We start from the raw sequence: 62,970 nt of genomic DNA, 5'->3' as shown, positions 1-62,970 counted from the left end.
AGGGACAGATGGGCCACTGGTTCCCCTCACTGACTCACCCCTCTCTATCAATTCAATTGTCAGAATTCCATTAACACCCTTGTAGGTTCCTATCTTTCTTACTTCAAGTACTCGGGCACTGAGCAGATTTAGTTCCTTGGTTGTGGAGGTCTGGAAAGTGTAGGTAAGACAGACAGATGTGTGCCTAGAGTATCTGTGCCACTGTGGGGGTGGTGTCTAGTCTTTTCTCTATCACCAATAACAGGAGAGCTATACATCAACAGCACTATCAGCACAAATCATATTTCATTTCATCCATGATGATGTCCATTAGAATTTTGTATAGTTTCATAATGAAAAAGTCTTGAATGTTGATTATTTCCCTTAGCAGCTACCTGTGGGAAGTATGGTCACTCTGTTTTTTACAAAGGGGGAAGCTACTAGGAAGCAGGCGTGAGAGACTCAGCCTTGTATGCAGATTTCCCCTTTCAAATTCCCCTCTCCCTTTTTATTTCACTACTTAGAATAAATAGATCTTTATAATGGATTTCTTGATTTCCTCTTGGCTTGCTGAAAATGGGGCCTTGGACACATACTTTGCCACTGAGTCCCATCACCAGCCCTCCCAGTTATAGAAATATTTAGAGGTTTCACTATCACTAGTTAAAACATACAGGAGTTAGCGCTAGGAGAAATGTCAGTCTGTCAATCCATCACTTTTCCTTCTTGATTTTATGAGGCATGTACATTATCAAAGCCCCAGATGGCTCGTACATTACTGCAAAGTTTAGGGAGTTGAACCTCTCTTAAAACAACACAGGTTCTGCTCTCTGACTTTCGCTCTAGAGAATCAAATACACTCCTTTTTCAAGCAGGAATTATTCAGTGTTAATATGTTATATACTGAGTATTTCAAACTTTCACAGGTGTTGATTGTGGAAGTCACAAAATAGATTTGATTTTTCAAAAATTCTAATAATCTGCGTAACAATATTCTTTTGTCTGTATCAATATGAAACCCCCAAATAGTGCCTTAAAAGAATTTTATTAGTATGAACTTTTAATTATTATTATTTTTTTTTTGATTTTTGAGACAGGGTTTCTCCATAGCTTTTTGGTTCCTGTCCTGGAACTAGCTCTTGTAGACCAGGCTGGCCTCGAACTCACAGAGATCCGCCTGCCTCTGCCTCCCGAGTGCTGGGATTAAAGGTGTGCGCCACCACCGCCCAGCTGAACTTTTAATTAGAATAAACATATTCTAATTAAAATCTTTCTTTCATATTCTTAGTCTGAAAAATAGAGAGGAGAAATGTGTAAGGACAAATATTTCAGCTCACTGAGCTGAGGTGTCTAGCATATACCCTGTTTCCCACGTTTGGCTTCTCACCCTGATTTCTTCAAATGGCAGGGCCAGGCCTGCTTTAGGTGATGCTTTATGCTTCTGCATTTAACTTGAGAGCAAGAAGAATACATATAGAAGGACTTAAATAAAAACATAAGATCAGGTTGAGAATTTATTTTATGTTTTGGCTTTTCGAGGCAGGGTTTGGTGTCTGTCCTGGAACTAGCTCTTGTAGACCAGGCTAGCCTCAAACTCACAGAGATCCACTTGCCTCTGCCTCTCAAGTGCAGGGATTAAAGGCGGGCACCACCACCACCCAACTCCAGATTGAGTGTTTTTAAAATAACTGCACTATGGCATAATTAGCACAAATTCAATTGGACACATTAAATATGTGTACTTAATAAAGCTTGACATATTGATGAAAAAATTAATCTAACCCAGAAAATGAAGAAAAATAAGAAATTTTTGCAAACACACACATCCCATAAAATAACTTTTTGAAAATATACAAAGAGTGGCTATAACACCACAGGAAAACAAACCAACTTTGAAGCAGAGTAAATATTTAAATCGTTACTGTATCAAAAATAAACAAAATACAGAAAAGTACAGCTCAATCACGCCACAAGGACATGTGCTCACCTATGTTCTTAGCAGCCTTGTTTGTCATAGCCAGAACCTGGATACAACCTAAATGACCCTTGATGGATAAATAAAATGTGATACATTACACAATGGCGTACTACACAGAAAAAAAAAATGACATCTTAAATTTTGCAGGAAAATGGATGGAGCTAGAAAACATTATTTTGAGTGCGGTAATCCAGACACAGAAAGACAATTGTCACATGTACTCACTCATAGGTGGTTTCTAAACATAAAACAAAGAAAGCCAGCCTACAAACCACAATCCCAGAGAACTTAGACAACAATGAGTACACTAAGAGAGACTTACATAGATCTAATCTACATGGGAAGTAGAAAAAGAAAAAAATCTCCTGAGCAAATTGGAAGCATGGGGACCTTAGGGGAAGGTTGAAGGGAGGTGGGTAGAGGCAGGGAGGGGAGCACAGAAAAATGTAGTGCTCAATAAAAATCAATAAAAAAATGCTAAAAAAAGTGTTCAATGATCTCAGTAATGAAGGAAATGCAGACTTGTCTTTGAAAAGGTCACTTGGTTCCCAGAGAAGCTGCCAAAACAGTAAAATAGTTGTTGCTATAGAATTAAGTGAAGCCCAAAAGTGGCTGCATTAAGAAGCCATATGAGCCAGGCCTTTGCACTGTCATTTTTTTAGAATAAACTATGAGAAACAGCTGGTAAATTTTTGGCTTGTTCATTTGAACAAGTTGGTGGAACTATCCACATACATTGTGCAAACAGACACAAAGCCAGTTCAGGTATTTATGATAAACAGTGTAATGTGCTATCACCTAACCTGCTTAGCCATAGGCTGTGTTCTCAGCTCATCTTCTATACGTGCTGTAGAATTGAGCTCAGGCTCAAGCTGTCGGGTAGGAAAATGGGGATCGCCTTGACAAAGTCCTGGCTCTCTAAGCTGCAGAAAACGTCATTTCATTGGGGCCTACATCCACAAAGCACGGAGAATCTCAAGGTGAAGGGGAAATTCACAGATCTCCCTCTAACTCCTCTATTAGAACCTTCCAGGTATTCTGTCCTTCTTGTGCATTCTTGTGGTACACTGAGCTGGAACTAACTATAGACAAAGCTCTCCACATTCCCACCACCCCATCCAGTTCCTGTCTCCCTACTTATGCTAGCACTGTATTGAGGTTGATGTGGCCCCAGGAAGCCAAAATATCCTTTAAGATCTTATTAAATGATCCTCTGTCCAGCTTTTCCACATTGATTCTATAGCCTGCTGAAGGAGGTGAATGAGAACACTCGCCTCTTTGTTTCTCTAACTCATTAGTGAATCCTAACCACACTTAGGTTCCTTTTCCATTCCGGTCTGGTTCTTACATTCTTAGAAAGAACTACGGGATCTTTAAATTCATTGTGTTTGTGTTGAGAGCGAGCCAGACTGTCATGTTTCATTGATACTCTGAGTAGGTCTCAAACAGTGTGCATCTAGGGATTGCATTTCGCCTATCCTGTATCTTTTCACAGTTTAGCATATTCTGGTCTGCATTTTGCTCTCTGTGTACATATAAAGGAAAATAAAATACAACATTCAGATGCCTTTGTCTCAAAACTCTGTTATTTCAGTGGGTTTTTCTTTAAGAGGGGGTGTCTTCATTTGCAACCAGCCTGGTGCTTGTTAAGGAAACCAATCTGAATGTCTTATTGTCCTTCTCTTTTCTTTCCTCCCAATTGAGAGTGCAGTTGCCAAGGGTTTTTTGTTTTTTGTTTTTTTCTGAACCTGAAAGACCCCCCCCCCCCCTCTCTCTAGTCCCCTGGTCTCAGGCCACACTGACTTCCTAGGGAGCATTCTCAGGCATCCGGACTGTGGTGTGTTCACTGGGAGGAACTTGACCTACTCCAATAACCCAGTGGCCTGAGCAAATCACAAGAAGGAATGGTGCCATCTGCCCAGCCCCTCCCCCGTGACGGCCTACTGGAAAGAGGGACAAGTTAGCAATTCAAATAATTGGCTTTTTGCCTGCTTCTTTTCCAAATAAGAAGGCAGGGATTGCTGCTGAGGTGCAAAGGGTTTTTGTGGATTACAGTGGTGGTAAAGACCTGAGTTCCTCCAGCTCCTACCTATTTTCAGCTGACCAGAAAGGCGAGGATGGTGGATGCTTTCTGTGCCACCTGGAAGCTGACAGACAGTCAGAATTTTGATGAATACATGAAGGCTTTGGGTAGGTAAAAATAAGACGTGCTGTTCTCTTTTTAATTCTGTATTTTGGTTCTTAGAAATTAATTTGCTGTGGTTCTGAGAGACAGGCTGAGCACAATGTCATAATATGCTAGACTATGCAGAGCCCACTTAAATGAATTTTTAATGTGGCATTTTCTTAACTTCTTGCCCAGGATCAGATAAAGGAATGATTGGATGTTCAAATGTGAAGCTTCTGTAATGTGTGTATATGTGTGTGCATGCGCGCGCGCTTGTGTGTGTTTGTGTTGGGGAGGGGTGTTCAGTTTTCCTTTGTTTGTGCTCAGCTGTTTTATGGCTACTGGACTAATCTTCAATCAGGTTTGAACAGAACCTACACTTTAGAATTCTGGATTCTCAGAGTGGCAAGTAGATCTTTGCTTTATGAACTGTTTTGGAAGTCGCTGTTCCTGCACTGGCTACTCTTGCTGTTTCAGGTGTGGGCTTTGCCACCAGGCAAGTGGGAAATGTGACCAAACCAACAGTGATAATCAGTCAGGAAGGAGGCAAAGTGGTGATCAGGACCCAGTGCACCTTCAAGAACACAGAGATCAGTTTCCAGCTGGGAGAAGAGTTTGAGGAAACCAGCATAGATGACAGGAACTGTAAGGTAAGCAGCCACTGTTCCAGGGTGGGGATGTGGAAGCAGAATGAAGATGCTCAATCCCTCTGTTGCATAGATGTGGAGAGGGGGAAGATTTCAGAATTTTCATTCAGGGTGAGGGAACCAGAGTTAACACTCCAGTGTACACAAGTTGTAGTCTAGACACCGAGTAATTTTCATAGCCAAACTCCCAGTCTCTTTTTCCCTTGTCCAACACTTTTTACATTTTATAGCAACCTTTACCTAGTAAGTGTTGAACAGAAAGACCGTGCCATGCGTCTTCCCTCCAATCACCTCAGATTGATCAGTCTCACACAAAAGCTTTGCTTCAACAAGAAGTGTGAGTCGTTTTTTTTTTCTTTTTTCTTTTTTGTAACTGATTGTATACATTTCAGCCAAATTATAAATGGCCACACTTGTGGATAACAGTGACTCTCAAAGCGATAGAGGATGAAGTGCCGCTAGAACAATCATGGTGACTCACTTGATTGCAGCACTCCCCAAAGTCCTGTCGCTCCCCGTCTGTGGGAAATCAGCTTCTATCTCTTAATCACCCACATTTTTGTTGTTGGTCTCAGTCTGTTGTTCGGCTGGATGGAGACAAACTTATCCATGTTCAGAAATGGGATGGCAAAGAAACAGACTGCGTAAGAGAAATTAAGGATGGCAAAATGGTTGTGGTAAGTACTAGCAGTTCTTCATTTCTGCCCATGCCCCCTTCTACCCTTCTTTCTTTCTTCCTTTCCTCTTGCCCCCCCCCTTTCCAAGCTTCTTTCCTTTTGCTCCCTCCCTTCTTTCTTTAACATTGTGTGCCTGTCAAAGTCCCTTACTAGCGTGTAAAACAGGAGGAATGAGAAGAACAGGACAGTTGCTGTCTTGGCTGATGTGTACTTTTGAAATTATCCTCCAATTTATCCAGAAGTGTGTGTCAAGAATTGTCATTATAGGATTGCTATGCATCTTCAACCTTCCCCTCAAACCTAAATGTAAAATATCGTGCAGGAGAATATATGAAGATAGCTGATATTAAACCGTAAAGTAACGGAACCTCAGAGAAGTTGCTCATTAGATACGGTCATAAGAACATATTAAACATTTTATATTCCAGTTTATAGAAGTTCAGTGCAAATAATTTAGAGTTTAAGAAAAGATAAAGCTTTAATTTCTTCTAAAACTGTTTGAGGCTACTTCCTTGCAGTTTTTTTTTTTTAATGAATCAGTGGAATCTTAAACATGTGTTCAATGATAGCTAGGCATCCAAATGTTATAAAATAGAAAAAACAATTTTATAAATAATTTCTCTAGTTGTAGAAGCCTTTAGCTAGGCTTATAAGGACCATTTTTACATTTTTGTTTTATTTAATTAACACTTTTTTATTTATTTTACATACCGATCATAATTTCCCTTCCCTTCTCTCTTCCCATTCCCCCCTCTGGCCCCCCATTTCTCCCATCTACCTCTCCCCCTCCCCTGCTCCATCCATCTCCCTTCAGAAAGAGGCAGGCCTTTCAAGGGCTTGAACAAAGCATGGCACATCAAGTTGAGGCGCAACTGAGCTCCTCCTCCTGCATAAAGTCTAAGCTAGGTGATCCAGCATGGGGAAGAGGTTGCTAAAAGCCAGCTAAGCACCAGGGACAGGTCCTGATCTCACTGCTAGGAGTCTTACAAACCAGGCTTCACAACTGTCACATACATGCAGAGGGCCTAGTTCGGTCCCATACAGGTTCCCTAATTGTTGGTTCAGAGACCATGAGCATCCACGAGCTCAGGTCAGCTGTCTATACAGACCATTTTAAAATTAGATGATAGTGATATTGTTAAGCTGACTCATTGCTCTTGGGGATGTCTGGAGTTCCGTTACAAATTCCTGCTAAGATAAGATCTGAAAATGCCTTTGCTACTGCTTTTCCAAAACAGATTACCCACTTCTTTAATAATACATTCAGAGTTATTCTGAATTGAAACACACTTACTTCTTCTCACATGTGTAAGGCTGGGGGAGCAGAAGGCAGGGCTTTTTCTTGAATCATCAACTAAGAGTTTATTTCTAACAATAACCCTGAAGCTATTTTTTTTTTTTATGATGCCACCTCCGTTTCTTTTCTGTCTATAGACAGATGGAGCAAGCTCAACTTTGGGAACTATGATTGTGATCAGGCGTGACTGAATTCTGAAATGGAGATTAAAGCAAAGACATGCTGTGTTCTGAGGATCACATCAGTGCTTGAAAGTCATGGGCACACACCTTAATATTTTAGAGTGATTTTACAGTAATTCTTCAAGTTCAGAGTTAGAGGGTCAACATTTGGTGCTATTGCCACGTAACCACCTGGGTTTGGTTTACAGGGGTGAAAGATGGCAAAGTACAGAAAACACTGTACGGATGTGTTGCTAATTTTTAAAATAAACCATTACAGATACCATGAGCTCAAATAATTGTATTTTCTGAAGAAGTCAACCGAGATTATAGATTGAAAACTGTTATGAAAATTTACCATAAATCTAATTCCCTTTCAAAGCCAACAGTTGAGGCCACAGTGAGACACCAGCATGTGCCTTCCTTGCACCCAATTTGTTCTGGTTCCCTTAATAATTTCACACAAAAGGAAATTTGAAACCTGCAATTTCAATTGCAAACTCAGTTTCTGCTCTCTTTCCGTTTTCAAAAACCAGAACAATGTGAAAATGTGTTTTACTTATTAAACACTTGTGATTTTGTTTGTTTGTTTGTTTGTTTTGCCAGGAAAGAAAGAGTATATATGCATTGTTTAATGGTTGTAAATGTCTTCGTTCTTCAGGCTTAATATTGAGATCATATACATGATAATGTTAAAAACTTCAGCCATGAATGTTCCTGGGTGAAAGGACTAAATTATCTTTTAACTATTTCAGACTCTTACCTTTGGCGATGTTGTTGCGGTACGCTGTTATGAAAAGGCATAGAGAAGATGACGGTTCTCTGGAAGTTCAGTTTGCTGGAGTCTCAGAGTTCGCCATCTACTGTAGCTCTGGTCACTCATTAGACATTAGATGGTCATGCTTGTTGTGGAAGCAGAAAATTATAACTTAAAGATGTGCTACTCCAAGCAGCTCATAGAATTTTAATATGCAATCTACCCTGTTTTGTAATTTGCTACAATTTTATAATAACTTTTTATAAAGATGGGAACACACATTGTTATTTTCTTTGGAATGCAAACCCAATTGGAATAAAAAGTATACACATATAAAAAGTTGGTTGTTGTATTTAATGTCATAAGTCCATATAGGAACTATTAGAGGGTTTTCAATGACATATTTACGCTCTTATAGCATAAACTAAGGATGGAAATGTAATACCTTGTATAAAATATTCATTCGTAGAATAACTGGGTAACCCAGAAAACGTGGAGATGCCACATTTTTGTGACCTTGACCAAGAAATTTGAATCAATAAATCTGGTCAGGACCTAAGAATATTGGTCACAATGAGTCGGACTACAGAAATGACCATTTGCTATTAAGAAGGGAGAAAAATAATAGGCATTAAAATGTAATAAAAATAAGTATAATTCAGTTCCATGCAATCACAACATAATTTATCAAAGTTTTAAAGTAAAGACAATTAGGAAAAGGAAGCTGATTTCATCTTCCATTCCTAGCATGAATCCCCAGACACCTCACCGCGCTGGACTTTACTAAGTTAAGAATGTTGAGATGAAGTTAAGACAGAGAATCCATGCAAGTGATCAGATTCCTCTTTTTCCTGGGGGTAGATAGAAGAGACAATGGCAACAGACCAAACCAAAACAAATACCTCTTATAGCTGTGCTGCATTTGTGATACGAAGAAATGAGACTATGTTTTGTTTCTTGTTAAATGCTCTTTAGTCGTTTTTCTCAACCCATGATATGAGACAAGGCAGGGAATATTGTATGTATTCTACCAATGGGGTAAACTAAGGGTTAAAGCTGCCTGGCTAAGTTCTCATGAGTAGCAGATAATACTGAGAATGGCAAAGCCCAGTGTTTTCCTTCTAAAACAATACTGCAAGATTTTATTGTGATTATTCCCGAGGCAGCCTTTCCTCTGTTGACTTTAGTACATAAGTGTCTACGTGGGGCATATTTTTTTCGGGGAAATAAATAATGCTCAGTTAATGCAATCTTGTGGTTTCCTTACATTTTTATAAGTGATCTCAAAGTCAAAATATAAAATGCGAGAAATTATCCTATAATTTAGGTAGTTCACTACAATGATGCTGCTACCTGATTGCTATATGACAGGCTCAGTGTTCCTTACCCAAAATACTTGGGACCAAAAGGGTTTTGCATTATGGGATATACATGTACATAACAAGGTATCTTAGAAATATGATCTAAACACAAAATTCATTTATGTTTCATTTGCACCCTTTTCACATACTTGGAAACAATTTTGTAAAATATTACAATGCACTTGAATTTTGGCTAGAATCAGCAAGTAAAGTTTGGAATTGAATCGCCCCTTTGTGTCATGTCAGTTGAGGACTTCGGAGAAATTTCCAGTTTCTATATTAAAGGTAGTTAATGTGCACTTTAGAATACTATAAATTTGAGTGTGTGTATTGCACATATTTGTGTGTATTTGTGTGAGTGCCTGCATGTAAGAGCACATGGGTGCCCACAGAGGCCAGAAGAGTGTGTCAGATATTTTGTAGCTAGAGTGATTGTGAGCCACCAGTCTTGAGCATTGGGAATGAAACTCTAGTTCTCTGAAAGAGTATAAGTGCCCTTAAACATTGAGCTGTCTCTCTAACCACTCAACATGTACTTTAATATAGCACATAAAAATACAAAATTGAACATTTAAATATACAAATATTACTGTTAAAGTAAGATTATCTATTAAAGTCATTGGTCCTACAAAGCCCACTCTTTTTAAAAATTAAGAATAGGACCTTGTCTCCGCTGCAGACACTTGCTTTGGAAGCATGGACTCTGGCCTGATGAACTAAGGGTGGGATTTCTCTTCAGATCATTGCAATACAACAAAAACAGAGCCTACTGGTATTCATTTCCAAAACATTAAAGAATAGAACGGTGTTTGGGGGGTCCGAGTGGGAAATGACATCACAATGGGATAAAAATAATTGAGAGCTGCAGTGGTAGAGTATGTATATATTTATAGAAATAGTATTAATAGATAGTTCTATTTCTTAAATTTTAAGAAGTAGTTGGAACCTAATTTTTTCAAATCAAATTATATTTTCCTTAATAATCTGTAGATACTACTAACTTTTCATCACCCCCTTTCTCATACACATATTGCTAAAGAAAAGGGGATATTTACCATGACCAAGGGCAATTTGACCAAGAGAATAAGGAACCACCACTTTGGAAATTTCCAGTTCTCAAAAATACAAACCAACCTGAAAACTGTTCTATAAAATCTAGTCACAGACCGCTCTACTAGTTAGCATTAGCTATCGACTTGCCATAGCTTAAGTTCACCTGAAAAGAATCTTAATGTGGAGACTGCCCAGATCAGATTGGCCTGTAGACATATATGTTGAGTCTTAATTGTTAACAGACAGAGGAGAGCCTAGTCCACTGTCTGTGACCCCATTCCCTAGGCAAGTGGTTCTGGGCTTAAGACTCTAGCTAAGCATGAGTCTATAGGAGAGCCAATCTCATTCCTTCAGTTTTTGCTTCAAGCTCCATCTTGAGTGTGTGCTCTAGCATCCCTTCATGATGGATTGTAGTCTATACAATAAACCTTTTTCTTCTGTAGTGGTTTGAATAGGAATGACCCCCCCCCATAGGTTCAGAATGCTTAGGGAGTGACACTCTTTGAAAGGATTGGGAGGTATGATATTGTTAGAGGAAGTCTCTGGGGAGTAGGTTTTGAGGTTTCAAAAGCCCAAGCTGGGCCCAGTGGTGCTCTCTTCCTATTGTCTTCATATGGAGTTGTGAATTCTCAGCTACTCCTTTAGCACCATGCCTGCCTGCATGCTGCCATGTGCCCCACCTTGATGAGAATGAAATAAACCTCTGAAACTGGAAGCTAGCTCCAACTGAATGCTTTCTAAGAGTTTTTGTGGTCACGGTGTCTATCCACAGCAATAGAACACTGTCATAGACTAAGACACCTTCCATGAACTCTTTCGGTTGAGTATTTCATCAGCAGCAGAGATGAAACTGTAACAACCACCGAGAGTCAGTCATCAGAATTTTCTTTTTTTGTCTTTATGTCCATTTTCCCTGTTCCAGAAAAACAAGGTGAAAATGAACGTTGGAGCCAGGAGACCTAAAGATACAGGCTTCCATTGCCTGTACAGTCACATGTAAGACACTGACACCTGGAGCTTCCCACTGAGTAGGAAGGAAAACAAAAGAAGGTGAAGTAGATGGGAGGCTGGAGCTTCCATCACTCATTTCACACTTTAGCATGTTTGGATTTCAAGCATTTCAAGGTTTCACAATGTGTGTGCTGTCTTCTTCTTCTTCTTCTTCTTCTTCTTCTTCTTCTTCTTCTTCTTCTTCTTTTCTTCTATTTCTCCTCCTCCTTCTCGTTCTCCTCCTCCTTCCCCTCCTCCTCTTTCTTCTCCTCCTCTTTCTCTTCTCTCCCTCCTCCTCTTCCTCCTTCTTTTAAATTTTAGGAGACTGGGTTTCTCTATGTAAAAGCCCTGGCTCTAACTGTCCTGGAACTCATTATGTAGACCAGGGTGGCCTCCAGCTCACAGAGATCAGCCTGCCACTGCTTCCTGAGGGTTTGGATTAATGGTATGCACCACCATCACGTAGCTTGCATTTTGCTTAACTAAAAAATTATTTCACAACCAATTTACTTCCAGTAATATGCCTTAGAAATTGAAAACAAAACCAAAGAAAAAGCGCGTGACAGAGTAAGATAGCACACAGAGAGAGGTCAGTTCAGGTTGAACTAGAATTTGATCTCCTTAATGGAGAATCCCATGGAAAATTACTCAACTCTACTTTAGGACCTGGGGCCAAGATGCCCCAGCTATCTTATCTTTTTTTCTTTTTTCTTTTTTTTTGGTTTTTTCGAGTCAGGGTTTCTCTGTGGTTTTGGAGCCTGTCCTGGAACTAGCTCCTTATCTTATATTAGCTGGGGCATCATTGCCCCTGCAGCTGCAAAGTGAGATACCAGTTTGTGGTTTTTGCCTTTAAAAGAGTCTTGCTCTAAATGCTCTGGGATATACATAAGTCCTGTATACCTGAGTATAGTCCTATAGCCAGCTGGAAAAAAGAAACAAACAAACAAACAAAAAACTTCTAATTGGCTATAAACTGTCCGGTAGGGTTCTGACAAGAATTAGCAAAAATTGACATTGTTATAACCTGCTCATTTTCTGTTAAAACAGTCATAATTATGTTATCTTACTAATAATAATTTGCTCTTCATCTCAGGCTCACTATCCTTTTCCTGGTTCTCTTTTATTTTATTTTATTTATTTATTTAAGATTTCTGCCTCCTCCCTGCCACCGCCTCCCATTTCCTCCCCCTCCGCCAGTCAAGTCCCCCTCCCTCATCAGCCCGAAGAGCAATCAGGGTTCCCTGTCCTGTGGGAAGTCCAAGGACCACCCACCTCCATCCAGGTCTAGTAAGGTGAGCATCCAAACTGCCTAGGCTCCCACAAAGCCAGTATGTGCAGTAGGATCAAAAACCCATTGCCATTGTTCTTGAATTCTCAGTAGTCCTCATTGTCCTACGCTTTTTAGATTGCAGACTGAGAAACTGCCACTGGAAATTACTGTGTTTTCTCTGTAGCTTTGGAGTCAGTCCTGGAACCAGTTCTTGTAGACCACTTGTCTCTGCCTCCTGAGTGCTGGGATTAAAGGCGAATGCCACCACCCCCCAGCTTCTGTGGTTTTTGTAACACTCGGAATGCAGGGAAGCTAAAGCAAGCCTGGGAGGAGTCTGGCAGGATCTGAAAAGGGAGTCCGTGTTCACTTAAAAATCCTTTTCAAGAGATACAATCGTTAGGTCATCCAGGATATAAGTTTTCTCTGGTGGAAAACTTATCTGTAAAATACCTTGGCAAAATTACCTCAAGAAAATATAAAAATAATGTATTCTGGACCTATGCACGATCCTCGGACAGGAATACAGATTCAAGTTTTTCTAAATTATTGGTCCAGCATGAAATAGGTTATAGAAAATTGTATAGCTACAGAACAGAGAAAGTAATAAATCAATACTTTTACCAGTTATGTTCATAGTAGAAAAATATCAACCCAAGTAGACAATCTATAGAGTTTTGATGTAGTATTCTTAATTTTAGGGTTGGATGAATCTAAAGAGCAGTTAAGCTTAGTAATGTATTCTAAGTTACTCTGTTAGTCATGAGAAGGATATGCTAGATACACAAGTTAAGGCAACTGATTATTAATGGGGCCAAGAGATCCCTGGAAAAGTTCGGCTTTCCACCTAAAATATCCATTTTCCCACAGCAAGTTCCCTCCAACTCAGCTAAAGCGTAGTATTTTGGAGGCTCTCTTAACACAGCACAGCTTCAAGGTGCTCCAGCTGCTCCAGCTCACATCTTTAATGAGGCGAATGTTTCTCAAAGGTACGCTCAATGACCATAGAAATCCCACGCCTTATAAACTAAAATCATTGGCTTTATTTGAAAGAGATCGCATTCTCATAAACGCCAAGAGAAGGGACACAGAATACACGTTAACCACAGTGTGGGCATTCTGGCTTGTTTGCCAAAATAGTTTCCAAAACTTCCTTTGGAGTGTAAAATCAACATTCTCTGTGTATTTACCAGGTATATTGCATAAGGGCATGCTGTAACTCAGTTGTGGGGGAAAACATTCGGCCTGGTGAAATTGGGATGTGGTTTGCAAACTCCACCTGCCCCATCACCTTGGAGGCCAGTGAAGCCAACACACTGCTGGATTCCATTCCCGGAGTGTTGTTGATTCAGCAGAGCCGGCCAAAGGCCTGGGGATTTTCATTTCAGTCCCCTTGCTGGGGAAGATACTGAGGAAATCCAGATCCACTCTGCAACTCAAGTGTCTTAAGCACACTTCAGGGTTTTCCCCGCCTCCTTCTTGCACCTGCCCTAAGTGGCTCTGTCAGGTAGGTGTTCCTGACGTTCAGGGAAGATAATTTGCATAGGGCTGGCACAGGAACATTCCTTCCCAGGGACCTAGGAAATAAGAAGGCATGTTAAAATAAAATTAGAGTCCGGAAGGTCAGGAGAACTCCTGCTCAGGGGAAATCTGTCCTTGCACGTGATCTGGGCGTCTACACCCGGAGAGACTCTGGCTTCCTCCCCACCCCCGGGGCCTGTGGGTCCCAGCGGCGCCTTAGCCCTAGCCTAGCTTCCCGGGGCAGTGCCCGCTGCTCGCCATGGCATTGCTGGCCACCTTCTGCTGCCTGCTGGCTGCCTGGCTCTGCGACCCGGGTCTCGGGGTGCCCCTGGCGCCCTCCGGTCGCGCTCCAGCTGTGGGTGAGTGGATCGCGATTGTACACGGGACTGTGGAAGGGACCGGCCAAGTCGCCGACGGTGCGTGGGCGGCTGGGCATAGGACGCGGCCACGCTGGCTACTATGTGGTTCAAGGCCAAACAGCAAGGTCGCTGGGACCGGGTCATCTTGGGGGAGCCCCGTGGGCGAGCATATCGAACAGTCTGCTGGGCGTTTGTTTACATCCTGGGTCTGAGTTGTTTTGCTTCTGGAGGAGGACAGCCAAAGCTGCTGTCCCATGGAAAAGGCAGCTAAGACTTGCTGTGGGTGCTCCCTAAGTCATCCAGTGTGCCCAGAACAGAGGGGGACAGACAAAATTCCCACATTTAGGTCCTAAACAAAGCGTTCCTCTGCCTGTTCTCAGTGAAGTCAGAGGCTTTTTCTGCTTCTCCGGGCCTCCGGGCTTCTCGTCCTTTCATAAATAAAACTCATGAGCCCTCCTTTATCCCTTGGTGCACTTAGGTTTTTGAGTGGTGAACAGTTCAGTTCTTTGACATTTAACCCGGTGCCTGCCCCGCCCCCTGCCCGCCTCGGTCCCCTAGTCCACAGCAGAAGCAGCAGAAAACAACAGCTCCCAAACTTGGTAAAATGCTACTAATTTCAGCCTCACTCCAAAATTACTGAATCCAGACTTGTGGGAATGGGGCCAGTTAAACACTTCTGATCGCCCTTGGGGATTCCTCTTCCGACCGATAGATTGTTTAGAAAGACTGTAGGATGCCTTCTGGGTTTCAAAAACTAAGGTCCCCTCCCATCTCTTATTTTAAGCTTCCTTTAAAAATAATTTGCTGCCTCTGGAGTGATGTTGCTAAGAGTAGGGGTTCTGTTTTGATTTGAGGAGATAGCTGTCCTGGAGACATTCGTCAGTACTGAGGACTAAAATTCTCCTTCTTTCTTACGTCTCTCTAAGCTGCTGTTTTATCTGCACAAGACTTCAGGGATATTCTGGGGTGGATCCAGTCTCTTTGCCTGAACATGAAGTGCACGTGACTTATTGCCAAAATTTTACAAGCAACAATTACATATCTGGTTTGCCAACTCTGGCAAATAACAATCATAACAGAACACCCCACCCCCAAGTGTAGATATATGCATACTGTTGCCTTGTGTTTATTTTTATTTTTTATATTCTGCTGGAATTGTATATGTAAGACAGCTACCTCAGCACCGGGAATTTGCTATTTAAATTTGTGACTGTTCAGGATTTTGACCTAAAAAAGTCTCAGGTTGCACCACAGGCAAAATTCTTTTTTAGCATTAATGAGTTAATTGTTGAAAGTCTTCGTGCAAACTTGCTGGGGGGGGGGGGTGTGTCATTGAATCTGCTTGATTTAGCTTCCTGTTTTGGTAGGAGAGGTGACAGGGTTGAATCACCTCCCATTGCCTGGGAAGGGAGAGACGCTAACTGTAAAGTCCAGATGGGTTGACTCAGTGGTTTCACAACGCATGGATCATTTTACTCGATGATATCCCCTTTTTCTCCCTTGCATTCACCCACAACTTCAACCCAGCCCGGCTTCTGCTTGTTTCCTAACTGTGTTTAAACTCCCAGTCCCAGTTTTCTCCCATCCAAGTTCAGGTTACTAGAGGACAGACAACCACCCTAGTGTTGCTTGACTTTTTTTTTTTTTTTTTTTTTTTTTTAAGATTTAATAGACTGCCACCTTTTGGTGTATTTAGCCCACAGCAACTGACATGATAAACAGATTAACCAACATCTGTTTAAACAACTACATACAGTTGTCCATACAACTTTTGTCCATACAGTTGTGGTTCATTGGGAAAAATTATTAAACTTTCTTTGACTTAATTTTTTTTAATATTTATTTATTTATTATGTATACAATTTCTACATGTATGCCTGCAGGCCAGAAGCGGGCACCAGATCTCATTACAGATGGTTGTGAGCCACCATGTGGTTGCTGGGAATTGAACTCAGGACCTTTGGAAGAGCAGGCAATGCTCTTAACCACTGAACCATCTCTCCAGCCCTTTTTTTGAAAATTTTGAGCATCTGTCTAGAAAAATTTCAAGCATTTCTCTATCCAGATATATGGAACGCATATATTTTGAGAAATCTTTGAAAAAATTAACTGGAGAATGGGTGGGCAATTTTGGTAAAGAACTTTGGAGTGTGTGCTAAAAAAATTTGACTCCAGTGTGTTACTGAATGTATCACAGACCAGATTGGTGGAAACACACACACACACACACACACACACACACACACACACACACAATTTATGTACAATTTCATGAAAGCTAGGATGTAAAGCCTCCAGAGGTTCTGACACGTTTATAGCCATCCTTCAGTGAAACTATTGCCCCCACATTTGTCTGTCCAGTAGTGTGATATGGCAGAAACAGGACCTTGACATCTGGAGAAACTGGCTCTAGCTCAGCCCTCATTGACTACTCACATGATAGGGAGGGAATCCTGAAATTTGCCTTTGCCTAAATGTCATTAGTTATAAATTAAAGCCTCTTCGTTAAGGGCCCAACCTGTCAGACAAATTCCCATTCTTACAACTCTGTGAACCAGGTACTGGATTCTGTCAGAGGGATGTGCCCTAGTCCATTTCAAGTTTTGGATTATGAAAATTTAATCTGTTTATGATCTCATTCACTTTAATCTTCACTGTGTTTTACATGTAGACAGCATTATCTACTTCCATGTCAGGCAGCCCATTTGACTAAGGATATGAGAGGCCGTGTACAATGGTTATAAACCACATGTGTTCTGCGGTGAGATTCCCGAATCAGTGTCTCAGGCCTGTTCTTTTTGATATTCGACTTCGGTTTAATCCCGTGCACTCCAGTTCCCTGTCTGCTATAGCAATAATGGAGAAAAGCCTACAGTAAAGTACTAAACATGTCCTAAGGACTTGAACTTGAATGGTTACAAACAAATGGGGAAATTAAATTTCATATGGCAGGCTTATAATAGCAAAGTTAACATGTGGTTTGCTCGGTGTCATGTGCTTTTTAAGGACTTGCTTTCTGCTAGTGCTAAATTACCTGTTATCTTAGAGGACAACATTACATTCCCATCTGGCAAATGAAACAGGCCAAGATCACAGAGATTGAATCTCTGGGTGGTAGAGTTTATAATGGAAATCAGGCTGTCTGTCTCTGCTGTCAAACACTATTCTGTTTTATGTGTAATTACTGCATATTTACTTTATACAAATAATCTAAACACAGGTGCACACAGAAATGAGATAGAAGGGCATCCCACGTGATAATTGCAATCCATTTGTCTCCTTTGTTGTGTGTGCTGGGATAGAGTATATCTGAACTCAAGATAAAGTTTCGGGCATTTTCTGCTTTGTGGAAAGAAAGAAATTATGTTCGATTCCTGTTTTAACATACTGACTTGAGTACTGAGTAATTGATGATGGATAATGTTTCGTTTCAACTTTCATCTGGAGTTCATGCCTTCTTTTTCTTACATATTAAACCCTTGCTACACAATTATGAGGACTTTGGCAAGAACTGACCACCAAAACAATAACTTGTCATTGCTACTTAGCACGTCCACTGCTGTCTTAATTTCATGTCTGTGGCTATAATCAAATGGTTACCCCATTGTTGTTGTGCAGTCAGAACAGAAATGTAAGGCAGTTGGTCACATCCACCGTCAGGAGTAGACAGAGAAGAAACGATGCATGCTTACTTGTGCCCAGTTCTCTTCACACTTGCACAATCCAGGACTGCCTGCCTTGGGCCTCGTGCCCTCCATTGTGGGCTGGGTCTTTCTACATCAAGTCTCAAGAGTTCCTCATAGGCACGCCCCAGATCAACAGTCAAAGCACCATCGTAACTGTTTGCACTTCGCTTTTCCTATTGTTTTTTTTTTAATCAATTTTGCACAGCTTAAAAAGTTTGCAGTTATTCTCCTTGCTTTGCTATGTCCCTTCCGATGCATTTCAGATGTAACTTGGAATCAGAATGAGTTCAAAACTCTTTTAAGTATGTTTGCATAGCATAGTTGGAAGGCTATTTTGAAGAACAATTAAGGAGAACAAGCGGGAAAAAAAGTGCAAAGAATATACTCACTAAATTTGTATGAGAATTAAAACAAAATAAGGAAAGTGTTTTCTCTTCTGTCATTCCAAAATTTAGCTCTGTTTCCCTAAAGGGTCCTATACTGTCAGAAAAGTAAAAAGCATCATTACTAGAAAAGCTGGAGAAATCTCAGTGTTACTTTTATGTGAGGAAGCAGTACAGTGGTTTATTATATGTAAGAAAACCTAAGGGTTCTTCATCATATAGGCTCCTTTACGTGAGGGGTCATATACGTGTGTATGCTTACTGAATTTTCCACTTGAGTCGGTGTATTAGTTAGCTTTTGTTGCTGTAATAAAATGCCACTCTGAAGACAGCTTCTAACAGGAAGAGTTTGTTGGGGTTTATAGTTCCAGCATGAAGGCATAGCACAGGGAGCTGGATCAGGAAACCCAATGATCACATTTTCAACCACAATTGGGAAGCAGAGGCAGAGTGAGGCTATGAACTTGAAGTTCCCACTGTACTTCCTCCACCAAGGCTACACCTCCTCAAGGTCCCTTAACAGCAGCTGGGGACTAAATATTCAAATGCCTGACCCTGTAGGGGTTATTTGTCATTCATACCACACTCACCATTAGTATCTCTACTATAAACTCAAAATGGTAAGTCAATGTCATAAAGTCCTTTTGAGAATGACATGATACAACATATACAAAATTTGTAATACCACATCTGTCATATAAATCACATCTGACATATAACACAGATCCATAGTGAAAAATACTATGATTGTTCTAATAATTCTTTCAATAAAGTAATATTGCTTAATATGTATCAGGGACCTCTGACTGCCAGCCTCAGTGTCCCTTTCAAGGCTCAGAAGGAGACTTAGAGCAAGCATGGGACTTAGATCTGAGGGCAAAATTAACTCCCCACTGTGTACTTTTCTGCATCAGTTCCTTTATTCTTCTCCTACTGGTCTCTCTGTTCTGTGAAGTTTCCAATTTATAGACACACACAAAACAAAGGCAATTCGCTGAGCTTGGACTCCTCTTTATCTTTGAAGGCCCCAAATGTGATCTATATGAAAGACTCCTTTCCTGACTGCATGTCCTGCCAAATGGAATATAATCAGCGGGAGGTGCCTTCTAAAGTATCTCAGGGAACAAAGCAAAGATTAGACTGTGGGGTCCAAGGTTATTGACTGCGTGACTAAATTTCTTACTGGAGGTCCTAGAGTATGTGTGTGGTTGACCCAATATGCCAGTACATAGGAAAGAATTGTGCCCAATAATCCATACTTTGCTGAATTTGGGACCAAGGGAGAGTGCTTATGACTTCACAAGAGATCTACTGTAAAAATAAACCAATATACTTGCAAACTGGGTTTATCTCCATCAGAACACATTCATTCTGGTGGGTCAGCCCTCTGCTTTACCAGTTGAAATCTCACTGCATGATTTCCATGGACTGCAGCAAATATGATTTCCAAGTAGGATTGCTGTCAAATAAATATTTGGCTTTTCCCTGAGCTCAATAAGAAGATTTGCTTCCCACAATATTAACATACAACTCTATGATGGTTGCTTTTCTAATTAGCTTTAAAGAATATCTGAGAAACTGGATCTTTGTCACATGGCTACTATTAAAGATTTATGTCTTTTTTTTCTTTAATGCTGAAAGAGATTATGTAAAAATTAACTGAAGTGGAGCCAGGCAGTGGTGGCGCACGCCTTTAATCCCAATACTCAGGAGGCAGAGGCAGAGGCAGAGGCAGGTGATCTTTGTGAGTTTGAGGCCAGCCTGGTTTACAAGAGCTAGTTCCAGGACAGGCTCCAAAGCTGCGGTTAAACCCTGTCTCAAAAAACCAAAAAAAAAAAAAAAAAAAAAAAAAAAGAAAGAAAGAAAGAAAGAAAGAAAAAAATTAACTGAGGTAACTATTTTCTGATTCTGCACTCTATCTACTAGTACAGTCAATAATGCTTTAAGTCATTGTTTTTCTATAAGAGTAAAGCAAATAATTCCCCAAATCTCAAATTCTGCGAGAAGACACGCTATTGAAACAGTATGAGATGAGCTCACTGGCCTCTCAGAAAGTTGGCACCAAACATTTTGTTGTGCACTAGAGTCTTTATTGAGTCGTCATGCTAACTCTGAGCTCATTGGTTCACCCGGGTGAGTTGTATGTTCCTCTGTTATTTGACGCTTCTTTGTCTCATAGGAGAGAGTTGCGCTTAACTTCTGGGTGTAAGAAGACTGAAGTTGTGACAGCTTCCTTCAGTGCCGAGCGGAGCAGGTGTCTCAATCATTCTGTAAGCACAAATTTATCAGTATTTCCTTTCTAACCAACAGGGCAGTTTTGGCATGTGACTGACTTGCATCTGGATCCTACTTACCACATTACAGACGACCACACCAAGGTGTGTGCTTCCTCTAAAGGTGCAAATGCCTCCAATCCCGGCCCTTTTGGAGATGTCCTGTGTGACTCTCCATATCAACTCATTTTGTCAGCATTTGATTTTATTAAGAATTCAGGACAAGAAGCATCTTTCATGATATGGACAGGGTAAGTACATACATATATAAACTCTGAATAATGCAGTATTGTCCTACAGGGTATGGTAATCTTCATTAGTGTGCTACATTCATAAAGAATTGCTTGTGTTAAAATGTGCTAGGTCTTATGCTTCAGTGGATGGTCACACGCTTATGAGTGTATAGCCAGTGCAAACTGAACTCAGTGAGTTAAAAAACAAAAAGAGGGACATGAAGTGGGGAAGGAGTGGAAGGTGGGTGTTGATCTAGGATGTGTTAGTGGGGATGGGGAGTGCCTGTGACCATATGTGAGACTCTCAGAATTAATAAAGTGTGTTATATAAAAATTACTAGACCACATAATCAATATTCTTAGTGATAAAAACTATTTTAGACATCCTACTGTGGTGAGAGTCATATAGTTCCTGAAATATGAAGTATTGCTAATCCTTGTAAGGTATTGACTTTATGTGGGGTCCTGTTTTAATTGATTTCTATTCTGCTACTTAATAATCTGTATGACCATAGATCATATTATTTGCATGTTAGAGGCAAGGAAATGAAGACACTGAAATTCTAAACAGCTTGCCCACATGTATATAGTTACTTGCTGGTAAAATAGAGATTTGAATCTATTCTTTTTGTCCTCTAGTCTACACCTTACTAATCCTGTGGGGTTTCTTATAAATCTTCAGGCAGCCAATAAAATAAGCAAGAATTTCCTGTATTCCCCTTTCCCCTTTTTGTAGAATTGTTGGCAGATGAAGAGTATTTATCTCACCTCACTCTCCTACCCCCTTTAGAGGTTGTGTCTCGCTATGTGTTCAAGCTGATCTTGAAATACTGGGCTCAATTCATCCCTTACTTTTGTCTGCTGAATAGTTGGCACTATGGGTATGCCATCACCTTTGAACCATTGACTATTCTTTGACTCTTTAATTTTAACTTGTTATTTTAAAGGAGACATCTATAATGATAGCTACAACAAGTTGCCATGCATAAGTCTAGGAAGTCTTTACAAAATTTCTGTGTCCTTTTCAGGGATAGCCCGCCGCATGTCCCCATACCTGAACTCTCTACAGGCACTGTTATAAAGGTGATCACTAACATGACCATGACAGTACAGAACCTTTTTCCAAACCTCCAGGTGTTTCCTGCTCTGGGAAATCATGACTACTGGCCACAGGTAAAACTGACCTCAGCTTCCAGAAGAGCTTAGATGATTTCCCTGTTGTTACTGTCAAAATGATGCCATAGGTGGGGCATATGAATGGGTCTCAAGGAAGTACTCCTGGGATAACTATCTGTTGTTACTGTCAAAATGATGCCATAGGTGGGGCATATGAATGGGTCTCAAGAAAGTACTCCTGGGATAACTATCAAGGAGGGTTTTGGGCATTTTCAAAAGATTAAAAAAAATTCATAAAATCTTATGCCAATAATATATTTTAGTTGCAAATTTCATAGTTTGTGGATTTTTAATTCTTTTTTTTGTTGTTATAAACTTCATAAATTTCCCCAGTCCTTTCAGTATGTTTTCTTATTTATTTACCATTTCTATGATAGACTTAGCAAGCAAGGTTAATATTGACAAGTATTTACATTTACACGAGACATACAAAGATCAGCACATTCTGATTTAAGGTAGATTAAGGACACAACTAGAAAAACTGTTAAAATAGCCAAGGTCCCTGTTCCAATCCAACTTATCGGATTCAGATATGATTAAAGACAAAATGCTTGATGTGACCTGACTCCAAGCACTCACAGAAGCCCTTTGTTAAGGTGCCTGTGCATACTCATTCATGGTGCAGTTTCCTGTTACAGCTGTGTAAAAATCAAGCCGGACAGTAGTGGTGCTCACCTTTAATCCCAGCACAGGTGGATCTCTGTGAGTTCCAGGCCAGCCTGGTTTACAGAGCGAGTTTTAGGACAGCCAGAGCTACACAGATGATGTGGGATTCCCCTCTGTATGTTGTGAATACCATTGGTGAATGAAGAAACTGCCTTAGCCTGTTGATAGGGCAGAACTTAGGTAGCCTGGGAAAACTAAACTGAATCCAGGGAGAAAGAAGGCAGAGTCAGAGAGAAGCCATGTAGCCCCACTGGAGGCAGATGCTGGAACTTTAGCTGGTAAGCCAAACTTTAGCCGGTAATCCACAACCACGTGGAGAGACACAAATAATATAAATGGGTTAAATTAATACGTAAGAGTTAGAGAAGCTGGAGCTAATGGGCCAAGCAGTGATTTAATTAATACAGTTTCTGTGTGATTATTTCAGGGCTAAGTGGCTGGGAACCAACAAGCAGCCTTCCTCACAACACACAGAGAAGCCCTGTCTCAAAAAACAAAAGCAACCTCCCCCCAAAAACAAAACAAAAAAGAGATCAATTTGTACAGAGATTTGTTCATGAGAATTACAGTTCTATCCTTCCCTGCTCAGAGACTTTGATTAGCCTTGGATAATTCACATGGTTCTCCTCCATAGGACACTCATTTACCAACAAGAGTAACAATATTCGCCTTGCAAAGCTTTTGTGCAAATCAATCATAATATATGAAAAGGGTGTAATGTATTTCCTGGCAACTCCCAAGTCCTCAGTAAGAGAAGTTTCGGTTATTAAATCATGAATTCCTTTTGGATTTCTTTGAGATTTTGCTTTATTTTATCTTCATCTTTGTTTTTCTTCAAGTCAAATATTAAAGCAAGTCAAAGATATAATTACTAACTTCTATAAATTGTTCTAATTGTAAGTAAATTGGGCTGCATATATGCAAATTACATTTCTTCCTATTTCTAGATTATAGGTTATACTGATGGAGATTGAATCCAGGATTTCCCACATGCTAAACCCAGGGTCTCCCTCATGCTAATCTCAGGGTCTCCCACATGCTAAACCCAGGGTCTCCCACATGCTAAACCCAGGGTCTCCCTCATGCTAAACCCAGGGTCTCCTACATGCTAAGCCCAGGATCTCCCTTATGCTAACCACAGGGTCTCCCACATGCTAAACCCAGGGTCTCCCTCATGCTAAACCCAGGGTCTCCCTCATGCTAAACCCATGGTCTCCCTCATGCTAATCCCAGGTCTCCCTCATGCTAATCCCAGGGTCTCCTTCATGCTAAACCCAGGGTCTCCTACATGCTAAACCCAGGATCTCCCTTATGCTAACCACAGGGTTTCCCACATGCTAAACCCAGGGTCTCCCTCATGCTAATCCCAGGGTCTCCCTCATGCTAATTCCATGGTCTCCCTCTTGCTAATCCCATGGTCTCCCTCATGCTAATCCCATGGTCTCCCTCATGCTAATCCCATGGTCTCCCTCATGCTAATCCCATGGTCTCCCTCATGCTAATCCCAGGGTCTCCCTCATGCTAATCCCAGGGTCTCCCTCATGCTAAGCATGTGCTCTCACATTGAACTTGATTTCCAGTTTCTACCTTGTGATTTTTTTCTGTTACTTTTTTATTTCTGTCTCTGATTCCCTCCCTAATGCTGGGATTAAAGGTGTGCACTACCATGCCTTCCTGATCTTTTCTTAATGTAAAAACGTGTTTTTTACTCTTTCATACATGAGTACTGTATTTCTATCATTTCCATCATTTATTCTTCCCTCTCCAACTCTTTTTATTCTCCCTCACACTCTTACACATTGTAGCTTTATATACATGAAATATAACATGAAAATTTCAGAACAAATTTCCCTAAAGGCTGTAGCTATCTGGGATATAGTTTTAGAGAATTCTAGTGTAAAATTTTATTAGAATTTCTCCATAGAAAGCCTTTAAACGTGCAGGGTAACTCCATAAACATGCTCAAACTTGCCTTCATTGTCTCAGGAATGTACTTCTTTATCTCATCATCCATCTAAACCCTGCCCAGGCCCTAAGCATGAGCTTCTCTCAACACATAGCACACACCTCTGTAGAGCTGTGTTTATGTCTGGACCATTTATTTTACTTTAATGCCGACTTGAAATTGTTGCTCCATTCCTACTCTAAAGTTACCTTTGCTTCTTGCTTGGCACAATGTTCTTGTTTTGTTCTCCTATGACTCTATGGTAGCGCTTGGCAACATGCTACACTTAGTGTGTCACCTTTTGCCTACCTTTTCTCAGCTAGGTTATAGGCATTCCTTACAGACTGAGAACAGAGTGTGTACAGACAACTAATATCGTCAGCACTCAAGAAATGCTCCCCTTAGTTAGTCCAAAGATCTTTAAAGTTTCAATCGCTGCTTATCTTCTTTGTGGCCAGGACCAGCTGCCAATAGCCACCAGCAAGGTCTACAGTGCTGTAGCCGACCTCTGGAAACCGTGGCTGGATGAAGATGCCGTTAGCACATTAAGGAAAGGTTAGTGAAACACTGTTTTGCTTCCTTTTTTTATTACTTGTTTAGACTTAAATCTTTAACTTTTGATTAGGCCTTCAGATTCTAGATAGTCTTTGTGCCGACATTATACTAAAGACAATGAACAGCAATGTGGTGTTAGAACACATGTGAACCTGTTTACCTTATGAAGGACCTTTTTGCATTCTTGTCCCATCCTTAACCAAGACGTTCCACATGAAGAAAAAGCTGTATTTTGAATGTGAATATAAATAAATATGTATGTTTTTAATTGGAAAATGGATTGAGAAAAAAGAGTAGATACTTTTACCTCAAAAGCACAAGGTTATGAGGGAACAGCTGGTAGCCTGAGGTTTCCAGATGGGCTCTGAGGTGTATAGCAAGTAGCAGGAAGAGTGCACGGTGAGTTCTCCTGGGTATAGTCTCTCCTTCTCCTCCCTTGGGCAGCGCATGATTTGATCATGTGTGAAGATGTAGAGTGAAGGTGCTTGGAGATCACAGAAGTTAAAGATGCAGGGATGTGGAACATCCTCCAAGGGAAGATGTAATTACAAGCAGAGCCAGCCCATGCAGTCAGGAAGGCCATAGGGCTGCCCCATTGAAGCTGATAACACACTGCCATGCCAGCTTCTATGTCAGCCATAGAGTTAAGAGTTAATGTTCGTCCCAATGGATGTCATCCTGCTTTTCTCTGAGCCTTCCTTCTTATTCTCCCATTCCTCTTTTGAAATGGTAATGTGCATTTAGTAAGCATAACAGCCCTGTTGAAAAATACCCGAGGGAAACATCTTGAGGGAAGAAGATTCATTTGAATTCCTGCTTTCAAAGGTCCACTGGCTCATGGTATTCTAGCCCCAAGGCTTCAGGCCCCTGATGAAGCTAAGAGAGCATGGCAGATGGGTATGGTGGAGAACAGGTTCTTACTTCATGGCTCTCAGCAAATGAAGTAGGGAGGTAAGAGAGACCTAAAGAGGGAAGGAGGAAGGATGGAAAAAAGAGAGGGGGAGGGAAGGAAGGAGGGATAAAGAGAGTGAGATAGAACACAGGAATCTCTGTGAACAGACAAAAGACATTCCCTGAAGACCTTCCTCCTGTGTTCTGCTGCCTGTAGCTGACTGGACCCTACCTCCAACATCCTATTTAGTTTATTAGTGGGGTGATTCTCATGCCCCCTGGTGATTTAGTAGCCTCTCTATAAGACCTTCATCAGGGCTCAAACCTTCAACACATAAACTTGGGGAACATTTCAAATCTAAACTATAGCAGAATGTTTACCCCTTGCTACTTACTATATGTTGTAACTATGCAAAGTTCAATTCTTTTAATTTTTTTGGGAGGTGAATACAGGTGGATCTCTGGGGCTCTGAGTTTCTTTAGCCTAGCCTGGTGAGGTCCAGGTCAATGAGGGCCAGGCCAATGAGGCCTGTCTCAATAAGCAAGATATATAGCATCTGAGGAATGATACTAGAGAGGTTGGCCTCCAGCCTCTCCATGCAGCGTGCGCGCGCGCACACACACACACACACACACACACACACACACACACTGCTATTACTGTGGGAAAAATCATAATATGTTGTGACTATAGGGATGAAAATGGAAGTTAAAGAGACTGTGTGATTAGTCATGATTGAAAGCTATGTAAATAGATGTTTGGTGAGTGGGCACAAGACAAAGAAATCAGATACCAGAATAGAGGGGCTCACTCCTAATGCTCCAAAAGATTCTCTGCTATTGTCTCCACTGGTTCAAGGGTGAGGCGAGTGGGGTCTGATGTGTTCTCTTTCTGGCAGTGCCTAGCAGGGTCCTGTGCATTTTCATTCTTTAGATTTTATGTCTCATAGTACCTCTTAAGTTCGATTATTTAAAACTAGAAGCTAGTGCATAAGTTGTTATTTTTTATTTTTTGAGATTAAAATATAGTTGCACAATTTCTTCTCTCCCTTTCCTCCTTCCAATTCTCGCATCTTTCTCTCCCGCCTTGCTTTTTAAATTCATGGATTTTCTTTGTTGTTACTTATGTGGATAGATGATAGATAGATAGATAGATAGATAGATAGATAGATAGATAGAGACAGATTGGTGGGTGGGTGAGTGGATAGATAGATGGAGCTATAGCTTTCTAACTACGTAAACAAAATCTGCTCAGTCTGTGTAATGTTACTTGTATGTATATTTCTAGGGCTGAGCATTTGGTATTGGATAACCAATTGGTGTGCTCTTGCCCGGGGAAAACTATTTCTCCCATTTTCATTATTCCTTAGTTTTCTGTAATTCTTTATCTACGGCTGATGTCTGTGAGGCCTGTGATCTTTCCTCCTTCCATGTTAGCATGTCTACTGGTGGTGTCCTTGTTCAAATCATATTTAGGCAACCATATTGGTGAGATTTCACTTGTAGCTTCTCTGACATTTCTAGGACATGTAATCTCCCCGATCATCTGGCTCTTACAATCTTTTTTCCCTGTCTTCTGCAGTGATCCCTGAAATTCAGATGTATTATAGATGTGACAGTTGGGACGTAATTCCACAACTCTGCATTTTGAGCAGTTGTGGTTTACTGTAATATAAATTACTATTTTTTAAAAATTCAATTTCATTTCACTGCCCAAACATTCTTTTTGGATGCAACTATTCTTCCCTTCCAATCTTCCACATTGGACCTGACACATGGTACCTTTTCAGTTACTGCTAACTTAGATTCTTACCCAGTGAGAATGCCAGTCTACATTGTTGACCTTAAGACTTCCCCAGTATTTTCATGTTTGTGTGTTCGTGTTCCTAAAGTGTATTTTGCATTTGTTTTTACAGGTGGCTTTTACTCACAGAAAGTTACCAGCAATCCAGATTTGAGGATCATTAGCCTAAACACAAACCTCTACTATGGCCCAAATATCATGACACTGAACAAGACAGACCCAGCAAATCAGTTTGAATGGCTGGAAAATACCCTCAACAGCTCTCTGCAAAATAAGGAGAAGGTAGATCCTATAGACTAGAATTAGCAGTGGACTAACCGAAGGCTAAATTTGTTTCTTGAGCTTGGGGCAGAATCAGGAATTAATATAAGTATTAAGAATTCAGTTGTCTGAGATCAATATTCTTATATCATCCATACAGTATAAATGAGACACATGCCATAATGCATCATTGCATAGTTACAGCTCTTTTCTTTCTTCCCAGAAACATGAGAGAAATTGTATTTGCTTTCTAAATTTTAGTTACTCTATGTTCAGCCATGAGTATCCAGCTGCCATTTATTTAGTAACAAGAAAATGCTCAGACAAGCGGTCACGTGCCCCCTCGTATGTCCTTTTCCAGGTGTACATCATAGCGCACGTTCCAGTGGGCTATCTTCCTTATGCAACGGCTACCCCAGCAGTGAGGCAGTACTATAACGAGAAACTTGTGGAGATTTTCAGAAAATACAGCTCTGTCATCGCCGGGCAGTTCTACGGCCACACCCACAGAGACAGCCTTATGGTTCTCTCCGATAAAAACGGTAATGAATGTGACCTGCATGCAGGTCCCAGTCCACCTTCCTGGAGCACAGCTGTGCCTGACCAGTGTGCTCACTGATTAGGGCATTTAAAGATTTGTCTGAAAGCGAAGTTCCTTGCCATTCCTTATTTATCTTGAATGGTTAAAGGCCGAGTGCCGAACTAATAGGATTAGACACGTGACCAGATTTCTGCACCACAAGCTCTGGCTCTGGTCAGCTGGGTAGGGCCAGTATTGCTTGTTTGTTTTACGCACAGAACCTCTGAAACCTTAGCTCACTCTTAAGTTTCTGTTAGACTCTTGAGTTTGCAGAACTAATACTGTTTGTTAGTTACCTGCTAGGTGCAAATTTCTCTTTGTAAGACTTTATTTTTTTCCAGGATTTGAAGGACAGAACGCAATTCACAGAATGCCTTAAAATATTCAGCCCATTCTTAATTGCTCTTGTCAGTTACTCACAATAAAGAAAGGAACACTAGGAGAAGTTATAAGAAGAAACAATAAGAGTTTGATTTATTTAGATAAGAGGAAAACAAGTTGAATTTTCTTCAATATTTTGACAATATTTTTGAAATGTTTATCTCTCATCTAGAAATAAATTATATCAATGAATACTTTGAAGTTTGATCTTTTTAGATCATAATATGACTTTTTTTTTGAGAGAGAGAGAGATTCATTATGGCACTCTGCCTGACCTGGAACTCACTATGTACACCAGGCTGGTTTTGAACTCACAAGGATCTACCTGCCTCTACTTACCCCAGTGCTGGATTAAAGGCATATGCCTCTATGCCCAAACATAAATCTGGTTTGTGGTTCTTATAGTAGATATGTATAAAATATTTTAATATTTTGATTTTTTTTTACAGAGTCTCACTGTGTAGCTCTGGTGGGCCTGGAACTCACTATGGAAATTAGGATAGCCTCAAACTCATGTCTACGTGCTTCTGTCTCTGAAATGCTAGCTTGTGTCAATCGGATTATTATATAATTATTGAAACTTTGCTTTAGGCATGGTAATAAAACCAGATTGTTTTGTGGTGGTTGCTGTTGTTGTTGTTTAAATGTGTAAGTTGTAGTAGACTTGTTTTTTGTGAAAATTTTTCAAACATATATAAAGGTTAAAAATATGATCAGCAAATCCCTGTTTACTCATCATTTGTATTTAATATGTATCAAGATCTTGCTGTATTTATTTATCCTCTATTATCTTTGTCATCACTACCATCTATTTATCTATCAATCAGTCAATTATCTGTCTATCTAAAATCTATCATCTATCTGTCATCTATGACTGTATCAATCATCTATATCTAATTTATCTACTATCTATCTTCTATCTATCTATCTATCTATCTATCTATTTATCTATCTTCTATTTATCTATCTATCTATCTATCTATCATCACTTATCTATCTCATCTATAACTGTCTTTCATCTCTCAACTATCTGCCATATACTTATCTGAAGTGTTTAAAAGTGACTTTCAAACATAAAGTCAGTTATAGATCTGTATAATTATATATTCATTGTCAAAAATTATACTATATATATATATATAACCATAATAACATTAATTTGCTTAACAAAATCAGTAATAGCGCTTTGGTTTTGGTATTAAATATCTTTATTTCCTCAAAAGGAACACTAATTATGTTGAGGGAATTACAATTAGAGGATCAATCAATGATCATATACTATTTGTCTATTGTTCTCTTAACCTAAGTTATGCATATTTTTGCGGTTAAATTAAAATGTTATAATATAGGCCCTATTTGTTTTTGGTCCAGGAAATCCAATGAATTCGGCATTTGTGGCACCTGCTGTTACTCCAGTGAAAGGAGTTTTACAAAAAGAGACAAACAATCCTGGTGTCCGACTCTTTCAGTACAAACCTGGTGATTATACATTGCTGGTAAGTTGGAGCAGTTCAGTTGACCCCACATGTATATATTTATATAGGTCACTGAAGGTTTCATTTATTTAGTAGAATGTTTCTCAGCAAGCCCTTGATGTTGCTATCTCATGGTGTACTTACTTAAAGATGTTCTGTCTGTTGTCATCTCTATGGGTGGGTAGGTAAGGTTAGCTTGTGGGAGGTTACTATCTCTTTAAGGGTTTCCTGACCTTTTTTATATGTTTGTTTTGAGATTAGATTTTACACAGTGCAGGGTGGCTTAAAATGTGCTGTATTTTTAAGACTTCTGATCCTCTTGCCTCTGTCTCCCAAGAGCTTGGATCCCAGGTGTGTGCTCCCCTACCCAGGTTTATGGGGTGCTGGGTACTGAGCTCAGGACCTTATATATATATGAGGCAGGTAGGCGCTTTCATAACTGAGCTACATCCCAAACCCTAATCTTGTCACTTTTTAAAAATTTTCACTGGATGTAGTCTTATTTGTGCATGTTGATATATATTATCGTCATCCCGAAAAATAAACATTAATTATTCTTCTTCCAACCCCAACTATTTGGAAAAGTATAAGCCCCAGATTTTGGTTCTGTCTTCCGCTGTTACCAAGTTCCTCTGTGTTCTAATTTGTTGCTCTTTAAAATGGGGGTTGAGCTATGACTGTGTGGGCTGAGGAGATGGCTCCATGGATAAAGGTGCTCACTGGGTAGCCATAACAACCTAAGTTCAGAAACCCAGTAGTCACATAAAATGCCAGGCATGGCTCTGCACGTCAGGATCCCCAGTGCAGTGGTGTGGAGACAGGAGAGCCCCTGAAGTTTGTCACCGTCCATTCTAGCTGATAAAGAGATCCCCAGGTTCAGTGAATAGACCTTGTTTCAGAAGAGACCCTGTTTCAGATGGAGAGCAGTTGAGCAATTCATTGTTGTCTTGTGGCCCCCACAGCACTGGCACCTATACATGCACAAAATGCATATATGTTTACTGCACATACCTATGTGTGCCACGTGCACATAACTCATGAGTTCCTAAGATGGTTCCATGAAAAGAAATCTATAAAGGCATTTAGAATAATGCTTAGCTCATATTCAGTGCTCAGTAAAGGTTTGTGAAAGTTAAGTTTTTAAAAGAAAAACTCAAATTGACCATTTATTTTTGTCGCAAAAATTCTCTGGCTCACATTTGTGGCTCTGTACTTTAGAACAGTTTGATGTAAGAAGGCTGACCATCTCTCTTTGTGATGGTGATGTACACCATTCATCCCAGAAAAATGGACACATCACAATTTCAAACTGTAGGAGCCGGCCGCTTGGCCAATTGTTCATTTTCTGGCCACCCAGACCCCCAAAATAATCACTCAGGAACTGTATTAATTAAATCACTACTTAACCCATTAGTTCTAGTTTCTTATTGGCTAACTCATACATCTTAATTTAACCCATCTCCATTAATCTGTGTATCACTATGTGGCAGTGGCTTACCAGCTAAAGTTCCGGCATTCATCTCTGGTGGTGGCTCCATGGCTTCTCCCTGACTCTGCCTTCTTTTTCTCAGAATTCAATCCAGTTTTCCCTGCCTACCTAAGTTCTGCCCTATTAACAGACAAAGGCAGATTATTTATTCATTAATGGTAATCACAGCACACAGAGGGGACTCCCATATCATCAAACTGCCAAACTGACATCTCAGCCTATGTGAGACCCTCAGGCAGGGTTCAGGGACTGGCTCAGCTGCCTCCAGCATACACTTGATTTCTACCAGCTGCTGTAGCACAATTAATAAAAGGCCAGAGGAAGAAATTGGAGTTCATTCTGCCTACAAACTGTAAGTGGTCATCTCTAAGCATTGAGAATTTAAGTTTCTTTATTTTGTACATCTCACTATATATCCGGATGATGTACTATTATATTTTTTTTCAGTATTTTAAATTTTTTTAAAAAGTGATAGAAGATTTTGGTATTGCAATCTTTTGTGTGCATGTATGTGGGTCTTTGTTTGTTTGTTTATTTAAACAGTATTTCTACTTGTGTAGACCAGGCTGACCTTGAACGTACAGAGATCCACCTGCTTCTGCCTCCCAAGTGCTCGGATTAAAGGCATGCATCACCATTGCCAAACTGAAGTGAAGTTCTTATAGAAATGTATTTGGGCTGTATATTTAAACCTCTCTGATCTGGGGTTGTTACTGTCTTTAATATAGGACATGTTGCAGTATTATTTGAACTTAACAGAAGCAAACCTAAAAGGAGAATCCAACTGGACCTTGGAGTACACACTGACTCAGGCCTACGGCATTGCAGATTTACAGCCGAGGAACTTACATGGATTGGCTAAACAGTTTGCTACCATAGACAGCAAGCAGTTTCTGAAATACTACCATTACTTCTTTGTGAGTTTTGACAGCAGTGTGACTTGTGATAAAAAATGCAAGACCCTACAGATTTGTGCAATTATGAATCTTGATAGTGTTTCCTATAATGATTGTCTTAAACAACATTTTATGAAGCACAGCCACTAATATTTTCAGTCATTTCATAGGAAAAAATCATGTCACGGTGCTTCAGTGATCACTTTGGGAATTACTGACTCAAGTCAGAAGAGTCACTCTCTGTGCTTTATTTGTGAGTCTCAGATCCTGACATCAGTAACATTCAAAACTTTCATACATTGAATACATATACATTTTTCATAAGATAGTGATATCTGGACATGAATACCTTGTCTTCCAATTTGGTACACTGATACCTAACTTGTGCCCTTGTAAAAATTGTCATCTATGTAATAAAGCAGGTGACTTCTCTATGGGTTATGGAGTTTTGTTTTCTTTTTAGTCTTGGTATTTGAAACAGGGTCTCATGCTATATATGGTTCAGGCTGCATAGGAACTCACTGTCTAGTTTAGCCTGGCCTGGAATTCACCAGTGATCCCCTTGCCTCAGCCTTCCAAGGGTTGGGGTTATAGTCATAAGCTACCATGCCTGGTGGTTCTTTTAATGCCTCCTGTTCTATTAATGTAATAATATTCAGTCTTTTCATTCCCTCTTGATAAAGCCTCATGTGTAAACTGTACTTCAAATGGTTGTCATCAAATGTGTAAATGGAGACTAATATTGTTTGTGTATCCTGTCTACTCTTGCGAAAGCACCAAGGTCTCCTTAGGGCCATCTCTGAGTCTCTGGAGTGTCGTAGGCATGCCCTGCCCAGCTTTCTTCCTTCTGCATTCTAGTACTATTGATCTATAAGAATGAGAATCTCGTAGGTTGTACTTAATGCAAATTCATTACAGATGGTTCACCATGATTTCATATCCCAAATAATCCACTGTCACTTGAAAACTCTCACATATTCTTTTGATGACTCATTTTACCAATGTGTATTTTGTCAAAAGCATAAAGCTGGAACTTCAGTGGGCTCCAATGTGGAGTGCGCAGCTCACTCTGTACCTCTTTTCCAAATAAGATCTAAGGCTTCCTAATGGTAAGAATTGCCAATTTCATCCGATAAACAAAGTTATGATGACAACGACCCCATGTTCTCCGAGTGAGAAGGGAAGGGGAAGGGAGAAGGGGTGGGAGGAGGAGAACATGAGGAATGGAATACTCAAGAAAGGGGAAGGACAGACAGGGAGAGCAAGGAAAGAGATATAGTGATTGAGGGAGCAATCAAAGGGCTAGTGAGAAATATGGCCCTAGGGAAATTCCAAGGAATCCACAAGAGTAACCCCAACTAAAACTCTAAACAGCATTGGAGAGGATGCCTAAACTGACCTTTTCTTGTAATCAGATTGGTGACTACCATAATTGTCATCATAGAACCTTCACCCAACAACTGATGGAAGCAGATACAGAGATCTACAATGAATTACTGGGTCGAGCTTCCAGAGACCAGTCAAAGAGAGGGAGGAGCAATAATATGCGCAAAGGGGTTAAGACCACGATGGGGATACCCAGAGAAATAGCTGACCTGAGCTAGTGAGAGCTCACTGAATCTGGACTGATAGCCGGGAACCTGTATAGGACCAAACTAGGCCTATTGAATGTGGGGGACAGTTGTGAGATTCGGGCAGTCTGTGGGGTCACTGGCAGTGGGACAAAGATTTATCCCTAGTGCTTGAACCGACGTCTTGGAACATATTCTCTTTGGAGAGACACCTTGCTTAGCCTAGATATAGTGGGGCGGGCCTTGGTCTTGCCTTGAAGTGAAGTGTCAGACTTTGTTGACTCTTTCTGAGGAGTGGATAGGTGGGGCTGGAGGAGGGAAGGGAGTGGGAACAGGCACATCTATGTAAAATGAGAAAAGACTGTACTACAAATATTCTAAATGAAAAAAGAAAGAAAAGACACTGCGTTTATTCATGATATAACTTCTTTCTCAGACAGACCGATTGATTCTACTTACAAAATTATCCTTATTAAATGAACTGCGACTTGGCATCTTTTCTTATGAACAGAAAGGAATTTTCTATAACATGTATTTGTTTCTGGAAAATTTATAGAAAATGCATCACGTTTTGAAGGTTTTATTTCCTTATTTTTAACAACCGGAGGTTTAGGAAAATGTCTATGGATATCCCTGACATTTATCATGTAGCTCTGGGGACTTCCTTCCAAGACCCAGATGTGATACAGCCGATTGATTTCTGTAGCCTTTCTCTGCCTCAGTGTTTTCCTGCATCTCTCAGTACCGTTCATGTTCTAATTTTAATGGATTTGTTTTACTTTTTATACATAAATGCAATTATCCACATTCTCTTCTTTCATTTTTTCTTTCTTAATTAAAAACTATTCTATATCTTTGTTTTCTCCCAACTTGTTTTCCAAAAGACTCAACATTATAAATTGCCTCTGTTGTCAAGACTTTCCAAGCATTTCAGTCAGTGTTCCTCTGCCCTCCCCAAGGCTACCCTGTTATCTTCTGACTCAGCTTTGTTGGTAGTATTGATCATATCTCTTTTCCTCTTTTTCCTTCACTCACACTAATTAAAGAGAAAAAGCCTCTATTTTACTCAGTCTGTATCCCTATTATGTAGTAGAGTGCTTAATGAGTAGCCTTTTAGTCTTCCCAACAGACACAACAAATACACAGATTTGGTGTCTGGGTTGTAGACAAAATAGATTTCATTTCTAACAGCTCTAGAGATTGGCAATCCAAGGTCCATGTACCTCCAAGATGGCTTTAGTGTTAGGAAACTCTTCCTTGAGTTCTGTCCCATAGTACTCTCTTTCCTTTGATGTATGGAGGGGCACATAAGGCAGAAAAAGAGAGGGCAAGAGTGCATGAGTCTTGGTTCTTTCTCTATTAAGGACACTCTTCCAGGAGAAATGGGCAGGCAGTAAGAGGGAAGGGCCCATTGTCAGTAACCGCAAGTTGCTCACATTTGTTTTTGGTGAGAACGGATGCTGGAGTTGAACGGAAGATTAAAGCTACAGAGTTCAGAGTACTGAAAGGATGAATAAAAGGATGTGCAGCTGAGCATAAGATAGCCCAGTCAGGCATATAAGAGGAAAGACAAGACTCTGGGCCATTGAAGGCAGGCGAGCTGGCTCTCCCAAATCCTTGAGGCTCTATTATCCTTTTATATATCTTTGCTTCTAATACAGCTATTTGTAATGGATTGGATTTTAGGTAAAAATGGCTTCTAGCATTCCTGCACCTGTTGTGAAATGGTATTTTAACCAAGCAAAGACGAGTCACGTTTGTTTATGTTACATTTCTTTAATCAGGTAAAGATGTGTTGCTTTCTGTCTAAGGCCCATGATTGCTCCAATGAATAGCTGAACAGCCAATAGCTATGCAGTAGAGGAATAGGCAGATCTGGCAAGGAGAGAATAAATAGAAGGAGGAATTAGGCTTAAGAGGAGGAGAGGAGAAAAACGATGGAGAAAGAGGAGACACCTGGGGCTAGCCAGCTAGGCAGCGTCTAGCCAATCAGACAAAAGTAGGACAAATGAATGAAAGAGTTAAAGATCCTGAGGTAAAACATAAATGAAGAGAAATAGGTTAATTTAAGTTATAAGAGCTAGTTGGACAAGCTTAAGATGAGGTTGGACATTCATAACTAACATTAAGTCTCTGTGTCATGATTTGGGAGATGGTTTGTGGCCCAAAACAATCCTGCTCCATAAACCTGCTTCAGGAAGGAGACCTCCTGAAACCACCATGTAGATATAAAAACTAAATATGAACTGACCAAGGTACATCATAGCTATATCCTGGGGGTTGTAGCAGAGTTAACCCTCTGACTGGCAAAGCTACAAACTGATCAAAATGTGAGGTAAACTAGATATTAGTATAACTCACTGCTCTTGAGACAGCTGGAAGGTCAGAGGGAGTGAGCACCAGACATATGACTAACAGCTCGCAGACAATCAAAGGCACTCACTAACAAGGATGGAGTCAGAATGTGCACAGGGAGGGCTTAACCCCCTAACTGGGTGGGCAGCACAGGAGGGGCCCTAGGACACTGGTGATAAAACCCTCAAATTTGCATTCCTGGGCCAGCCAATAATGTTCCTTCTGACCCAGTAATGGGGTATGTTTGTTTAGATTCTCTATGCAGCCATTGCACAGTGTGTGATGATTTACCTCTGTTCTTTTGGATGGGAGGGAGAGAACAAATCTCTCTTCTCTTTAGTGCTTTAATCATCAGGTTCTCCTACAGTTCCTAACCGAAAGGCTCGGCATGGTCACAGGAATGATTTAAAATAAACTGGAAATGGACGTGGGGTAAGTCTGCAGCTAGACTGGAATACTATGGCTCTCAGAGAGAGGAGGACCTCTACTCGCTCAGTCCTTGATAGCTCAGCGAATGAGCCGTTTCAATAGAGATTCCCTCAGCCTCTGTCTAGTTTCTGCCATTGCTCTATCAAGATGTTCTATCGGGAACTCACCAAGGCCAGCTGGCCTAGGTCTGAAAAAGCATGGGATAAATCCGGACTAGCTGAACATAGCGGACAATGAGGAATACTGAGAACTCAAGAACAATCGCAGTTGGTTTTTGATCCTACTGCACGTACTGGCTTTGGGGGAGCCTAGGCAGTTTGGATGCTCACCTTACTAGACCTGGATGGAGGTGGGTGGTCCTTGGGCTTCCCACAGGTCAGGGAACCCTGATTGCTCTTAGAGCAGATGAGGGAGGCGGACTTGATCGGGGGAGGGGGAGGGAAATGGGAAGCGGTTGCGGGGAGGAGGCAGAAATCCTTAATAAATAAATAAATTTAAAAATAAATAAATAAATAAATAAAAATTCCTAAACAAAGGAAATTCTGTGGCTTTTTTCTCTCTTAGCATCTCTTCCCTCTCCTTTTCTTTCAGTTCTTGTATTCCCTCCGTAACACTGGATATTAATGAAGCCTGCTTCTATTGCGATTACTCCCATGGAATTCTGAGTCTTGTTTTTAACTGATGTGAGCCACAAACTAGGAGCAACCATCTCAGGATGATCTTTGATGGCCTGCATATTCGGAATCTTAGATCCTTGGGTCATATAAGCTGGGCTGTGAAACATTTGGTACTTCTAAAAAGCCACGCAGCAGAATCAGGTCCCATCCTTTAACCTTGTTTAACCTTAGTTGCCTTCTGTTTGGTTTTGTTTTGAGACAGGATCTAATTTTGTAGCCCTTGCCATGTAGACTATGATAGTGTGGTCCTGAACTCACAAAGATCTGTCTGCCTTTGTCTACCAAGTCCTGAATAATAGGCTTACTGTAAAACGTAAATAGGTTTTCCCGCTGATGCAGCAAGCCAGGTCAAGAAAAATTTAAAAAGTAAAAGAACAGGTTTTTTGTTTTGTTTTGTGTTTTTGAGCAAAGCAACTCCCAAGTGAGTTCTCCAGTCTCAGAGATGGAGGTGGGAGAACAGGCAGGAAAAGCCATGCCCCCGAATTAAAGCAGGGAGCTTATAAACTGCATGTGAGGGGTGATGGTGTGTCCTCCCAAGCTGGGTTTGTGCCCAAGTATGGTTATGGTCAAAAGCTGACTTCTTTAGGCGGGGTCATGGACTTCTGACAACTTCAGGGGAGGAGCTGCTGCAGCTGCCAAAAATGCGAAATTTTGTTTTGTTTTTCGAGATGGGGTTTCTCTGTAGCTTTGGAGCTTGTCCTGGAACTAGCTCTTGTAGACCTGAATGGCCTCAAACTCACAGAGATCCTTCTGCCTCAGCCTCCCAGGTGCTGGGATTAAAGACATACACCACCACCTTCCGGCTGGAACTAGGCTTTTGGTGGCTCTCCTTTCTTGGAGATTCTCTGAGAAGGTGGGGTTTGGAGAGAGAACTGGAGCTTTCTGAATTATGCAGGAGTGAGCTAGAAGTTCCAGCTCACTGGGATGAATGAAAGGCATTTGCCAGCACACCAGGCCTATCTGTAATTGTATAAAAATCCCATCTCTATTCATGTCTTGAATGAGCCATCTCTATGACCCCTGTATCCAAAGGCCAGATAAACAGACTATAATAACCAGAGGACAGGAAAGACTGCTGAGCAACAGTGTCTTCTGGACACGACATGTCTGATGCACTCAAGATCTCATTGACGTTTTGATCAGAGACCCAAGACCTGCACATTTGGGCCTATTCACATTTTATCTGTGGAGGATTTGTATATATGTCATCATCCCTTCCTGAGGGATTCTCTTAGTTACTGTTCTATTGTTGTGACAAAATATGATGACCAAGGTAACTTCTAAAAAAATCATTTAATTTGGGGCTATGGTTCCAGGGGGATAGACAACATTACCATCATAGCAGAGAGCATAGCAACAGGCAAGTAGACATGGTTCTGGAAAAGTAATCAAGAGGTCTCATCAGATCCACAGCATGAGGCAGCAAATATGATACCTGGGAATGGCTTAGGGCTTTGAAATCTCAGAGCCTACCCCCAATTATACACCTCCTCCAACAACTCTACACCTTGTCCAACAATGCCACACCTCCTAACCCTTTCCAAATAGATCTGCCAAGTGGAGACCAAGTATTCAAATATCAGAGAGTGTAGGAGTCATTCGCATTTGAAACAGCACAAGGACTATTGGCAGTAGTGGTGACTGAAATAATGGGTGTCCCTCTCTTCCAGGATGAAGGGACTGATTAGCCGCCCATGCATTAGTAAACAATCTGCTCCCATGCTCATGCAGGCAGCCCTTCCTTAGCTCAGTGGGTCTTACACAAAAAGGGCATTAAAATAAGAAGGGAACTTATTAGAAAAAGGATTTCAACAGGAAAAATACACGAAATAACACAAAAGAAGAAAGGGATAAAATAAAAATAAATATATATATACATAAAATCTTTCCCCCCCCCTTTTTTTTATTGAGAAAAGGAGAAAAAAAAAAACAAGTTTCCACCTCCTCCCAGCCTCCCATTTCCCTCCCCCTCCTCCCACCCTTCTCCCCCTCCTCCCACCCTTCTCCCCCTCCTCCCACCCTTCTCCCCCTTCCCCCACTCCTCTTCCCATCCCTCTCCAGTCCGAAGAGCAGTCAGGGTTCCCTGCCCTGTGGTAAGTCCTAGGTCCTCCCCTCTCCATCCATTTCTAGGAAGGTGAACATCCAAACTGGCTAGGCTCCCATTTTGTTGGTATTGTGTATGTCATTATGTTGAGGTATGTTCCTTCTATTCCAAGTATAGTCAAACCTTATATCAAGGAAAAATTTTAAATCATTGTATTTTGTACATTAATAGCTTCATATCTATACATATCTATACATATGGTTTGACTATACTTGGAATAGAAGGAACATACTTCAACATAATGACATACACAATACCAACAAAATACTAAATGGTGAAACACAATACTAAATACTAGCCAACACAATGCTAAATGGGGAAAAACTGAGAGAGCATTTCTTCTATAATCAGAAATCTGACAACCTACAACACTAAATCTGCATAATTCAAATTAGATCAAAGATCTGATTTTGAAGTTAAACTCCTAGAGGAAAAACAAAGAAAGACGATAAGACATTGGCTTTTCTAATAAAGACCTCGGTGGCACAGTAAATAATCACAGGAATTGACACATGGGAGTGAGTAGAATGAGCAACTTTTATACAGCAAAAGCAGAAGGCACCAGTGTGAAAAGATAAGCAAAAAGAATGGGAAGAAAGCTTTGCTACCATCTGTCAGTCAAGGAATTAAGATCTAGTATGCATTGTGAACTATGGAGCTTAAACATGACAAAAACAAATCACAGTGGGTGTGTGAGCTGAACATACAGTTTCCCCCAAAAGAAACACAGAGGCCAACACATATTTTAAAAGGTGTCTGACATTATTAGTTATCAAGGAAATATAATTCAATCTTCTTTGAGATTGCACCTCACACTAGTAAGAATGGCTATTGTTGTCAAGAAACAAAAAGACAATAAATGCCAGCAAGGATATAAAAGTCAAGGAACCTCCATTGCTAAGTGTGTGTTGTGTCTACTATGGAAGCCAGGGTGGATGTTCTTCAAAAACTGAAAGCTGAAATATCTCTAATACTCTGAGGTATATATCCAAAAAATTCTAAGTCAATATACCACAGAGATATTTGCAAATTCTCATTTATGACTACATTGTTAATGGTAGCCAGGAAATGGAGCCAGCCTGTATGTTCATATGAATAAAGAAGGAAAATGTGGTACATGGACACAAAGGAATTTTATTCAGACTTAAATAAAATAGATGAAATTATGACTGGTGCAGGAAAATAGATGCAATTGGAGATCATTATGTTTAAGAGAAATAAACCAACTCAGAAAAGCCAAGATCACATGTTTTATCTCATATGTGTTCCCTAGATTTAAATATCTGTGTGCATATGTTCATCCGTGCATGTGTTGACAGTAGAAAGGGAGCTATGAGAAAGGACAGATAAATTAAGGGGTGAGATGAGAATAAACAGAATAGGGAATACATATGGCATAAAAGCACATGGAACACTCTTTGGGGGAGGAAGGGAACCAGCCATGGGGGTTAGTTAGGAGGTTGGGAGAATGTGCCAAGGGAGGGGGAGGAGTGGGAACAAAGTTCCTTGACATATTTTGTGGTGGTTTGAATGAGAATGTCCCCCATAGGCTCAGGTGTTCCAATACTTGGTCCTACTTGGTAGAACTACTCAAGGGGCTTAGGAGACGTGACCTCGATGGAGGAAGTATATCACTAGAGCTGGACAGAGAGTTAAAGGACCCATGCCTTTTTTCTATTGTTCTCAGTTTCCTGCTTGCAATTCAAAATGGGAGCTCTCAGTTATCCCTGCTACCATGCCTTCGACCTGCTGCTGTGATTCCCTGTTATAACAGACTCTTTTCTTTCAATAGTTAAAATCAACTTTATTTTGTTTTCTTATTGCTTCATTAACTTCTCTGGAGGGGAAGTTTTTACTTTTCTTCTTGATCAACATTCCAGTAGGACCCCTGACATCCAGCTTGCCTTTAAGTTTTCAGAACAGTATTTTTAATAATAACAGCAGTAACAAAACAGTTGCCCGTTACTAAATGCAATACTCACTTTCAGTTCACTAGTTAAAATTGTCCACTTTCTTCCAAATTATCAAACATTTAAATCTAATTTAACTTAATGTATTTTTGACCTATGTTCATTGAGTTGATGATGACTTGTAGTTTATGGTAGGCACAATATTACGGTCTGTTCTTTGTCAATCAATTTATAACGATCTGTGTTACAGGCCTTCCGTCACTTAATGTTACTAATAGCACTTTGGGAACTTGCAGAGTGCAGAGGAACAGCCATGATGGAATCTTAGCCTTCCAGAAAAAAGTTTAAACACACTATTTTTCTATAAGCTGTCTTGATCATATTGTTTTTTTCACAGCAACAGAAAAATAACCAATACATATACATATGAACCCTCATAATGAAACCTCTTATTAGGGACTTAAAAATACAAATTTTCTACAGTGAGAAAAAATAGGAAAGTTATAGATTGTTTCAAATATCTGTAGCGATTGAAAAGTGGAGGCTGCAATGAAAGGACACAAAATCTCATGCCTCAGTCAGGCTCTGGGGACCCTTAGCCCTGGGTCCCAATAAAGCCACAAGCACCATCCTATGATCCAGTCTTTCAACAAATAACTGGTTAGTTCATTTCAATTCCCATATCCTGTGTACAGCAATAAGCAAAGTAGACATATTTTTTTTGTCCTGGTGAAGTTACCTAGAATTGACCTGTTCATGGTGAGGAAGCATCCTCTGTGTCCATGTGTGCATATGCGTGTGTGTGTGCATGTGTGCGTGTGTGTGTGTGTGTGCGTATAGCTTAAAGGAAACACTGGCATTTTTGCCAAGTTATGTATAATGAATGCTTCTGTTAATAGTTAATGCACTTTTTCCATTCGTTACCATAGATTTAATTTCCTCTGAACTGGTTAATGGAAGCCCTGCCAACTATGTCACAAAGAAGTCCACTTAAGTATTGAATACTTGAGGAAAAATAATCAAAAGTAACTGAAATGTTTGCCATTTTTTGTTCTGAGACCATGTAATTACATCAACATGGAGATGGCTATCACAATACAGAAGAAACCCCCACCTTCTGATTAGTATTTCTGGCAGATTTCATTGCTTCTTTGGTCAGTGTGGAAAAACCTGTCCCATACTTACAAAGTTCCCTTTAGGGATGTGCTTCGGAAGCGTTTACTCCCACGTCTCCGTGGACACGCTGGAATGGTGCTGGGAACAATGTTTGGGCACAGCGTTTGCTACGGAGCTCATTTGTCTTCTTTCCTGTTAAGTTCTCAAATTGCTGCCAAGGGGCGTCAAAGCACCATGGCAACTAACAGAGGCAGCTTCTATTCCCCCGATAATTCATTAATCACCCTCTGACAATCTCTTTAAAACATGCAGCTGAAGTCTCCGTGGATTCTAATTATGCCGAATGTGGGAAGAGTTGGTAGCAGTTGCATTAGGATATTTGTATCTAAAAGTCATTTTGGAAATAAAATAAATGAGTTTAAAAACTCCAAGCAGCATTTGTTGATAATTTATATTGCAATGCATATGCTTTCTCTATTAGAAAGAGCCCAAAGCTTTAAGTTGAAGTCTTGATGCATTAAGAGCAAAAGAAAACCCTTTGAGGAAAACAACATTTAAGAGTCTATTTGTCTTTTTCATTTAAGGCTGGTAGGCCATCGAATAGTAAATTAGAGGCTCCGCTTTTTTTTTTTTTTTTTTTTTTAAGGAGTGTGCAGAAGATACCTTTATGTTCAACAACTCTTTTATGGAAAAGCATTATCTGTAATCCTATTACATGCATGGCAGTTCAAAGGTAATTAAAACAGAAGACAAAAGAGAACATGCATCTATAAGTAGAAAAATAAAATATCACAAAGGAAAAACTTCTTATTGATTTGTGTGTCAATTTTGCCCAAGCTTTTTCGAGCTTTTGAGTTTCCACTTTTTAAAATCTTAAATTGAGGATTTTGTTTTATTTCATTAAGACTTTTATTACTATTTTTTATTTATGTGTGTATCTGTGTCGTGTATATGCACACACATTCTTGTGCCCAGAGATTTAGAAAAGGTTGCTACACACGCTGGAGCTGGACATACAGGCGATTGTGAGTTTCTAGATAGGGTGCTAGGAACTGAGCGCTGCTGCTCTGCAAGAGGTGTATGCATTCTTAACCACTGAACCATAGCCCAAACCCTCTACTTGAAGATTTTAACATGTTTTCTTTTTTTAATTCTGGAGATGAGTTATTTTAGAAATATGTGTAGGTGGATTTTTCTTTGTACCACCAGCTCACAAATAATGACTCACAGACTTGTTATAAGTATGTTAGCCTTTTCCCTAGCCATTACCTGCCTAATTGTTTCCCCAACTCCTCTCAGGTTCTCACTGCCTCTCCACCCACCCAACTTCATGCCCTTTCTTTCCCTCCTTAGAAACAACCAAGCAAACAAAAGGAGCAGTCAACCAACCAACCAAACCAACATCAACATTCTCTCTCTCTCTCTCTCTCTCTCTCTCTCTCTCTCTCTCTCTCTCTCACACACACACACACACACACACACACCACAAAAACAGAAATCAAAATATACAAGCAAAAGACCACTTAGACAAAAAAAAAATGTTCAACCAAAGCAATTTGAGGCAGTATACAAAAATCCCATTGAGTTCATTTTGTGTTGACCGTCTACTACTTTACATGGTGCCTCCCTAAAGTACAGTTAATATATCTAGAGAGATTCCACTGGAGAAAAAGAAATTTTCCTTTGCCATCTGGTGTCATTTGGAGATAGCGTCTTTGTCAGGGGTGGGAGCATGTTTACTTCTTCCTCTCAGTGCTGGGATCTTGCCTTTCTTGATTAACATGTGAACATTTAAGAATAAGTTTTAGTGACTAATCATAGAAAACAAAAAAAAATAAATGATAACTATTTTTCAGACCTTATATTCTCAAGAAGCACAAGTTCTATGTCCCTAGAGGTGCTGCCAGCAACAGCCTGAGTGAAAAGTTCTGCCAGATATAAATAGTAACGATTTAGAAACAAGAAATTTTATTTAGACTTTTAGCTTTTTAAAAGCCCTCTCTGTCTCATTTCTGTCTCTATCTTTCTTTTTCTGCCTCTCTGTCACTTTTTATCTTTTTCTGCACGTGTATGTGTTTGTGTTTGTTTGTGTGTGTGTGTGTGTGTGTGTGTGAATGTGAACACCAGTGTACCACAGCATACATGTGGAGGTCAGAGTACAAACATGGATGTCAATTATAGCTTTCTATGTCTTTGAGATGATGTCTTTCTGTTTTCTGCTATATGTGCCAAGCTAGCTGGCCCAAAACCTTTCAGGGATTTCCCTGTTTCAACCTCTGTCTTCACACAGGATTACTGGTACTGGAACTGCAAATTAATACTACAGTTTTAGCTTTCTATGGGCGTTGGCCATCTAAGCTTAGGTTCTCACACTGGCCAGGCATCTCTGCAACCTCCCTGCCAACAGAGTGATAATCCATAAGAAGCAAGAAGGCATTTTGGATCAAAGTAGTGAGTATTGGTTCAGGTTCAGGAGTCTGACCCCCAAGTAGTTTATTTTAGGGATATTTAAGTATGACAGAATTTGGTGAGAATGTTTCTGGTGATAAGAAACTCAATCCCATGTGCACAATACAGCATACATAAATCTTTTTGAGGAACAAAGTAAGCTAAGTAAGGATTGGACATGACTGCACTGGAACTTTGTGTAAAGTACATGTAACACCTTCCATAAATAGGAGGTCTGTAAATTGGCTAAGAAAACAAGCTTATGGGTCTCAAGAAGGGCCCAGTGTGAGCTTCCGCTCTGCAGAGGGTACAAAGGTTGTCAGGCTAGAATATATGTCTGCTCCCAGATTACTAGGCAGATAATGGGTTGTGCATTTCTTCCCTTGAAAGAATGATCTTCTGGGTTAATATTCCAGGTTCCCCTACAGCATACCACCTGTGAGTACAAAGACCTCCATGCTTCCTACAACTATGATTTTGGATCGCGAGATGTAAATCCATTGACTTTGTTCTGTTTTGAAAATACATATTTATTTATTTAGTGTGTGTATGTGTGTTTGTACATGCATACACGTGCATTTAAAATATGTGTCTTTGTATTAATGTGTACTACATATGTGCAGGTGCTTGCCAAGTCAAAAGAAGGTGTTGGAAGACATGGAACTAGAGTTACAAGTGACTGTGAGCTACTTGATGTGTGAACTGATAACTAAAGCTAGTTCCTCTACAAGGGCAGCAAACAAACAGTCTCAACTCCTGAGTCACCTTTTTAGCCCTATGCATTGACTTCTGATTGGTAAATACCGTGCTTCTTACCAGTGCCTCTCTGGGAAGTAGATCTCTATTTATTGCTTAATTTTATATTGTACAGAGGTCATAATAGGCAAATTATAGTCTTTCAAATTATAGTTCTTTTTAAAAATAGTCTTGATTCTCATATAGTAATGTATGATTATTTTCAAGAACATTGATGGAAAGCTTTATTTCTTAAAATAATTATTTATTTAATTTTATATGCATGAGCATGTATGTATGTATGTATGTATGTATCACCTGCATGTCTGGTGCATGCAGAAGCTAGAAGAGGGTTTGAGATTTCCTGTAATTGGAGTTACTGATGACCACGTAGATTCTGGGAACTGGACGAGCCATCTCTTCAGTCCCACATGCTTACTTTTATACTTTGCCGGTCTTTTATATGTTTAATGGGGCTCAGCCAATTATTCATTTGGCATGGTCTATTAAATATCTTATGCAAAGTGTATAATTTGTTGCAATAAACCTAATTACTCCAATTTATCGAACTTTCAAGTTTCTGTGCTCACACTAGGTTATCAAGGACTTCAAACTATTTTACATTAAGAAGAATTTATCCTTTGGGTAGGAACTCACCAATCTCTTTCTTCAGAAGGTAAAAAAAATCCTATAGTTACAAGAAAAAATCAAAAGGATTGCATTGGGAAAATGTACCTGTATTTAATTGATATTATAGCTCAAACCTTCTTTCTTTCCTCCTTCCCTCTATACTTTCTTCTTTTATCCTCCGTCCCTTCCTCCAATTATGTAGCTCAGGCTATCTTTGAACTCACCATCCTCCTGCCTAAGCCTCCATTCTACTGGGCTTACAGGCGTGTGATACCCTGCTTGTCTGCCTTGGAACTACTTTTGGAGGTACAAATGCTAGCAATACTGTTAATGCACACATGCACACATACATGGGCACACACACATACATGAACTCACACACATGGGCACACACATACATGAACACACACATGGGCACACACAAACACATGAACACACACATGGGCACACACACATACATGAACACACACACATGGGCACACACACATGAACACACACACATGGGCACACACACATGGGCACACACACATGGGCACACACACATGAACACACACGAACACACACAGGCACACACATGAACACACACATGAACACACACATGAACACACACGAACACACACGAACACACACACATGGGCACACACACATGAACACACACACATGAACACACATGAACACACAGCCTTGTACACTCATCCGAGTATTCTCACAAGTTGAAAGACTTGTCACCCAAAGACGTGTATGTAGGAAAGATGAATTTCTATCTTTCTCAGAAATTTAGTTGAGTCATGTTTGATCGAATTGTTCATATATTTCTTAATATTTGAGAAAGTGTGAAAATGAGAAATGACAAAATCCAAAATTCTTTAAAAATTTCTCGTAACAAAATTGTTTTGTAGCAGGGACTAGAATGAGATTTCTCTTAGCACAGTAACTACATGAAATGAGTATCATCAATCGAAAGCCATTGGGAGAAAGTCTACAAATGTTTAGCGTTTGGAAATAGAATCTCACAATGTGTTTTCAGGATGGTGTTAATGTCAGTCCCACTGCCTCTGCCTTCTAAGGGCTTGGTTTACCAGTGTGTATTTCCTGGCCACAGACTGGAGGATCATATGAAAAGGTACAGGGTATTTTGCCAGCTCAAAATGTCTCTAAAAATTAGAAATGACTTGTAAAAAGTGAAATAGTAATGTTGCAGCAGAGAAACCTCCTTATGTGAGGGTTCATTGTAAGTGCTGTTATTGTTGATGTCAGCGCCAGGCATCCTGATGTGCTGTGCAAAGGACACACTGACTAAAATATACATCAGAAGCACAATTAAGGACACAACTTACACGAATGTTAAGGCATATGTTATGAAATAATTTGCCTGAAATATTAAAAAAAATCCATATCCTGTCAGGAAAAGACATAAGAAATTCCAAATTAAATGAAGCTGAAGAGAATCTATGGAAAAAAAGTAATCCCAGAATGCCAGAATGGAACAGTTTCCATAAAGAATAGGTTTAGGATGACTGGTAGACTTTTTTTTTTTGCTTGTTTATTTTTTGAGACAGGGTTTCTCTGTGTAGCTTTGGAGCCTGTCCTGGCATTCTCTCTGTAGACCAGGCTGTCTACAGATCCATCTGTCTCTGCTTCCCAAGTGCTGGGATTAAAGGCATGCGCCACCACTAACTGGTTTAGAATGACTGGTATTTTTTTTTACATTATTATTAATTTCTTATTTAATGCGTGCGTGCGTGTGTGTGTGTGTATGTGTTGTCATCCATGTTTTTGATCTTGGCCATTCTTACAGGTGTAAGATGGAATCTCAACAATGAGAGGGACATACATGGGTCTAATCTACATGGGAAGTAGTAAAAGACTGAATAAATTGGGAGCATGGGGACCATGGGAAAGGGTTGAAGGTGAGAGAAGAGGCAGGGAGGGGAGCAGAGAAAAATGTAGAGCTCAATAAAATCAATAAAAAAAGACAGTTACCCAGAAGACAGATATCATATGTACTCACTCATAAATGGTTTTTCAACATAAAACAAAGAAAACCAGCTTACAAGTCACAATCCCAGAGAACCTAAACAATAATGAGGACCCTAAGAGAGATGTACATGGATCTAATCTAGATGGGAAATAGAAAAAGACAAGATTTCCTGAGTAAATTGGGAGCATGGGGACCTTGGTAGAGGGTTGAAGGGAAGGGAGAGGCAGGGAGAGGAGCAGAGAAAAATGTAGAGCTTAATAAAAATCAATAAAAAAGAAATGAAAAAAAAGACAGTCTCTCATGGGAATTGGATCTCATCAACTGGACTAGACTGGCTGGCTAGCAAGTATCAGGGTCCCTTCTGTTTTCATTTCCCCTGTACTAGGGTTAACAGACACATGGAGCTGCTCAAAGCTTTAGACATGAATGCTAGCAATCCAAACTCGGGTCTTTGTGCTTATGGTACAAGCATGTTAGCAGCGAAATCTGGTTCCACAGTCTCCTGAAAGATATTTGGATTGAATTATGTGTATTCTAACTTTACATGACTATGAATACTACTAAATTACATAAATTTATCATATGCACAACTGTGTATATATCTGTAAACTTGTACAGATAAAATATTATAAGTAAGATGTAGAAATGTGACTTTGTGAAAAACCCCACAGGACTGAGTGGCAGAAGACTCCCTGGGTGAGAACACTTGCTGCACAGCACGAAAATATGAGTTTGGATCCCAAGCACCCACGTAGAAATCCCTGGCATGGCAGGGCACATCTGTAACTCCACAATGGTGGGATGTGCTGGAGCCAGGAAGAGTGCCAGACTAGTTCTGGGTTCAGTGAGGGGCCCTGTCTCAAGGGATAATGGGGAGAGTAACAGCAGAGGCACCTCCACCGTCCTGTGGTCTCCTTAGGTGTGTCCACACATATAAACTCAATCACACATATCATTCATACACATGCAAGCTAAAAACGTAAAGCAAAATAAAAGAGAACAAAAATTACTAAAATTTCAAAGGTTTCTTTGGTCTGTGGCTTGTTTTGTTTACAGTTCTTTACTATGGACAGCTTTCTTTTAAATGCTCTTGTTTTTGCTGCAGTGACAGGAGCTATTTCACAGGTGCCTTACGTAGCCAGTGAAATGTCACATAGGAAGCAACTGAATCCCGAGTCCTTGACAGCTCTTTGCCTCTCTTGCTGCACGCTTTATTGGTCTATGTCCCTGGTTTCACACAGCATCAGGCCCGTGCCTTTGTGCAGTCTATTCTCACATTGCGTTTTTAGCATTGTCTGCGGCAAGGCTGCTTGAGCCATGGGAACCTCTTGTAACCAGTAAACAATGGAAAGGAGACAGATCCTCCTTTATGTGGGCACACAGTGAGGTCATGCAGTTTCTTTAGAGGCCTTCTTGTGGGGCTGGTGAGGATTAGCTGCTCTAAGTGCCAGGCAGAAAGTGTCAGTTCTCCCAGAGGCCAAGTTCAAGAGCTGCCTGAGTCATTCCTTTCCCTTTTCCCACGGCCGTGTTTATTTTCTCTCTGACACTTTAAAATGGAAAGCCTTGCATACCATAGCTTCTTTTCCCTTTCAAAATCTCTCCAATACGTTTTGGTTCCTTTATTGAAATCATCCGGAAGAAAAATGTCCCTCCCGCAACATTTTAATTCAGTGATCAGCAATTAGAATTAATATGATCAAGAGCTACACTTTCCTTAGAGTGTATCCTTTCCCCCCTTCTTTCTTCTTTCATTTAGTCAAGATGGGATCCTGTGAATTCCAGGCTGGCCTCCAATAGAGGATGGCCTTGGACTTATTCATCCCTCTTCTACCACTTGAGTGTAATGATTACTCTCTGCTCAGTTTATACAAGACTGGGGATCTAACCTCAGGCTTCCTGTGTGGGAGAACTAGGGGAACCAAAAATTTCAAACACACAGGGTTATCCCCTCAAAGGGCGGGACACATAAACGCACATTGCAACATGGTAACCTTTGGACTATCTGTGTGCCTGAGACCACACTGGATCAGCCCTTAGTCCCTCATTGTGAGCTTGGCAATCTATAGAACCCACCTTTATGGAAGACATCACATGTACTTTACAAAGACTTTCAATATAATCATGCCATTAACTTTATTGAGCACACAGAACTGAGTTGATTGCCACCAGGAATTTTTTTCACCCAATTGTGCTGTGCTTAATTATGCCTATATAAACTACGTGGAGTCAGACTCTCTAAATTTTAACCAACACTGGCTACTTAGTCATGTTGAACTAAACTACTTTCTTGGATCACTACTCTGTTGGCCTTGGTAGTTGCAGAGACCCCCACATTCACGCATGCTTGCTGAGCACTCTACCAGCTAACTTGTGAAGCTTGCAGGAGAAGGAACTCTTAAGCTTTCTTTGTGTACGTGGTTGTTTTGCATACTGTTTTATGCAAAATTAATCACATACAGTGTTTTCAACATTCTCAGCAGTTTTCAGACTGATTAAAGCTAAGATATTATAATAGAAGAATGCACCCAGCAGTGCTACAAAGAGTGTTTATGTAACAACAGTGAACTGGGATTCTCATCCTTTCCTGTTGCTTCTTGCTCTTATGAAGTCATTATGATCAAAAGAGACATGCTCTTTACAACAGGATATTTTTTCTTTTTCTTTTTTACACTGTTTTTGAGCGCAGAATTTTAAAGCAGACATAAAGCCTGCCTACTGTGCCTCTTTTACTATCATAGCCACCATATGCATGTTTCCCTTCGGCTGCCTTTCTCTTTGAAGCATTCCGAATTTATAATTATATACTGAGTTGCAACAACTACATTTAGGGAAGGAAAGGTTCAGACATCTGGCCTTGGTGAAAATGAAGGAGCTCCTGAAGGTGGATTTAATCACTTGACCCTCCCTCTCGTGAAACTGGGAGTAAGAATCTGTGAGGCTGGGCTCTCCTCAGTAATACTGCACTTACATAGTGTGTAGGCAGTCCTGGCTTCTGTCTCCAGAGACAATATTGAAAAAAAACCTGTGGCCTTGCTCAAAAGTTTCTGAAATGTTGTGAACTTTGGCAAATGAAGTATGATGTTAGTTTGCCTGAATGTAGGTGAAAGGGCCTCATAAAATTCTAAATATTTATCCTATATCAAGAGTTATGTGATGACAGCAATTAAGTCTTGAAGATAGGATGGCTTCATGCCCAGAAAAAGATAAAGACAGTTTTCTGGGTTTGTATTTTCTCCTGTTTTTACAAAAACATGACAATGTTCTCAACCATTCGTATCATTTCAAGTTTTTCTGACCTATATGCAAACTCAAAAGAAAAGTGTTGGAAAACTGAATACCTTCAATGACTGGAAAGTAAATTCTTCTATAAGCCAGGTAGCATCTACTTTCATTATTTTAAGGCAATGTGAAGATCATAAAAATATTTTTGGTGATAGAACACTGTGGGATTTTTGCAATAAGTTTGAAAGTAATTCAAGGGATAGATTAGCAATTTTACACTAGAGCAGTTTTATTCATTTACTACTTGCACAAATAATGTTTTTCGGGATCTGTACCCAGAAAAAGGAAATGGATATAAAATCACTTTCCACTTCTGCTTACTCTTCCAATAGGACGTATTTATAATATGTATGCTTAGTTGAAAGAAACCCTATCGTACTATCACATCCTTAAGAGACACCACAATAAAACACATGATTAGACCTGACTCTGTCTTCTTTCCTTGGAAACTTCATAGTTTTCCTTGCCTAAGGAATAAAGTGTTTTAAGAAACTGGAAAATATCATCCCTCAGCACTGGACTTCTGAGATCTGCCATGGGTTTTTTTTTTTTTTTCTGTGTCCCTATCAGCACTAGTTTGGTGTTCCATTATCACCTAAATGAAGATACAGCACAAACATGACAGTAGGCCCAAGAGGTTAGGGACCAGCAATCTGATTTTTTTTTTTAAAAAAAAAATGTAAATCACAGTTCCACATCAGTGGTTCTAGCAGAACAGCAGTAAGTCAGGGGCTCTGCGGGGTGTGTGTGTGTGTGTGTGTGTGTGTGTGTGTGTGTGTGTAAGAGAGAGAGAAGAGATACCCACATGTGTGTATGTAGACACAGTGGATGTTAATGTACAGATGAGGGGTTGATATAAATCATCTCACTCCACCTTATGATTTGAGAGAAAGATTTCCTGCGCTCACTTTTTGGCTAGAATGGCTAGCTGATAACCCACCTGCAATCTGACTGTCTCTGGACCCCTTCTCTGGCTTATAGACCCACACTACCATATCTTTTTTTTTTGTTTTATTTTGTTTTGTTTCTTTTCATATGGGTGCTGGGATACTCAAGTCATGTCTTCATGCTTATACAGGAAGCATTTTACTCACTGAACTCTTTACCCAACACATCTTGTGACCTTCAGGATTGCTAGCAGAACTCACAGAACACAAGGAAATAGTTTTCTGACTGTAGTACAGTCTATAATGATCTCCCTATATCCACATTCCAAGACTCCCCAGTTGAGACTCAAAACTGAAATAGTAAAATGTACTATATATATTACTGTCCATATAATTAAATATGATTTATGAACTAGACAAATAAACATTAGCCACATACCTTCCTTGGGATGATGCAACATGACTCCATGTTTCTCTGAGTACATCTACTGCTTCTGCAGAAGGAAAAGGGAAGGATGACAAAGAACCATTAAAAGAAGTTTTCGAAATTGAGTCAGAAAACATAAACATGGGAGATTTACTTAGCATTTTGCTGTTACCTAAAAAATTTGGTCATCTCTACACCTGGACCACAGGCACTGACACTATGACCAGAGACTCAAGATATTCATCAAAAGGTCACCAGACCCTTGTTTGATGGACCCTGGCCTCCTTGTTACACATTCCCTTCTTTATCTTCTATCAGTCGTATTAATTTCAAGCCTTCTCAACACTTAACGTCTCACAAAGTTTGTCACTGTTTTCTTGTCTTCTTCTGAATACTTATTCAGAGATAACTGAACCCATAACCTCCCAACCCCTGAATTGAAATGTCTGTATTCCTAAATAAAGTTGTTTTTATTTTGTGCTGTCTTTGACTTTGGATTCACTGACTGTAATTCTTGATCAAAGGATGAAAAGTGTATACAGAGGGGAGAAACAGAGCAGAGGTATGATTTATTATTTTGTATGACAGACCAGAGTGACCTGGGAGTTCACCATTACTCAGATTGGAATTAAATTTAAAACTTATGATTTTTAGGGCTGGAGAGATGGCTCAGAGGTTAAGAGCACTGGCTGCTCTTCCAGAGGTCCTGAGTTCAATTCCCAGCAACCACATGGTGGCTCACAACCATCTGTACTGACATCTGGTTCCCGCCTCTGGCATGCAGGCAGAGGCAGAATGTTGTATACATAATAAATAAATAAATCTTTAAAAAAAAAAAAAAAAAAAAAAAAAAAAAAAAAAACTTATGATTTTTAAATAGAACTTTGGCATTTGGAATTTTCTGAAATATTTGGAATTTTCCATTTAGTATGTTCCCTGGGAGGATGACTGAACCTGAAAACACGCATGATGAGGAACTAGCAGATCACAAAACATTACAACTTAGAAACAATGAGATGGTAGAATTGTATAGGACAAGAAACACTGGGGAGGAGAACCAGAGCACCTTGAGATGTACCACATTCTCAGCACATGTGCACCAGCCGGCTCCCTGAACTCCATCTTCTCCAGGGACTATGGAGACTTCATAACTTCCTATTAATTTATTGGGATTCAGTACGAAAAGCCAACCTCTAATACTTCTCTCTTCCTGAAGCTTCTAATCCTCTAACCAGTTCCCTTCCTCTGAGACTTTCCAAATGTCAGCACATTGACATAAACTCAGTTATGTTTGAAAGAAACGTATAAATAATAAAAGATGCTCTTTCACCTTTATAGGCTCATGCTACTTTGGAAATTCCAAGAGTTTTAGTTCTATATTAGGAAGTAGGATAAGGATAGAATAAATATTCTTTATTATAAACTAGAAATCAGTTTCTCATCCTTTGCTTCTAAGTTTACTTTGCGAGTTGCCATAGCTATGAGACTCAAGTAAAAGGGACGCTCTTCCTCAGGCCTTCCATGTTCTCACTTGCTTTCTAATAAATCACCAGCTTGCAATTAGTAGAGCAGAATAGACAGCATCTCTGAGAGGATGGTGGAGACATACAACAAAGTTATCCCTGACAGACCCAACCTAGGACAAAGCTGACTTCTATTTGACTCACTGACGCATAAGTCAGAATAACAAATAATTACCCTACTCTGGAGAATTTTAGTTTATCAGCAGAAATTGGCAACCTATGTGATATTTAATAATTAACAATATATTTTTATAATTTTGTTTAGTTGCTTACTATTAAAAAGGGTAATAAGAAAAATATCCGTGCCACGACTTGGTACTTAGAATATTCATGTCCCTGCAGTGATTAAATGAGAAATGACTCTTCAAGAGCACATATCTGAGCACTTACTCCTTAGCAGAGAGCACTGTTTGGAGAGCTGATGAGGAGGTGCGGCCTTGTGGGAGGAAGTACATCACCACGGGTCGGATCTGAGAGTTTGTATTCTCGCCCTTCTAGTTCTCTTTCTGCCTCGTGATTGTGGTTGAGGATTTGTCCCTCAGCTTGCTGCTGTCCTGCCTCCCCTCCATTATGGACTCACAAAGTAAACTTTTTCTTTCATAAGTTACTTTGGATCTTAGTATCTTATCACAGCAGAGTAACGAATACACTCCAGACTGTAAGAATGATTAATGTACCTATTTCAGTTGAAGTTTTGGGTGATAATATTTAGTCAGGTAATGTGCTTGAGTTAAAATGGAATAACTCATAAACATAGGAAATTAAGATAAAGTAATATTCCAACTTTCTAAAAAAAGAAATACAGGTGGGGAGATGGTTTAGTTGGTACAGTGCATTTCCCACAAGCAAGATGACCTGAATTTGCATCCCTAGCACAAATGAAAAGGTTGGGTAAAACAGTATGTATTTATAATTTCACTGTGGTGAGGTAGAGGCTGGTGGGTCCCTGAACCTTGCTGGCAAGAAGTCTAGCCAAGTTGATAAGTTCCAGGTTCAATGAAAGACCCTGTCTCAAAAACTAAAGTGAAGAACAATCCTGGCATGACTTTCAGGTGTGTGTGTGTGTGTGTGTGTGTGTGTGTGTACACATTCACATGTAGATACACAAAGGAGATTTATGTGTTAGTCAGCTTTTAATTCCTTTAACAAATAAAAGAAAGATCAGCCTGTCAAAGGAGGAAATCAAGGTCAGTACAGAGTTGTAGCAGTCCCAGCCACGATTGGTTAGCCCTGTAGCTTTTGGGCATGGAAAGGAAGTTTGTCAGAGTAGGAATGAATATTGGAGCAAGCACTTCACCTGAGGCCTGCGAAGCAAAACAGGCTTTCAATATTTTTTGTTTTTTAAAGTCGTGCTTCCAATAATATAGTGGCCTCCACTCACACTCTACCTCTTAATATATTTTTATTTTTTTTAATTTATTTATTTATTAAGGATTTCTGCCCCCTCCCCGCCACCGCCTCCCATTTCCCTCCCCCTCCCCCGATCAAGTCCCCCTCCCTCATCTGCTCGAAGAGCAATCAGGGTTCCCTGACCTGTGGGAAGTCCAAGGACCACCCACCTCTATCCAGGTCTAGTAAGGTGAGCATCCATACTACCTAGGCTCCCCCAAAGCCAGTACGTGCAGTAGGATCAAAAATCCACTGCGATTGTTCTTGAGTTCTCAGTATTCCTCATTGTCCGCCATGTTCAGCTAGTTCGGATTTATCTCATGCTTTTTCAGACCCAGGCCAGCTGGCCTTGGTGAGATCCCAGTAGAACATCCCCATTGTCTCAGTGTGTGGGTGCATCCCTTGCGGTCCTGAGTTCCTTGCTCGTGCTCCCTCTCCTTCTGCTCCTGATTTGGACCTTGAGATTTCTGTCCGGTGCTCCAATGTGGGTCTCTTTCTTTATCTCCTTTCATCACCTGATGAAGGTTAATATTCAGGAGGATGCCTATGTGTTTGTCTTTGGATTCACCTTCTTATTTAGCTTCTCTAGGAACATGAATTATAAGCTCAATGTCCTTTATTTATGGCTAGAAACCAAATATGAGTGAGTACATCCCATGTTCCTCTTTTTGGGTCTGGCTTACCTCATTCAGGATAGTGTTTTCTATTTTCATCCATTTGTATGCAAAATTCAAGAATTCCTTGTTTTTACTGCTGAGTAATACTCTAATATGTATATATTCCATACTTTCTTCATCAATTCTTCCGTTGAAGGGCATCTAGGTTGTTCCCAGGTTCTAGCTATTACAAACAATGCTGCTATGAACATAGTTGAGCATATACTTTTGTTGTTTGATAGGGCCTCTCTTGGGTATATTCCCAAGAGTGGTATTGCTGGATCCAGGGGTAGGTTGATCCCAAATTTCCTGAGAAACCGCCACACTGCTTTCCAGAGTGGTTGCACAAGTTTGCATTCCCACCAGCAATGGGTGAGTGTACCCCTTTCTCTACAACCTCTCCAGCAAAGGCTATCATTGGTGTTTTTTTTTTTTAAGCCATTCTGACAGGTGTAAGATGGTATCTTAAAGTTGTCTTGATTTGTATTTCCCTCATGGCTAAGGAAGTTGAGCATGACCTTAAGTGTCTTTTGGCCATTTGAAGTTTTTCTGTTGAGAATTCTCTGTTCAGCTCAGTGCCCCATTTTATTATTGGGTTGATTAGCCTTTTACGGTCTAGTTTCTTGAGTTCTTTATATATTTTGGAGATCAGACCTTTGTCAGTTGCAGGGTTGGTGAAGATCTTCTCCCAGTAAGTGGGTTGCCTTTGTGTCTTAGTGACTGTGTCCATTGCTTTACAGAAGCTTCTCAGTCTCAGGAGGTCCCATTTATTCAATGATGCCCTTAGTGTCTGTGCTGCTGGGATTATACGTACGAAGTGGTCTCCTGTGCCAATGTGCTGTAGAGTACTTCCCACTTTCTCTTCTATCAGGTTCAGTGTGTTTGGACTAATATTGAGGTCTTTAATCCATTTGGACTTGAGTTTTGTTCATGGTGGTAGATATGGATCTATTTTCATTCTTCTACAGATTGACATCCAGTTTTGCCAACACAATTTGTTGAAGATGCTCTCTTTTTTCCATTGTATACTTTTAGCTCCTTTATCGAAAATTGGGTGTTCATAGGTTTGTGGGTTAAAGTCAGGGTCTTCTATTCGATTCCATTGGTCGACTTCTCTGTTTTTATGCCAGTACCAAGTAGTTTTCAATACTGTAGCTCTGTAATAGAGTTTGAAGTCAGGGATGGTAATGCCTCCAGACAATCCTTTATTGTATAAAATTGTTTTGGCTCTCCTGGGTTTTTTATTTTTCCATATAAAGTTGATTATTGTCTTCTCCAGGTCTGTGATGAATTTTGATGGGATTTTGATGGGGATTGCATTGAATCTATAGATTGCTTTTGGTAGAATTGCCATTTTTACTATGTTGATCCTCCCAATCCAAGAGCAAGGGAGGTCCTTCCATTTTCTGGTGTCCTCTTCAATTTCTTTCTTCAAAGACTTATAGTTCTTGTCAAATAGATCTTTCACTTCCTTGGTCAGAGTTACCCCAAGATATTTTATGCTATTTATGGCTATTGTGAATGGTGATGCTTCTCTGATTTCCCTCTCTGTTTCCTTATCCTTAGTGTATATGAAGGCAACTGATTTTTTGGAGTTGATCTTGTATCCTGCCACATTACTAAAGGTGTTTATCAGCTGTAGGAGTTCTTTGGTAGAATTTTTGAGGTCGCTTATGTATAGTATCATATCATCTGCAAATAACGAAAGCTTAACTTCTTCCTTTCCAATACGAATCCCCTTGATCTCCTTATGTTGTCTTATTGCTATTGCTAAAACTTCAAGCACTATATTGAAGAGGTATGGAGAGAGTAGACATCCTTGTCGTGTTCCTGATTTTAGTGGGATGGCTTTGAGTTTTTCTCCGTTTAATTTAATGTTAGCTGTCGGCTTGCTGTAAATAGCTTTTATTATATTGAGGTAGGACCCTTGTATCCCTATTCTCTCCAAGACCTTTATCATAAACGGGTGTTGAATTTTGTCGAATGCTTTTTCAGCATCTAATGAAATGATCATATGTTTTATTTCTTTCAGTTTATTTATATGGTGGATTACATTGATAGATTTGCATATGTTGAACCAGCCCTGCATCTCTGGGATGAAGCCTACTTGATCATAATGGATAATTTTTCTAATGTGTTCTTAGATTCGGTTTGCCAGTATTTTATTGAGAATTTTTGCGTCGATATTCATGAGTGAGATAGGCCTGTAATTCTCTTTCTTGGTTGGGTCTTTGTGTGGTTTTGGTATCAGGGTAACTGTAGCTTCATAAAAGGAATTTGGCAATGACTCTTCTGTTTCTATATTGTGAAATACATTAAGGAGTATAGGTATTAGTTCTTCTTGGAAGTTCTGGTAGAATTCTGCATTGAAACCATCTGGTCCTGGGCTTTTTTTCGAAGGGAGATTTTTGATAACCATTTCTAATTCTTCGCGAGTAACAGGTCTATTTAAATCATTCACCTGGTCTTGGTTTAGCTTTGGTATATGGTACTTATTTAAAAAAATGTCCATTTCTTTTGTATTTTCCAGTTTTGTTGCATACAGGCATTTGTAGTAAGATCTAATGATTCTCTGAATTTCCTCTGTGTCTGTGGTTATGTCCCCCTTTTCATTTCTGATTTTATTTATTTGCGTGTTCTCTCTTTGTCGTTTAGTTAGTTTGGATAGGGGTTTGTCGATCTTGTTGATTTTCTCCAAGAACCAGCTTTTTGTTTCATTGATTCTTTGGACTGTTTTCAGTGTTTCTATTTTGTTGATTTCCACCCTCAGTTTTATTATTTCCAGTCTTCTACTTCTCCTGGGCGCTTCTGCTTCTTTTTTTTTCTAGAGCTTTCAGGTGTGTTGTTAAGTCCCCAATGTATGCATTCTCCATTTTCTTTAAGTGGGCACTTAGTGCTATGAACTTTCCTCTTAGCACTGCTTTCATTGTGTCCCATAGGTTTGAGTATGTTGTCTCTTTATTTTCATTAAATTCAAGGAAGACTTTAATTTTTTTCTTAATTTCTTCTTTGACCCAGATGTGGTTCAGTAGTTGACTGTTCAGTTTCCATGAGTTTGTCAGCTTTCTGTGGGTAGCATTGTTGTTGCCTTGTAACTTTAATCCATGGTGATCAGATAGGACACAGGTGGACACTGATATTTTTTTTTTTGTATCTGTGGAGGTTTCCTTTGTTTCCAAGTATGTGGTCAATTTTTGAGAAGGTTCCATGAGCTGCAGAGAAGAACGTATATTCTTTCCTATTTGGGTGGAATGTTCTATAGATGACTGTTATGTCCATTTTCTTCATTACCTCCAATAATTCTCTTAATTCTCTATTAAGTTTCTGTCTGATGACCTGTCCCTTGGAGAGAGAGGTTGTTGAAGTCTCCTATTACTAGTGTGTGTGGTTTGATGTCTGCCTTGAGTTCTAGTAATATTTCTTTTACATAAGTGGGTGCTTTTATATTAGGGGCGTAGATATTCAGGATTGAGACGTCATCCTGATGAATTGTTCCTGTTATGAGCCATCTCAGTCTCTTCTGATTGATTTTAGTTTGAAGTCAGTTTTGTTAGAAATTAGTATGGCCACACCTGCTTTTTTCTTAGGACCATTTGCTTGAAAAACCTTTTCCCAACTCTTTACTCTGAGTAGGTGCTTGTCTTTGTGGTTGAGATGTGTTTCTTGCAAACAGCAGAATGTTGGATCCTGTTTTCGTATCCAATCTCTTCGCCTGTGCCTTTTTATAGGTGAATTGAGCCCATTAATATTAAGTGATATTAATGACCAGTGGTTGTTTACTCTGGTTATTCTTATTGTTTTTGGCAGTAGAGATTGTGTGTCTCCCTTCTTTGAGATGAAGGGTCACTAGATGCCTGAGTTATTGTAGGCAGTGTTGGCAGTGTTGGATTCCTTGGGTTGCGATTTTCCTTTTATTACTTTTTGTAGGGCTGGATTTGTGGCTACGTATTGTTTAAATTTGTTCTTGTCCTGGAATGTCTTGTTTTCTCCATTGATAGTGAACGATAGCTTGGCTGGGTATAGTAGTTTGGGTTTGCATCCATGGTCTCTTAGCTTCTGCAGTACATCTATCCAGGACCTTCTGGCTTTCATGGTTCCCATAGAGAAGTCAGGTGTAAGTCTGATCAGTTTACCTTTATAAGTTACTTGGCCTTTTTCCTTTGCAGCTCTTAATATCCTTTTTTTAACCTGTATATTTTGTGTTTTGATTATTATATGGCGAGGAGATGTTTTTCTTTGATCCAGTCTGTGTGGTGTTCTGTATGCTTCTTGAATATTTAAATGAATATCTTTCTTTATGTTGGGAAAGTTTTCTTCCATAATTTTGTTAAAAATATTTTCTCGGCCTTTGAGCTGTGACTCTTCTCCTTCTTCTATTCCTATTATTCTTAGGTTTGGTCTTTTTATTGTGTACAATATTTCCTCACTGTTTTATGTTGAGAATTTGTTGGCTTTGCTGTTTTCTTTGATCTGTGCGTTTATTTTCTCTATGGTGTCCTCAGAATCTGAGATTCTTTCTTCTATCTCTTGTATTCTATTAATTATGCTTGTTTCTGTAGACTCTGCTCATTGACCTAGATTTTCCATATCCAGCTGGTCCTCAGTTTGTGTTTTCTTCCTTGTCTTCATTTCAGTTTTCAATTCTTGAACTGTTTCCATTACCTGTTTGATCATTTTTTCTTGGTTTCCCAGGGTATCATGTACGTATTTACTCATTTCTTCAAACTTTTTGTTATACTTCTCATCCATTTCTATAAGGGCGTTTTTTACATGTTGTTTAAGGGACTCTATTGCTTTCATATAGTCAATTTTTTCCACTTCTTCTGTGTTAGGTTGTTCAAATACTTCTGTTGTAAGATCATTGGGTTCTGGTGTTTTCATGTTGTTTTTCAGATTATTGGGTGAATTCTTGCCTTGGTGCCTGCCCATCTCCTCCTATTGATCCTATCTAATGGGTCTTTTAAAAACCGGATCAGGTTTCCCTGCTGGCCAAGGGCTCCACTTACAAAATGCCCTTGCTCTGTTTCCTGGTTCCTGCCACAGGCCAAGAACCCTCTCACCCCTCCGAAGGGTCTTCAGGACAGGACCAGGCTCCCCGTTTGCCAGTGCCCTCGCCAAAAAATGGCCTACCTTTTTGATTTAATTGTAGTAGGGCGATCTGCTCTCGTTATTGCACGCCTGTCCCCTGCTGCTTGCGTCTGTCGCCGTGCTGGTCCCCCAAAGCCTCTTCCTGATTGTGGTGCCTCTCCGCCATGTCTGGATGCCTCTCCGCCTACCTCTTAATGTTTTATTACCTACCAATAGCACTGTGCTAGAAACCAAGACTTTGGGCTTTTAAGAATCATTCTACCTTTAAACTATAGCAATGCCATTTCAAAAATTAATATTGGAAGACAAGGTGAGTGAAGGACACCCAGAGACCCTCCTGGTGCTGACGCCCTGGGCAAGTAGAAGAAACCATGGTCCTGCCCGGCACCATTATGATGAGCAAATATATGGTGGGCAATGGGAGAGAAAGACAGGTAGAACGGTTTATGTCCTGTGGAGAAAGACAGATCTGAAGAGGCAAAGGTGTTAATGAATGGACTGATGTCCCCTTCTTGTGACATGGGGACATAGTGGCATCCTTGCCTGGGCAGCTACCAAGGGTCATGCCTGTGTCTGAGACCCAGTTGCTGCTGAGGTCAATGATGAAGGAGGCTCCCATTAGCACCCGTGAGATAGGTTTGGATAGAGCTGGCCCCTCCCTTACTGGCTGCATCACTAAGGAAAGCTGGTCCTGTCCCTCACCAGCAACAGTACTCAAGAGAGTGGGCCCTATATCTTACCTGGGCAGCACAGTAGAGCTGACCCTGTTATGGAGTGGGAGGAGTGCTGGTTCTGGTGGTGGGCAGGTGATCCACCCCAAGGGCATGAGAGCAGGAAAGCTGATTCTACTCCTC

At 40.1% G+C, this 62,970-nt stretch overlaps 2 protein-coding genes across 2 annotated transcripts; both read left to right on the top strand.

Moving 5' to 3' along the window:
- The first annotated feature begins 3,980 nt into the window (after nucleotides 1–3,980).
- Fabp7 (fatty acid binding protein 7) lies at nucleotides 3,981–8,002 on the top strand. Its single transcript, XM_041654172.1, has 4 exons — nucleotides 3,981–4,147; nucleotides 4,602–4,774; nucleotides 5,347–5,448; nucleotides 7,662–8,002. Exons 1-4 carry the CDS (start codon nucleotides 4,075–4,077, stop codon nucleotides 7,710–7,712), a joined length of 399 nt encoding a protein of 132 aa, XP_041510106.1. The 5' UTR covers nucleotides 3,981–4,074; the 3' UTR covers nucleotides 7,713–8,002.
- A 5,910-nt stretch (nucleotides 8,003–13,912) lies between these two features.
- On the top strand, nucleotides 13,913–33,342 carry Smpdl3a (sphingomyelin phosphodiesterase acid like 3A). The gene is made up of 8 exons (XM_041653842.1): nucleotides 13,913–14,214; nucleotides 20,594–20,807; nucleotides 21,818–21,962; nucleotides 25,035–25,131; nucleotides 27,939–28,108; nucleotides 28,449–28,629; nucleotides 30,420–30,544; nucleotides 32,741–33,342. The coding sequence occupies exons 1-8, from the start codon at nucleotides 14,115–14,117 to the stop codon at nucleotides 33,056–33,058; spliced, it is 1,350 nt and encodes a 449-aa protein (XP_041509776.1). The 5' UTR covers nucleotides 13,913–14,114; the 3' UTR covers nucleotides 33,059–33,342.
- The last annotated feature ends 29,628 nt before the right edge of the window (nucleotides 33,343–62,970 follow it).

This window comes from Microtus oregoni, unplaced genomic scaffold (genome assembly GCF_018167655.1).
Source record: "Microtus oregoni isolate MIOR12 unplaced genomic scaffold, Mior012 000006F_ref0000085, whole genome shotgun sequence".
Classification (NCBI taxonomy): Eukaryota; Metazoa; Chordata; class Mammalia; order Rodentia; family Cricetidae; genus Microtus; species Microtus oregoni.
The sequence above is the reverse complement of the archived record's forward strand: the minus strand, read 5'-3'. Positions and strand labels throughout refer to the sequence as shown.

Excerpts from the sequence above, each read along its gene's own strand:
- Fabp7 (XM_041654172.1), top strand. The coding sequence starts at position 4,075 with ATGGTGGATGCTTTCTGTGCCACCTGGAAGCTGACAGACAGTCAGAAT. Across the intron at positions 4,775-5,346 it reads TAGATGACAGGAACTGTAAG|TCTGTTGTTCGGCTGGATGG; the intron begins GTAAGCAGCCAC and ends TGTTGGTCTCAG. Across the intron at positions 5,449-7,661 it reads AGGATGGCAAAATGGTTGTG|ACTCTTACCTTTGGCGATGT; the intron begins GTAAGTACTAGC and ends TAACTATTTCAG.
- Smpdl3a (XM_041653842.1), top strand. The coding sequence starts at position 14,115 with ATGGCATTGCTGGCCACCTTCTGCTGCCTGCTGGCTGCCTGGCTCTGC. Across the intron at positions 14,215-20,593 it reads CGGTCGCGCTCCAGCTGTGG|GGCAGTTTTGGCATGTGACT; the intron begins GTGAGTGGATCG and ends TCTAACCAACAG. Across the intron at positions 20,808-21,817 it reads TCTTTCATGATATGGACAGG|GGATAGCCCGCCGCATGTCC; the intron begins GTAAGTACATAC and ends TGTCCTTTTCAG.